General features: G+C 43.4%; 1 protein-coding gene across 1 annotated transcript; it reads right to left on the bottom strand.

Annotated features, from left to right (window-relative positions):
- Positions 1-31878: 31878 nt before the first annotated feature.
- On the bottom strand, positions 31879-63201 carry LOC144828015 (uncharacterized). Its single transcript, XM_078686158.1, has 3 exons — positions 62109-63201; positions 60806-61749; positions 31879-31953 (listed from the first exon to the last, which is right to left on the bottom strand). Exons 1-3 carry the CDS (start codon positions 62191-62193, stop codon positions 31879-31881), a joined length of 1104 nt encoding a protein of 367 aa, XP_078542284.1. The 5' UTR covers positions 62194-63201.
- Between the last annotated feature and the right edge of the window lie 8888 nt (positions 63202-72089).

Genomic DNA, 72089 nt, shown 5'->3' with positions numbered 1-72089 from the left:
TCCTGACTACCTTGGCCTGGAGGTGGGGTCCCAGAGGAACATCGCCTAAGGCCAAATAATGTTTTGTTTTTAAAAAACAAAATTGCCGCCAATTCATGTACAATTAATGAATCAGTGGTAAAAAAAAATTGCAAACAGAGTGTGGGCGCCTGTGTTTTTTTTAAACCCCCGCCTGGTTGGGCCATGGCCCAGGGTGTGACCTATGTTCATTTTTTGGGGAGATGGGGGTGCATGACCCTGCTCCTGAGCCGTTTTCAGCCCGGGGTTCCATCCACGAGGCCCAAAGTATTTTTTAAGGGGAGGGGCCCTAGAGAACCCCTACCTAAGCCTTTAATACCCCACCCCAAAGACCATTACTCAATTAAAAGGGAGGCAGGTCCCCTCCTTGAACGACTTTCGGCCCAGGGCTCAGTTTAATTAATTAGGAGAGGGTGCATGTAACTCCACTTCCTGAGCCATATTTGGCTCTGAGGAGCCCATCCCAGGGGCGAGAGCATCAACGCAAGCAGGGAAAACAACCTTTACAATGCAGTCATTACATTGCACTACCTTTACATAGCGGTCATTACATCACAACACCCTTTACATAGCATGTCATTACAGCGCAGCCATTACATTGCATGTCACTAAAATGCATGTCATTACAACGCATGTCACTACAATGCAGGCATTACATCACAAGTCATTACAATGCATACCATTACAACACATAGTACGCTTACAATGCTCAACACTTACCCTACTGTTGCACTCACTAGAGTTAAAATAATATTGTTTACCCCTACACTAACCAACACTCACCCTACTGTTGCACTCACTGGAGTTAGAATAGTAATTATTACCCCTAAACTATCCACCATTTACCTTAAATGCGATGTAATGTTATGCATTGTAATGGTATGCGCTGTACAGGTATAATTCGATGTAATGGAATGCGTTTGTAAAGGTAGTCTCTAAAAATGTGATGTAATGGCATGCAATGCAAAAGAATGCATTGCAAAGGATGTTGCGATGTAAAAATTGTGTTGTAAAGGCATGCATTGTAAATGTATGCGTTGTAACTTCATAGATTCTGTTTTTTTAAACTCCTGCCAAATGGGAGCATCCACAAAGTCTGCATTTTAAAGCTCCCGCCCACTGGGAGCATACTTGTGATCAGCTTCCCTGCATGTACTTAAACAGGCAGGGAAACATATCAACAGATTCCTCCCACTTGGAGTAAGCAGCATAAAGAGCTGCTCCCTCCTGGTGGGAAGAATGCCAGATCCCGCATGCAGGGAGCTTGCTGGGGCCCTGAGGCTTCCTTAGCAGCTCCAATTGTTGTGCATGGTGGGTCTCCTGGGTGGGCACCAGGGCAGGCCTGTCCTTATGGTCAACCACCCTTCATGCATTATCCGGGGTTGTGCACAGTGTGGGGCTAGGAGGTTGCCTTTGCGGGGGTTAACAACAGGGCGTGGCCACAGGCCAGGCCTTGTGGCCAAACCCCACTGCATATGGCCCAAGGTTGTGCACAGTGCAGGGTTGGCTGCATGCGGGTAGTTGGCTTCAGGGCCTGCAAACAAATCCTCACCATGTGGGGTGAGGGACTGGATTTATGTATAGTAAGAAAATATTACTTTACGTTAACCAAAAAATTGAAACTCACTGAAAAGAAAAAAGGTTAAAGTAACGCTATAGCTAGATAGAATATTCAGTAAAAATTTAACATTTTAAACTCTAAAAACCATAGAAATTCATCTGTTAAAGTTACAGTTATCTCAAGTAACTATAACACGTGTCCTTAGGTAACTATAACTCGCGTCCTCACCATGCACTGCTAATTACCCTACATATTACCACACTCATGATATCTTCTATGACATCAATGATAATATCACTGCAACACTGCAATGAAATTATTGATGATAAAACTGTGCATGGTGGTGCAGAGGCTGAGCTGCATGGTTGTGGGCCCCCGCAATGGAGTTTTGCTGTACTATGGTGACATTTACTGGGGGCACGACTCTCTTGCCTCGTATCAGACAAAATCAGCACTGGCTTTAGAATTCTGAATTACGAGATGAGAAAGGGAGATGGGAGAGGCAACAACCTCTCTCGGACAATTTCTAATTTCCAGCATGAGAAACCTTTGTGCAATTTTTTAAGAACATGCACATGGGCACTTTACTTTTGAATAAGTCAAGATGCACTGACAAATAATGTAATCCTGTCAGTGGTGAATATGATGCTATGTGGCAATACTAATACAGCACTATGGATATGGATATTGAATAACAACACTGGTGCATCGTGGTAAATGTAAGATTGTGACATCATACCACGTGGGTGCATGCATATAAGCACCACCTAGTGTCCGCATTTCACTCACCTGTGATCAAGGCCGCACGGCCGCAACACAAAGGGTACGAGAATGCAGCCACTTTCACGAAGAGAGTAAAATGCACTGTATTTTCAAAATCAGGTCTCTGCATCTTTTGTCAGTTGGAGACATATATATATACCATCATATATATATTTAAGATCTTCCAACACAGTGTTACAAACTCAAGCCTACCACTCTCCAAACTCAGTCACTCACCGCGAGTAAGAAGAAAAAATCTGAATGTGTGGGAGCATTCGTCCACATTGAGAACCAACTGCATGATGGGATCTGCAGTCCGCATAGCATGAATTGGCCGAGTGCTCCTTAACGAGATGTGGTGCAGGTGAGACCTACGCTACTTTAGAAGGAGGGGCATAATCAATAAAAGAAAGAAGAAAAAAGAAAAAACCTTGCGATTGCAACAACGGAGGCATCTGATGAGGCAACCGCCGAAACATGTCATGACAATAAAAAATAAAGAATTCCTTTGAAACCCTGCTGTGTCCCTTCATCCTTTTCAACGGAGAAGGGTAGCTGTGGATATATATATATATGTATATATGTATAATAATACCGGTGAAATACCTAATCACCCCCTATAGTAAACCAAATAACTGGGCCATCTTTCCTGTTGTTTTGTAGACAATGTGCAAATAACGCATGCATATAAGGCATGATGTTATGTTCTGTCCATATATAACTAACAATCAATGGTAATCAATAAATATACACAGTCATAGGATTCATAAATACGCCAATGGATAAAAACCTTTAAAATGGTTAATTAATGGCGAAAAGAATGAATTCATAATAGATATATCTAAAAACCATCACATATAATATGATTGTTAGGAGATGGTAGAGCATAAGACAATTAGTTCATAATTTGTATAAATAACAAACCTAAAACTCATAAAACATGCTAAATAATTTGCCAATCCTATAAAAACCTGTGCATAGTAACAATAAGGCCTCTGGTGTTTGTATTATAGACAAGTGTAAAGGTCCTCCGTGGTATTAAGGCCTGGGGGTGCTTTGTGTTGAGTTCAATTATGTACCGTGTTTCGAGGCGGCGCAATTTGTCCTCTCGATTGCCACCCCGTCTGCTTGCCTGCACACAGTCTATTACATAGTACTTTAGATCACTACTCTTGGAATTGTGTTTGGCTTTAAAATGTCTCGCAACAGGGTAAGTATTGTCCTGGTTGCTAATTGCTCTTAGGTGCTGCAGAATTCTCTTGTGCACCGGAAGCTTAGTGCTTCCTACATAGAGCAAATCGCAAGGGCAAACCAGGACGTAGACGGCATATTCCGTCTTACATGTTAGCATTTTCTTGATCTTATGTTCCCTGCGGTCAAATGGCGAGTGGTAGCAAGTTTTGTTGACTGCTTGTTGGCAGGCTTTACACACCTTCCAGTTGTAGAATCCTGCATGTGTCTGGTACCAAACTGATGATTCCAAGACTTCAGGACTGGTTTTAACCAGTTCATCTTTCATAGACTGCCCTCTACTGTATGTAATGGAAGGCCTTTTGGGAAGATCCCTCCCTATCACTGGGTCACTTAGGATTAATGGCCAGTTCTTACTGATGATGGTTTGTATCTGTTTGTGTTGAGCGCTATATTGCACAATGAATCTGAATTCAGGTGGCTTAGTAGCAATATCCCCACTGTCTGGTAGTGCCTGTGTGTTCCCAACCAGTAATTTGGATGTCTTTTTGTTCTGATTTGCGGATAGCTGCATCAATGATCTTATGGGAGTAGCCCCTTTCCAAAAATCTCAATTTGCTATCCCTCTGGGCATCTTTCAGATCATTCTCCCTACTGTGTATTATTTTCCGGCGCAACATCTCACCATATGGGATGCTGTTAACTAGGTGTTTAATATGTGAGCTCTTCGCATGCAAGGTGGAATTTCCTGCTGTGGTCTTACGGTGCAGTCTGGTTTCTATTCTGCCCTGTTCAATAAAGACCTCAGTGTCCAGGAATGAAATGGATGTTTTACTGAGAGTAGCTGTGAATTGGAGATTTAAATTGTTCCTATTGAGGTCTGACACAAAGGCTTCTGCAGATGTTATATCCCCCCTCCAAATCACAAATAGGTCATCTATAAAGCGTAACCATGTTACTACCCATGATTGCATTGTTTCTGAGTGTTCTTCCATGAGGACCAGTTCCTCCCACCAGCCCATGTGCAAGCACGCGTAGCTGGGGGAGAAACTGGCCCCCATGGCAACACCCTGTAATTGTCTGTACATTAAGTTGTTGAACATAAAAACATTATTGTTCAGACAAAAGTTCACCATATCCACTAACATCCTTCTGTGTTCTGGCATATCAGGTAGAGATCTCTTTAACTAGAAATCCAGGGCATTGATGCCATCTGAGTGTATAATGCTGGTATACAACGAACAAACGTCCAGTGCAATTAATACATAGTCATTTTGCCACTCAATGTTCTTAATTTTGTTAAGGAAGTCACTGGTATCGCTGATATAAGATGGCAGCTTTTTTACCTCACCCTGCAGAAAGAAGTCAACATATTGCGACATATGCTCCAGACAGCTGTTCCTGGCCGAGATGATTGGACGTCCTGGGGGATTTGTTGCGTTTTTGTGGAGCTTTGGCAAAAAATACATGGTTGGTACAAATGGATGATCATTTCTGAGGAATTTATGTTCTTAACTAGTGATTAGGCCCTTGGACTTCCATTTGGACAGTTTCTTGTAACAGTTCATGTACGTGGTCTTAAGTTCTACCCCAGTAAATCTGGTATAGCAAGCTCTGTCATTTAATTGTAGATGGGCCTCCTTTATATACATTTCTCTGTGCATCAGTACAATATTTCCTCCTTTGTCTGAGGCTTGAATGATTACATTACGGTTTTCTGTAGTTTAGTAATTAAAGCTCTGTAATCAGCTGTTTCCTTATTGTACTTGTGTCTGCCCCTGTGGATTTTCATGTTTAGATCCTTCAGTTGACTGGTAACTTGTTCATGGAAGAGATCTGTTGCATATTTTAGCATAACTGAAGTGTAAGTTGATTTGGCTCTAAAATTCGTTAGGGAATTTCTCTGTTGGGTGACTGGTGTGAAACCCAGCGCGGCACTTTGTTCTGGCTCTGTTCGTGTTATGCCGCTCTCGTTTGGTGAATTTGATTGACACAATTGTTCGAGTTCCTCCATTAGGGTCTCCGTAGATTGTGAACATTGGACGTCTTTTGTGTTAATGTCACTTAGTGGCGCTGTTTGTTCTTTGCCAAATTTATTCACCATAGAGTACTTTTTGAGTTTAAGTTTCCTTGTACCTTTAAAAACATCCAGTCTAGTATTAACGTAGTTGAAATCCCTCCTAGGGCAGTATGTCAAGCCCAGGCTAAGTATTTCCTTCTCTTTTTGGCACAGTTCAATTCCTGCAAGATTGACCACATTTTTATCAAGGTTTGTGGGGATTAGTTGTTCTTGCCCCATCCCCCTTTCTTTTTGTTTTTCCGAATCGCCCCTGCGTTTGTTGGCTTTCCTCCGCTCTCTCCGCTTGCAGTTTTTTGAGCGGTATAGTATTGTTGCCCTGTCCGAGGGCGCAAGGTTTGTCTTCTGCCCTCGCAAAAAAGGACCAGTTCTTCATCCAGTGTGTTTTTGGGGCCTGCTGCCCTTGCTTGTTCTTCTTTTTCCTGATCACTATCTGGATTGGAGCTGTCTTCTGAGATTGACGAACCTCTCGTCATATTTTCAGATCTCACAGTTGTAGGTTTTGTCACAGGTTGTTTGCCTGCTTGTCTGTTTTTTCTTAGAGCCTCATATTTCCTGGAAAAGGTGAAAATTTGTCCAGTTTCATAATCCGTTTTATCACGGAAAAATGTATATGTTTTTCTATTTTTTATGATGTCTTCCTCTTTTTTCAATCTTGTGCACATTTCTTTCCTGAGTTTGTTTGCTTCTTCTTCCTCATTCCGTGCCTTAATTTCCTCATTGGTTTTATTGATTTCTTCTAATAGTTCTGTTCTATCCAACTCCGCATGCTTTACCAAGATATGCATTAATCTTTTGGAGTTGTCCAGATTACAGTCAGCCCACTCGCGCATCAATGTGGGATTTGGTTTTTCGTAGGTGGGCGCTAGAAGGATGCGGAGCCCACGAGGGACCCTGTTTACATCCAGGTACATTTTTAGCGATCTTGCCTCCCACCATTTGCTTTGTTCGGCGCGGCTTTTCTTCTCCAGTAATTTAAATTTGTCTCTCAGGGTATTGTTGGGTTCATTTACTTTGTTAGTCGCACTATTCTCCTTTGCTGGTTCTGATTTATTTTCATCGAACATTAATAGTGCTGCACTTTCTCTTTCTGTGTACTGTGTCTGACGACATTATGGGAGCTCACCGGTGATTAAACAATAATGAATGGCTTTAGAGATACGGGTTTGCAAATGTTACTCCCCGTATAGTCCTTGGCCTTGCACACCTCTCACCCCTTAATACGACCTTAGCTTTCAGCGCACGTACCTCAGGCGGTCAACAGGACACGCTGTCTCCTCTGACACAGTCGGGTCCCGGTCCGTCTACCAGCACTTCGTGTAATGATGCAGGTCAGGGGGGTTCCACAGATTTTCTCCTGCCGGAGATCCTGGCGGTTTTTGCGGGAAAACTTGTCTCTCAAATTAGCTGCAGCCCAAGTCGAGAGGGGGTCCGTCAAAGCCGTCGAGAGACTCCAATCGGCTTTTTACATTCCAAGGATAATCTGGCAAGGCGCAGGTTTTCTCCAGGCTGCGGACCCAAGATAAGTGCAAAAAATGATTTATTGAGTTGCGGTGCTCCCAGTCATCACGACACGTTTCGCGCTTCCCAGAGCGCTTGTTCACATGACACAGATTATCACCCGGCATTGGTTTAAATACACTCATCACATGTTTCAATAGGCCTACGATTAGCATAGACATAGAAGAGTTTTCGGCGTCAAAAACTACAGAAAGTATTTCATCATTAGTATCAGGCCCAATGTGGCTTGTATTAAATGTTTGGCGCCCAACAAAGGAAAACAGATGTACTGTTCAGCGTGTGAGTGTAAAAACCGTGTCCCATAAAAATAGTGATAGTTCAATAAACAAAACAGTGTTTTAAAATTCAAGGATTAAAATTAAGTTTCTTCTGAAAGTGCAGCATCAGTCATAATGTTCTTCTTGATTCATAATATGATGCAAAGCGTGGTAAATAAGTCTGCATTGCTAAGGCTTGCCAACAAGTGCCGGTAATGGAAACGATATGGAGCCCCATATGTTGTAAATGTCCATATAATGTTCATAAGCACTGTGCCAGGAGAAAAAGTGCGGTGTGCAAGTTGAACCCACTTCCCAGACGAGGGGTTGATCTCATTTTAAAGGGGATATATATATATATATATATATATATATATATATATATATATATATATATATATATATATCCCACAAAACCTTTTCTCTTGTGCAGAAAAAAGCCATTGAGACTGATTACACGGAGTTCAAGTGCTTTATTTAAACAGACAAAATTCATTAGTTGCCTGCAAATGTTCTCTGTGACCTATATATATTACAAACAGCGCTCCTGCCCCGTGAAATCATTTAACGGGGACTTCTTGCACAGACTTCTTCCAGTCTCCACACAAAATCGAAGAACCACAGAAATGTTGCGGTGAGCAGTGCAAAATGTATTAGTCGTAAGAGATTACATCCAGGAGTGCTCGGGCTTAATGCCCGCCATTGACGTGTTTCGCTCCCTCACGCTAGCTTGATCACATGACACGCTTAGGGATAGGGAACAACAAATAGAAAAAAGTCCACTATTGACTATATAAAGTGAATACCCCGTGAATAGAGCTAACAAACAGACTGTAAACACACGTAATTACAGATTCAAATACCCGCATGGCCAAAGTACAAGCAAAAACATTTCGAAGTGTGGAATATATATGCGATAGCTAAATTCATAATGGAAAAATAGATAAATATTCACACAGTGAGAGTTGGTCGTAACAGTTGATAATAACAATACGTGGCTCACATTCCTATTGAAGGAACACCATAGCTCAAAATGGTCCTAGTCTCTAAGTATACATGCCAGAGCAAGCGCAACAGGCATTCCCTTCTGAAGATCAGGGTCATAATAGACAATAGGATTATGGGTGTAAACAGTAAAGTGCTAGTGCACAATCCGCATAGTAGGCAGATAACACAGTGCCTATTATATTTGTCATTGTACCAATACATAAAGATAAAAACACATTGTACCAATACAAAAAGATAAAACCACATTACGTGGGCAGATAATTAAGAAATGAGACCACGTTCTAAAATTATTACAATAAAGTGCAAGTGCACAGTATCACAAAGCACTGTGTGAAGGAATAGTATAGTTTGATTAATCATAGATTGATACTACCTCCACTAAATGGTGCCTGCCACACATTGCAGGGATGTTGAGGGGCCAGTATGCAGAGGCCGCAAAGTGATGGAAGCCCTGCTAGAAGCCCCCAAAGACACATTTCGACAGCAGTTCAGTTTCAGAAAGGCTGACATGGAACTGCTGTCGGAAAGTGCCATCATAAGCCCGAGGGCAGAACCGTGTCGGGTTCCCTGGCTGTTTTAAACTCGGATCGTCGTCATTATAATACAGCGGTTGGACTTTAAACCTATTAATTAGGCCCATAATGTAGTAATGATTCTGAGATTCTAGATGCTAATTGAGTTACATACATGTATTACAGACACTCACTGGAAGATTGCGCAGACTACATCTAACTACAACTAAGCCCATTTACAGAAGGGATGGGACCTTTGATGGAAGTGTAATTACAAGGCCTCCTTCTCATGCCCCTTTGGGAATACATGCCCCATGTGACTTGGGTAATTCTGAACAAGGCAAGTAAATTCTTTTACATTTTGCATGCTAATTGTATGCTATCCATTATAAGCAAATGTTTGTCACGTCTTTGAAGGATTGACCTCTTTGCTACCCTCCCTGACGAAAGCCCAGGACCTCCCACAGGCCATTAGATCAGGGTTAAAACATGTTGGTGCTCCTAGGTCATAGGATCACTACATCCTTACACCAGTACATAGATTTTTACTCTACCCTCCCACTCTTCTAATAAAAGATACTTTTAGAGTCGGTGAGGAATTGTATCTTTAAAGTTACTCCCCCACACACCTTATCTTTATAATTGCTCCCTGGAACATGATTGATCCCACCCTGACCCTTAGGAGTTAGGGTGAACCCAATGATGAAGCATGCCACTACTAGAGTGGGTGAGGGTTATATAAAGAAAAGGGCACATTTCCCTCTCCACCCATAATAGTGGGTGTGCTGTCACAAGGTGAACCAGTAGTCCCCACCTCTGATCTCCCAAAGGAGCTGGGCTGTCACCGGATGGGACACTGTTTTGTTAAATAGTTTAACATTGACTACCATAGCAGTGCCAATTCAATATCAGAAAAAAATTCAATGTCTCTTTCACATGATACCCTAAAAAAATATTTACTATTCAGAGCTGGCCAGAGGCACTCCAAACTCATTTTTAATACAATTGCCTCTGTATCTGGCTTTACACCTTCCCTGAGGCATACTCTATGGCCTCTGTAACAAATCTGGAAACATACCTGGGAGACAAATAACAATTCACCTTAAATTGCGTAGTAGAATTTTAAATAGACCTCAAATAACTATTTTGACTTTTTCCACTGCCCTATCTAAGCATTTTGTTACGATGAACTGGAACTGCTCTTCATATACGCATTTATACACACACAAACATGCACATTCATTTTAGGTTTCAAAATGACATGTTCTTTAATTTCCTCCACATTCTCAGTGGTAGTCTCTTCCCCTGAAGTAACTTCAATCCACCCTTCCATTTTCCTATGAAGTTTATAATCATCTTGAAAATCATACAATTTTTGGTAACCTTGACATTCTTGCTGTTAACTTGCTGTTAACTTCTTGAACTCAGTCCTATTTCAAATATCCACCAAAGAACAATGATCCTTGCAAAACTGTAATCTCTTCTTGTACCTCAACATAGAAGGAATAGGTTCTAACCAACAGGTACTTGAATCTACAGAAGGCACCAACAAATGTTTAAAATGTACGGAAAGTCACAATATCTTCTATGATATTACCAAAGAGTTATTACCAGTGTTCTGAACATGCAAAATCTCTCAAGAACTTTTCATGCAACTCATACATTCCTAAAAGTGAAACAAATTGTTCTCTATGATTTGATGATGGTTCTTTCATTATTCCGTCTACTAGACCAGGTTCTGTTTTACTGCATCAGAAGAAAATAAATATTCTACATATTCCACTTTTCTGGACTTTTTCTTAAAGTAATACCTCTGTTCTTCTAAATCAACCTTCATGCTCCAATTCAGTTTCCCTAAACACCAAAATGATGTCTTGACGTGGCAACACATATTTTTTGTTTTTTGTTTTATGTGTGTTTATGTCTGAAAATCTGATGCTGCGGATGTGTGACCAAAAGGTGTTCTGAACTAAAAGGTACTGTCAAATGCAATAAATATGGTTAGATTGTGTTAATCCCACTCAATCCGTCACTGCAATTAGGATCTGAAGTGGTGGTAGGCTGTCTATCCAAACTTCATAATTAAAACTATCAAAATCAATGCAGAGACATGGATCACCTATCTTCTTGCATACAAAATCAACTAGAAACAATCCATCGTTTCCAGTGAAAACTTCATCTTATATATCTTTTGGCAACAGATATAACCTTCAGAACTCAAAAAGGCACAGTGAGAAATTTCTGTTTGGCAAGTGTGGTGCCTTGTTTTAATTTAATAATATAAATACATCCATTCGATGTGCCCAAAGTTGTGGCAAGCACTTTTGAAAACATATATGTCAATTTTCTCTCTACACTTTTATCAGTCATCAATTTTCTCACAATGTCTTATCAACACTCTAAATATTGTTTGGTACTTCCAATTTAGAACATTTAAATACTTCTCTGCTGCATCTACTTTTCTATATGTGCTATTCTCTTTTAGGGAAAGTATAAATAATAATCAATAAAATAATCTTCCATACCTCGTATGAACTTTGGTTATTGTTAGCTAGCAATTCATCTTCTAAAATTATGGTAATCCTAGCCAAAAAATCAGCTAATATCTTCAGTTGCTTAGCATTCCATTATAACTCCTCGTCCCATTTTCTGGAAACCATCATTTGTGTTACTCATCACAAATATGTACCCATTTATTCCTCTGCACACAGAAAAGTAATACTTCCCCACATTTCCGGTATTTCAGTATTTCAGACCCGAAAGATAAAACTGTTTGCAAACGATATGTGAATGAAAATTCCATACATTTAACATGGTGGGTTGGTACGAAAAACTCAAGACAGTAATGATCTTCTCCAATTGAAAGACTATGCTATTTGGACAGATTTCCAACCCATTACAGAAGGAGAAGTCTTCAAGATCATCGCACACCTGCAGCCCATATTCCATGCTACTGATCCTTACCCCTCCAGCCAAGTACAAAACCTCAACCACATCATCTTTACATTTGGGACAGAAATCATCAACGTCTAGCTCCCATCAGGCCATGGACCTGAATCCCTCCAACTAGGCCACGTCACACTGAGTCTCATAAAACTAGGGGCGGATCCTAATGACCTCAATAACTTCAGACCTGTTACCAAAGTTTATTCCCAGATAAATTGATCGAGAAGTGCATCCTGCTCTAACTACACCAACACATAGACAAATTTAACCTCCATTACACCTTCCAATCAGGATTCTGGAGAGGTTGAAGAACAGAAACTGCTATGCTCAGTATATCAGATAACATTCTCAGAATCTTAGATGAAGTAACTCCTGCCTCCTAATCCTACTTCACTTATCAGTGCCATTTGACACAGTAAAACATTCAGCTTTACTTGCGAGCCTCAAAAAACACACTGACATCAATAGCACAGAGATGGTCAGAGTCCTATCTACAACATTGTTCTCAACAAATAAAAATCAACAGTTGTCTCTCTCTTAGCCTTCATTAGTTCCACAAGGTGTACAACAAGGCCCAATCCTCTCTCCAGCCCTATTTAATCTCTTCATTGAACCTCTCACAGTGATTGTGAACCACACAGAATCCCACTACAAAATAACATTTCTCAGAGACATGTGGCACTCGAATGCAACACTAAACAAGATACAGACCTGGTTAAACGCCAGCAACCTAAAGCTAACCCCACCAAAAACACTGAACTAGTACTCTTTTTTCTCAAAAATAAACCTTTACCACTTCAAGAATGGCTTAAGAACTTTGAAGTACTACTAAGCTGTTCTCTTTCATTTTCTAACTCCGTAAAGTCCCTGGGTATTACCCTGGACAAAAATATGTTAATGAAGGAACACATCTACAATTCAGCCAAAGGAGCGCTCGACACACTAAAACACCTCAAGAAAATCAAACCATTTATTCTCTCTGACGATCTTAAGAAGGTAGTGCAATCACTACTCCTTTCGAAACTTGAATACGGCAATGTAGTCATCACTGGTGCCCCAAAAGGTCACCTTGCACCCTTAAGAACATCTCTCAGTGTAGCTGCCTGTGGGAAAGTGCCTCTTTTTGACATGGTCACTTCCACTTTTTGCCTGGTATTGGAAACAATTTTGACAGAAAGTGCACTGGGTTCCTGCTTCCAGGTCCCCAGTGCCATATTTATTTCCTAAAACTGTAGAATTGTTTCCCCAATTGGCAATACCTTTAGGACCCCTGGCAAGTCCCTAGTAAATGGGCAAGGTAGGTAAAGAGCAGCAGCATGTATTGTGCCTCCCTAAGCGCCCCCTCAACTCCAACATGCAAACTGCCATTGCAGGCTGCCTGCTTTGGTTCAGAGAAAAGTGAAGACAACACTCGCTGAATACAAGCGTCGTGTTAGACAGTTCTCCTCCTGAGGCGGAAAGCCGGAAGCTTTATTTGCACACTCTTGCTTGTTTTTAAAATAACTTTGAATGTCACAAATAACATGTTGTTTTTAACTCACCAGCTAGTGTGAGCACCTTGTGAGCACTGCTCGACTTTGATCAGGTGCGCACAGCGGACCTTAGCGCTGCCGCGCTGCCTACTACAAACACCATTCCCGGCCACGAGAGAGGCCACGCCCCTTTTTAGACCACGCCCACTCCCCGCGCATATAAACACTCGCTGAATACAAGCGTCGTGTTAGACAGTTCTCCTCCTGAGGCGGAAAGCCGGGAGCTTCATTTGCACACTCTTGCTTGTTTTTAAAATAACTTTGAATGTCACAAATAACTTGTTGTTCTTAACTCACCAGCTAGTGTGAGCACCTTGTGAGCACTGCTCGACTTTGATCAGGCGCGCACAGCGGACCTTAGCGCTGCCGCGCTGCCTACTACAAATGCCATTCCCGGCCACGAGAGAGGCCACGCCCCTTTTTAGGCCACGCCCACTCACCACGCATATAAACACTCGCTGAATACAAGCGTCGTTTTAGACAGTTCTCCTCCTGAGGTGGAAAGCCGGGAGCTTTATTTGCACACTCTTGCTTGTTTTTAAAATAACTTTGAATGTCACAAATAACATCTTGTTCTTAACTCACCAGCTAGTGTGAGCACCTTGTGAGCACTGCTCGACTTTGATCAGGCGCGCACAGCGGACCTTAGCGCTGCCGCGCTGCCTACTACAAACGCCATTCCCGGCCACGAGAGAGGCACGCCCCTTTTTAGGCCACGCCCCCCACTCTCCTTGCCTAGCATAAACATGTGCATTTACCGGAAGCGCAGCGGACGAGCGCAGCGGGAGCGCCTAAGGCAAGCCCGTCTGTGCCCGTCCGCACCAGAACGGGCCCTAGGGCACGGCATGCTGAACCTCTTATCACATATTCAGCTCAATCCCTTAAGGATTTACATTATTCCGCCCCATGACCTCCCCAACTGCCATTCGACGTATATCTGCTGTCGGCATCTCGCGCCCTGACCAATCCCATCTAGGCGGAAGCCTACCCTCAGTCACGCCTATTAGGAACTCTTCGTCGATCAGGATATTATACCTAAACACCCGTTTGCTGGTGAAACACTCTGAGGACATCTTTATCTTACTGTCTAACTCTAACCCTGATATGCTCCTGCTTACAGAGACTTGGCTAACCTCAGAGTCCCTTCCAGACATACTGGCAGCCCTCCCACCTGATTACTATATTCTCCATGCCGACCGCCCCGATGACCGGCCTGGGGGTGGTGTGGCAGCCATTATATCTAAATGCCTGACCTCTATCTCCTCTAATTCTCTTGCCCTACCCGAGGTTGAGAACTTACTCTTCAGCGCACAAACCAACACCGGCCCCTTTACCCTTCTTCTCCTATACCGGCCTCCCTATTCTATGCCCTCCTTCTCCTCCACTCTGAGTGAACAACTGTCCACCTTGCTAACAGTGCACTCCGGCTTCGCCATCTTTGGCGATCTAAACTATTGGTTTAACGATACCAATGCCGGCTCTCACGCCACTGAGCTCTTCGAGACCCTCGAAAACCTGAATCTTACCCAACATGTCTCTCAACCCACTCATAACAAGGGACATATTCTGGACCAGATCTTGTCCTGTAATCTGGCCTTGTCCTTACCGGACATTCTTCCCTGCGCCTGGTCTGACCACCACTTGGTGGACACCACTATCACAGTAGTTGGCCAGATCCTCACCCCCCTAATGGCCGGGGGCCAGTCACGGAAATGAAATACTCACGACGCCCAGGGCTTTCTCACCGCCCTTGCCGACTCTCTCCCAAGCTCTCACCCCTTTAGCAACATCAATGAACTAGAACAAGATATAGGTTCTTGGTTAGAGTCGGCCAGCGACCAGTTCGCTCCCCTAGTTACTTTCCCTCGCACTAGGCATCGGAACTTCCACAGGTGGTTCTCGGACGACCTCAAGGCTCTTAAACTAAAAACGCGCCAGTCAGAACGCACCTGGAGACGTGCCTATTCTGAATCAGCCAGACAGACCTATCTGGCCACACGCAATGACTATAAATCTGCCATTAGGTCAGCCAAAATGGAACACTTCTCCAATAGGATCGCATCGGCAGCAGACATATATAAGGAGGTGTTCAGAGTCCTGAACGAGTTAACTATAGATGACAGAACCCTCCCAGCCCAGACCCCTACTCAGGCCGCTTGCGACACTCTGAATTCTTTCTTCCTGGAAAAAGTCATAAAAATCAAAGAATCTATTCCTCCCCCTTCCCAGTCTTTCCCCCTGGATCTTCCCTCTAATAACCTGCTGACCTTCACTACCTTCCCCGCTTTGGATCCTACCTCCCTAGCGGAACTTGCCATCCGTGTGAAATCTGGCTCCCCCAACGACTGTTGTCCATCCTCTGTCTTGCGGAGCATATGCCTCAATCTGCCAGATTGCATCTTATATCTACTCAATAGTTCGCTCAGTAGTGGCAACTTTCCCACATCCTTCAAGGAGGCCACTCTAGTTCCCCTCCTTAAGAAACCGGGTGCCGACCCTGCAGAACCATCAAATTATCGCCCATCTCCCTCCTCCCTTACTTTTCTAAAATTTTAGAGGCCCACGTTACCCGCTGCCTGTCAAATTTTATCGAATCCTCCCGTCATCTTGAGCCTAACCAGGCTGGATTCCGACCTGCCCACTCTACAGAGGCTGTCATCCTGGCAGTCCTTGACACACTTAGGAGCAATGCGGACGCTGGGAGTCCCCAAGCCCTCGTCCTCCTGGATTTATCTGCCGCGTTCGACACGGTGGACCATAACATCCTTCTCCACCGTGTCGAGCAGGCAGGCATCCAGGGAAATGCCCTTGAGTGGGTCAGGCCCTTCCTCACTGGAAGAACACAGGCAGTCCGCTTGGGCCCCTATACGGCCCAAAAATGCCCTACGTCCTGCGGAGTCCCCCAGGGCTCCTCCCTTTCTCCACTTTTATTCAATTTATACCTCCGCTCATTGATCCAATCTCTTCTCAGATGGGACATTACAGCTTACAATTACGCTGACGACTTACAGCTCATCTTTTCACTAAACTCCCCACTGGCTATCAATACGTTCCAAGCAGTTATGGCCCATATCCAACTCTGGATGGACCAGAATCAATTAAAACTGAACCCCGGTAAAACCGAGCTCCTCCTCCCCGGCCTCAGCCACGCCCACTGGGGCCCACAGTTCTGGCCTTCGGAGCTTGGTCCCCCCCTACCCCAGCTAAAACAATAAAAAGTCTTGGCGTAATCATCGACGCTGAACTCTCCCTCAAAGCCCAAGTTGGAGCGGTAATTTCATCATGCATGTTCCAACTTCGGAGGATTCGGAAAGTTCGTCACCTTCTCCCCCCCGTGGCACTCACCCAAACTGTCACCTCACTCGTGCTTTCCCGTCTTGATTTCTCCAACTCCATTTATCATGGTCTTCCACAATTTCTGTTAAACCGCCTCCAAGTCGTCCAAAATCAGGCGGCCCGCATGATTCATGGAACCCCCAGATCGCAATCTGCCAAGCCTCTGCTTCATAGCCTTCATTGGCTCCCAATAGACCAAAGGGCTGCCTTCAAGGTGGCATGTCTCACCTTCAAAGCTCTTCATTGCTCCAGTCCCGAGTTTCTCAAATCCCTCATCCATCCCTACCGCCCTACACGTAACCTTCGTTCAGCCCACTGTGACTTATTAGTCACCCCAAAAAACAAAACCAAGAAATTTGTCGGCCGCCGCTTCTCCTATTTAGCCCCTACTCTCTGGAACCTTCTTCTTCTTTCTATTAAATCCTCTTCCTCTCTCCTTACTTTCAGAAAACAATTAAAAACCCATTTCTTCCCATCCTTTAGCTAGGTTCTTCTGCCTCCCGCGTCTTCTCCTTTCTCACTCTGTCTACCAGCGCCAGGAAGCTTCGGCATCAGCGCGCTTTACAAATGGCACCTAACATAACATAACATAACATGACATGGCATACCTCCTGTGTGCCATGCTTACATCCAATGTTTGCATTATAGAGAAGTTACCCCAATTGCAAGCCTTAAAGCTGTAAGGCAGAGTGCACTATACTACATGTGTGGGCATATCTGCATTAGTAGATATGTCCTTGTGATATCTAAGTCAATTATTGGATATTAAAATGGAACAGGGAAGCCATTGTAAGAACATGTGCTGGACACTGGTGTTTATGAGTTTCCTAGCTACATGAAAGCTTAGCTGAAACTAGAGATGTTTGGTATCAAACATCTTGTATTAATAAGCCCACACTAACTCCAGTGATGAATTTATTAATACATGCACCCAGAAGGGACCTCAGAGGTGGCCCCTGAAAACCTACCAACTACTATAGTGCAGACTGACTGGTGTATACCAGCCTGCCACCACTGACAAGTTTCTGAACCCCTGCAGGAAAGGGCCTTCATTTTCGGTGGGTACAAAGAATGCCTAGGCCGGCCAGAGTTGTTGTCACCTCCTCCAAGCAGGATGGCTCAGTGATCAGCAAATCAAGGCAGAAGGCTTCAAAGACCGCTGCCACCTTTGATATGCAGCTCGACGCTTCCCCAGACAGGTAAAATGCCACTCACTGCCCGGGCACATTGGGCACCAGGACAGGCAGGAAAGGTAGCTAGTTAGGAGGTGGTTTGCCCTCTCAGGTTAGTACGACCACCAAGGTGGGCTACCTGAAGTGGACATTACTTTTAGATATCAACCATCTTAATTTTGGCCGAATTTGACTCTCTGGTTCAGGAGTATGCCCATTTCCCACAGGAAGTGGTCATATAGAGGGTGCAGACACCCTAAAGTTAAGTATCCCATTGGCTACTACCTGTCACTCCCTATAATGCCGCTAAATTGAGAAATTAGGTGGCACCCCTAACACCAGGATCTCAGATTCTATGGATTAAGAAGAAAAGGACAGAGCCACATCAAAAAGCGATAAACTGAAAACTGCTGTGGACTTTTAGCGCCAAACCCTGCCTGCCACACTAAGTCCTGACAATGCAATCCAGGGACTTGTACTGCTGCTGACCAGCTTTCAAGAGCCGTTGGAGACGTTAGCTTTTCGTAAATTGCCAAGAAATCTCACTAGGAGTAGAGGAGCTACTCTCCTGCTGTCCGCATGCACTGAAACACAAAGTTTGGCTTACCATGTTGCCACTCAGGGGGCCAGCCTGACGCAGCAGCCCACCATAAAGAGGACCCTGTGCTCCTGAAAATCAGATCTGTCCCCCACCAAGTGAGAGGACACCAAGACTAACCTGCACAGAACCAATGCTCGGGTACCCAACCCATTGCAGCAAGCAGAGACCGGGCGAGTCCAGTCGGGACTCCAATGACTCCAAGACAAAGCAACCACCGAGGGACGTCAGCACCACAGAGACGCACTTCAAGAGTAGTCTGACTGTCGTTACTCTTGCACCCTCAACCAGCAAGACCAGCAACCACAAGGTTCCAAGGCATACAGAGCCCAGCCAACATTTCCACTCAGTACCTGAGCACACCAGCCCAGGTACCGATGAACCAACTGTGCACCCTTGCCCCCAGGACCCTAGTGACCCAAGACCTGCATAGGGAGCTTGTGGACTTGTCCCCAAGCCCCACCTGCAGCATGTTTCTAGGTGGTCCCCCTTCTTTCTACAGGCATTGCAACATAGCTACCAACCCAACCAGTACCTGTGCACCTGGATGCCCAGGGCAGGTAACAAGTAACTGTTGGTGATACTTTGAACCTTGCCCCCCTATAATTCAAATTCCCCAAGGAGCCCCCCAGAAACTGAATGCAAATACCTGTATGCCATACATGCCTTTTTTCCCATGGGAAATCATTGTGCATAAAGACGCATGTAAGTGAACATTTTACTTACCTGCAAAAATCAATATTTTAAAAAGTACTTACCTGATAAAGAAGTTCTTGGTATCAAGATTTGTATGAAAATCCAACGTATTTTTCTAAATTGGTCTCAAAAGCATTCTTGAGTGTGTGTCTCATTTTTTGCTTCTGTGTTTGTCAACAAATGCTTAGCACTATCTTTTGATGTGCCTAACTTCTCACCCACATTACTCTTTACACAGTGTACCTCATTTTGGTCACTATATAAAAAGCCAGTCTTCTACACTGCCAAACTCATCACAGGAATTAAACAATTTGATCACATCTCAGCAGCCCTCAAGAGTCTCAATTGGCTAGAAGGAAGCTGTATCCTCAAGACAGCTTGCATCACCATAATTCTCTTCATACTAAAAACCCAAATACCTAGAAATCAAACTATCCAGAGCAGCAAACATTCGGGCCCTAAGAAGTTCCAACTCACTTCTTCTCATACCTCCAAATCTAAAGAAGAAAAGATTCCAGTTGTGTTCTTTCTCAGGAAAGGCTCCTAGGATTTGGAACTCACTCCTTAAGGATCTCTGCTGCAACCCCCCCTCTTTTCCAGCTTCAAACAAGGCCTCAAATCTTGACTGCTGAACAACTAGTTCTACTAGCTCACAAGCTGATCCACGTTTCCCAAAGGTCCAACGTCATTGGCAGGATCCTTCGATGTGGTCACCTGACTCATTCATCATTTAAACTGTTGCTAACACCACTTACTTATTGTTGTATACGTCTATACTTTTTTTGACCCACACAAATCTTCTCATGTTGTCCGATTGTACTTATTCACTTAAATTTGGTCTAGACCGGGCTATATAAAACCCCAAAAACCAACAAATAAATGTATTAATTAAAATGCTTGGTCTTAAACTGAATTGAAATCTGCTGCCTTGTGAACCATTTCCACCTCAAGTGCTTTGCACTTAATTTTCAACAATGCACACATCCATGGCAGCCGTAGCAGACACAGACAAATCAAACTGCCACTTTTCATGAACATCCCTATGCTTTTGGCAATATCAACAGCCTTACCAGGGGAAGGGGCATTGCAATCTAAAAGGCTCTCTTTGGATTTTTGTATCAAGCAACTAAACTAAATGATTGGTAATCAATGAGGAAGAACGATACTGCTGAACAATACCGCTCATAGGGCCAGGTTCACAATATATTAATACCTCCTAAAAATAACAGGCTGTGCGCTTAAAGTGCATTCTAAGATCAAGCTTTTTTTTGGACCAGGAAGATTGTTGAATGGTAGTTTTGGAAACTTCTGTTCTACGCAGCAAACCAAATATTCATCACCTTCTAAAATGAACTGTAAAATTTTCTGAATAATCAAAAACTCCAGCATCAAATGGCCTTTTTTTCTATCCAGACCTATCTTTGCAATCTGTAACAATGGCTCACATAGTCATTTTTAAAATCCTTGAATTTCAATATGTTGGGGTGGTGAATTATGTCCCTGCTTCACAAGAATGGTTTATCAGTTTCAGCATATAGTGTAAATTTATGATGAGTTACACTTCATTTAGTACCAAGATTGAATGTAGTCACTAATTTTCTGTAGCTTGAGAGGAGGTTTTGTTTGCAGCATATTAGCCTTTTATTAGTACTTGTATGCAGTTTCTCAACTTGCTCAACTATGTTTGATACACTCGAGCACAGCAGTGGACACAGGACCTGATAAATGCTTCTTGTTAGTTGCAAATAGAACAATTGTTGGACAGAATGCTGAACATTGTCAAACATGCACCCCAGTACAGAGATCTTGGCCTAAATCCACTGTTTTTTGCCCCCCTAATGCCATTCCAGTTTAAACCTAGCCATATGCAAATCAGTCTTGACCCTGCTCCCCATGAGAACAGTCCAGCCGAACTGCCAGTACAGGTCCTCCCTGGACTGGAAACAAGCCTCATGGGGCTGGTTTTGGGGTATCACCCCATATCAGCCAGGCAAGAGTCACTCAAGTGGCTTGGAGAGCACGGGACTCATGTCTGGGCATACCCGTGCCACTGGGGGTGACAAATTTAAATAGAAAAATTGATGGACAGAACCCAGGAACAGAGATCTGGGCCTGAATCCGTTATTTGTTTTTTTGCTGTCCTTGCCGTTCCAGTTTAAACCCAGCCATTTGCAAATCAGTCTTGACCCTGCTCCCCATGGGAACAGTCCAGCCCGAATTGCAAAACCAGGTTCTCCCTATACTGGAAACAAGCATCCTGGGACCGGTTTAGGGGTATCACCCCTCTTCAGCCAGGCTAGCATCACACTCGTGGCATGGAGAGGACTTCTGGGCATACCAGTCCCACACAGAGTAAATTCCTGAAACCGGTCCCAGGAGGCTTGTTTCTGGTCCAGGGAGGACCTGGATTATCATTTCGGACTGGACTGTTCCTGTACTATTCCCATGATCGTGGAATTTCATGAGCGGGGTTCACATCGCCTGCCCTGCCCTAGGGGTGGTACCAGCTTAGTGGGGACCCTCCTCTTAATCTAACAAATGTTCCCTCCTTTCCTCTTGCAAAAAGTGGAGCAGGCAAAGGAGCTTGGCTTGCCCCCTATCTGGAGGTTCCTGGGTTGTATTTCAATGGCGGCATCGCCTTTGAATCTTCCTGCCAGGAAGGCCATCCTGTCCTAGAGGAGATGTGAAGCACCTCTGCCCAGAGCAGGCTTTGTTTCTCTCCTCTGAGAGTGCTGGCTCTCACCCCATGAGGTCAGAAAAATGTCTGCTGGTGGCAGACTGGTGAAAGCAATCAGGAACCACACCAGTGCTTTCCAGGTTTTCAGGGGACCCTCTAAAAGAGTCTCCTGTGTGAATTTATTAATAAATCCAACACTGGCATCAGTGAGAATTTATTAAGACAAGATGCTTGGTACCAAATATCTTAGAAATCAGTGAAGCCATCATGGAGCTAGGAAACTCGTGTTGACAAGTATGCAGTCCTTGTCCTCTTTATGGCTTCCCTGTTCACTTACAACATCCCAGACGGACTGGACATTGTAGGGCCGTATGTGCTCATTCTCATATGCCCTCACATAGGATATAGTGCACCCTGGCTTAGGGCTAAAGGCCTGCAATAGGGGTGACTTACCTATATCTTCTGCAGCGTATGGGTGGCACGGCACACAGGACGTGTGCCATGTAGAGTCTTCGCACTTCTCTGCACTAAGACAAGCAGCCTGCAATGGCAGAGTGCATAGCCTTTGGAGGGGTCCCGGGGTTGCACCACAAGTGCGGCTGCCCCAGAGGAACTTCTTCAGTACCCATGCCCTAGGTACCAGGGGTACCCTTAACTAGGGTCTTACAGGGGAAACTGATATTGTGCTAATCTTGGTTCTCTGTGTGGGAAAGAGATCTGGCACTGGGAATCTTGATACTGGAGATCCAGTGCACTTACAATTCAAAATGACATCAGGCAAATAGTGGGGGCCAACCATGCAAAACAAGGCACTTTCCTACATGACACCCCACCCCAAATGAAAGAGGATGAGACTAACCTTTCCTTTGAGAGTCTTCATCTTCTAAGTAGAAGAACCTAGAAAGGCCATCTGCATTGGCATGGTCACTCCCAGGACTGTGTTCAATTGTAAAATCCATTCCCTGTAGGGATATGGCCAACCCTAACAATTCAGGTTCTCCATTCATCTGCATGAGTCATCCAAGAGGTCTCTGGTCAGTTTCGACAAGGAGGTGAGAACTAAACAGGTATGGTCTCAGCTTATTCAGGGACCAAAACACAGCAAAGGCCTCCCTCTCTATGGCACTCCAACGCTGCTCTCTGGGGAGAAGCCTCCTGCTGACAAAAGCAACAGGTTGGTCATGCCCCTCGTAATTGTTCTGGGAAAGGACCCCTCATATCTGCATCTGTTTGAGAGATTTTAGAATGGGTGCAGAGAACATTGCTTCTTTCAATGACTAAAACGCCTTTTGACAGCTCACTGTCCAGTTAATCTTTTTGGGCATTTTCTTGAAGGGCAGTTCTGTGAGGGGGGTCCCAATGGATCCATATCCCTCCACAAACCTGCTGTAGTACCCAGTCAAGCCTAGAAATTCATTGAATTGGGTCTGGGTGGCTGAAATTGGCCTCTGACCTCAAGGTAGTCCAAGTACAGGCCTTGTCCTGCCCTATCTGGAATTTGCTTGCCTTGGTAATGATGCCCTCACTCAACCTTCAGGACCTTGTGGAGGTGGATCAGGTAATCCTGCCAGGTAGAGCTAAAGACATCATCAAGATAAGCTGTGCTATAGGATTCCAATCCAGCAAGACTTTATTCACCAACCTTCGAAAGATGGCAAGGGCATTTTTCAAACCAAGGGGCATCACAGGGAAATGCAAGTGCCCATCTGGAGTGGAACATGTTCATGTTTATTTTGCTCCAGGGGTCAGACCTATCTGCCAGAACCCTGATGTGAGATAAAAGTTACTCAGATATGTGGCTACCCCAACCTGTCAATCAGCCCATCCACTCTCAGAATTGGATGTGCATCTGTTTTTGTGACTGCATTGAGGCCCCTGTAGTCCACATAAAACCTAATGTATTTATTTATACCGTGGGAATGAGGCTTGGGGACTAACATAACTGCGATGGCCCAGGGCTTCTCTGGGAGTTCAATGACACCCAAATCCAGCATTTTGCTTACCTCAGCTTTGATGCTTTCTTTTACATGATCAGATTGCCTGTATATATTGTTTTTGACAGGTAGACTGTCACCAGTGTCCACATCATGTATACACCAGTCAGTCTGACCAGGTGTCTAAGAAAAGAACTAAAAAAAAAACTGTTTAGGGCTTGCCTGCAATCAGTCTGCTGTTGGGCAGTGAGGATATCTGAAAAGACCACTCCATCAGGGAGTGGCTCACTCTCTGCCTCCTGTCCCTCAACTATGACCATAAGCATGGTCATAGTTGAGGGACAGGAGGCAGAGTGTTTAAAGAGATTTACCTGTATCACCCTCTTGGGGTTTCTATAAGTGCCATGGTCCACTAAATAGGTTACTTCCCCTTTTCTCTCAAGGATAGGATACAGCCTAGTCCATTTGTCCTGGAGGGCCCGAGGTGCCAACGGCTCCAAAACCCATACCTTCTGCCCTGGTTGGAATTCTACCATAGCAACCTTTTGGTCATACCAGAGCTTCTAGGGCTTTTGGCTGGCTGGCCTCAAGGTGTTTGTTTACTTTTTTATGTATTCAGCCATCCTTGAATGAAGGCCAAGCACATAATCAATAATGTCTTGTTTTGGTTCCTGGAGGGGTCTCTGCCATCCTTCCAAAGCCTATTCTCTTTTGTGGCACATCTCTGTAAGCAAAAAGCAGGCAAGTTAGTAAAACATCCCATCTCCTTCTGAGTTTTTTAAGGTCTTGTTACATTTTTCAACAAGTTCATTAGTCTGCAGATGGTATGGTGTAGTGAACCTATAGGTCACCCCACACTCAGCCCACATATGGTTTAAGTATGCAGACATAAGGTTTGTCCCTTAGTCTGATACTACCTCCTTAGGAAAGCCAACCCTAGTAACAATACAAAGGAGTGCCTTGGCCATTGCAGGTGCAGTGGTGGTCCTTTAGGGAATTGCCTCAGAGTACCTGGTGGCATGATCCGCTACCACCAGAATAAATATATTCCCTGATGCTGTTGGAGGGTCAAGGTGACCAACAATGTCAATCCCTACACTTTTAAAGGGTACCCCAACCACTAGAAGTGGAATTAAAGGTGCCTTTAAGTGGCTACCTGTGTTGCCACTGGCCTGACAGGTGGCACAGGAGATGCAATAATTCTTCACCTTTGGGACACCTTCTGGGATATTCCTGGCCAGTAAAAGTGATTGACTAACCTACTCTAGGTTTGTGTCTGGCCAAGATGCCCAGCTAGAAGAATGTCATGGGCCAATATCCTAGTGGCACCAGGTCTGAGATCTCTGGCCTCAGTGTATAAGAGTCCCTCCTCCCAATAGGTCCTGTGGGAACCCCTGCTACTTCCCTTTTCCTGAGGCTTTCAAGAGTGAGACAGGTTCTCTGTATCTGATACATTCCTTTCCTAGATGGTCCCCCTGGTCCTAAGAATTCTGTCTTGTTTGGCTCAAGTTCCTGGGGCCCCGTTCCCTCTGGGGCTAACATGTATTCTCGCTGGGGACAGGAGACTTGGTCTGGTGTCTGTTTTGAAGCTTGTTTCCCAGACTTTCTGATCTTTCTCTTAGAAGGTTGGTCTATTATTTCAGGATCCAGCATTTCTTTTTCATCTTAAGTTTTGCTTTGTGCTCTGGTTATTACACACACCCACTCAGGTATTCCCATTATTGCTGCACAGGTTTTCCTCTCTACCTCAGCCCATACTGAGGACTCCAGATCATTTAGAAGCAGATACTCGACAGGGATAGCAGGAGACAACACCCCCCTTTTGAGTAAGCCTGGGTGGAGTTCACATAGTGGTGCTAGGCGGAACTCTGCGAAGCAGCAAAAAAACTCTGTTGCCCTATGCAAAGTTCCATGAGTGGGCGCAGTTGCTTGTCCCGTCCGTTTGCCTGACATTTCTGCTGTAAGTTTATGCGGATTGCATGTTCTGGTGGAAATATTGTGCGAACTGCACCACAAAGTCGCACGTGGCCATCTTGTTTCTTGCTCTGTTTATGGTGCTGGGGCCTATTTTTCCATCTTTATTCAATCTCTGAAATCTTTGCTATCTAAAACTTTTTTCCTAATCCTTATTATCTATTATCTATCCCTTTGCCTTTCTAAGTGTGTATTTTCAGTTTTGTGTGTTTTGATGAGTTTTGTACTTTTTTATTTTTTTTGCTTTCCTACTTCCTTATTACACTCCTCTCTTCTTTTTCCCTGTTTCTTTTTTTCTCTCTTTCCCTCCAGCCCCATGGCAGAGAAGGGCACAGCAATGCGTACATGTAGCAGCCACCTTCCTTGCTGAAGGCAGCACCAGGCTAGGGTGCAGCCCCCGCCCCTGTTTTCTGAGGTGGAGGTGGCTGCGCTTTTTTTTGTATCCAGCACCACCTCCCCTACACCCTGGCAGGAGGCCTGGGTTGGGGTACGTGATGTGGGAGCGCAGCAGTGCAAGGCAAGGGTGCTCATGGCAGTTTACCGCTGCTCTGGCGTCCTGCGCACCCATCAGCAGTTGGCGCACCATTAGTCCGACATCCTGGACTAAGAGCAGGACCGGCTGGTCTTGCTAGGAGTTGAGGTCGCGGGGCTAGGTGAGTAGTTAAGTAGTTATTAAAATTATTACTTGTCATTATTAATTGTGCATTCTATGCTATAGATAATATGTTTCCCCAAATAATAGCAAGCATGCTGCTCACATGCAGCTTAGTTAAGTTTTCAAATATTATGCAACAGTCTGTCATTACAGACAGGTGCTTAGCTTACTTATCGCTACCTAACCTAGTTATTGTAGCTTGGTTGGGCTGATGTTATTACTGATGATTATGTAATAAGTTCTATAATTAGTTATTTATAATTTTGTTACTGCATGGTTCATGCCACACGGCAGGGTACAGGGATGTTTGTGAACAACAGCATCCATTTTTCAATGGAAGCTTGTGCTTTTCTGCCTGCCACACAAGCGTCCATTGATAAATGGAGGTTTGTGACCGCCCTATGGCCTATGGGTGATCCCATCGAATGTTAATAGACTAGTGCGGTTGTCGTGACCGCCGACCTAAGGTCAGGCAATTCCAGAACCACAACGGCGTCTGCCTGACATCGTTGTAATTAGGGGTGGGCGGAATTTGAGTACTCGCGTTACGCAAATCTCCGCAAAATGGAAAAAATCTCCGCGAACACGCAGAAAGTCCACGAACACGCGGAATTGCTTGTTTGCGATGCTTTTTACCTGTTCGCAATTGCTGTTTGCGTGCTCAGGGGAAATATCTCGCGAACACGCATTTTGAGAACACGAACAAGCAAAAAATCTCATGAAGTCACGGAACGCAGAATTTCGGGCAATTTTGCGTTCTCCGCGGAACGCAAAATTACCCAAATTCCGCAAATTCCACGAGCGGAGCGGAATTTACCGCCCAGGCCTAGTTGTAATCATTAATATGACCCTTAGTGTTCAGTGAATTAACCCGTCAAAGGGGGTTGATATATTACGAATTAGATTTAAGAAGAAGAAAACATAATTTGTTGCTATTTATTATTAGTAATTCCAAGATGTAGTTTACTAACTTTGGAATAGGGCTAGGTAGATAGGTTTTGGAAATGTGGAATAGGGTAGGACGGTTTGCGATATACTACTACTAGTTGCTCTGATTTAGAAAAGTTCAATTTTATTGCTATTGCTTTTGCCTGTCACAAAATATTTTGTGGAGATATTTATTTACCAATAATCTTTTTCTGTCTTTATGTCTTACATCAGTATCCAGGGGCTCGAAGAGGGCTGATGTGGGCGAGGGTCTGGGAGCTGGAGGTGCCTCCCAGAGGTCCTCGGCCGATGGCTCTGCCGGCCCCAGTAAGTCCTCCTGATGTTAACATTAATTTATTTATTACCCTGACTTTTCTGCACTATTTAAAAAATATGGCAACTACTCGTTTTATATTTTTTTCCAAATCCTCTTCGATCTATCCATTTCTAAATTGTTGTTTTCCCTGTATTGTCCTTTTTACTTATTTTCTATATTTCAAGTTTCTGTACTGTACGTCAAACTGTCTCTAGTCTGTAGTGACCAGTCTGTCTGTAACTTCCTTTCTTCTGATTTTTCAGTTAGCTTTCCATCTTCCCTTTTGAAGACGGCCAAGTGGTGGTACTCTAAAGCTCAGAGAACCCATTGGTCGCATACTGCTCCTACTACTACTACTCATCTGCCATATAGACTGCATGCCCATTGCCCAAGTAAGGTATTCTTCACATGTTTGTTGAGAGGAGTAGGCTCAATCACTAAAACAAGAGAGTGGCCATGGTCATGTTGGACACCCCAAAGTTGTGTCTTCTTATTAGCTAGGCCTAGTATTATTATAAGCAGCAGTTGTTGAACTGATCAATGTGCACGCACATGTCTGGGAGGAAGTGCAAGGAGGACGGCCCCATTGCATTTGCAACCACAGCTGTATGCTATTTTTTCTCAAAGCATCAAATTCATCTATCAATAGCTCCAGGCACTCCTTAACAGCTTGCCTCTTTTTTGAATTGAGCTTTTTTTTTTGTTTATTGCCACAAAACAAAATGCCCAACCTGATATTTTTGATAGAAGATACTGTCTGTAATGTATCCAAATTGTAATGAATGGTGTGTGTGGTGTATTTTGCTATAAAACAAATATTAGGGGGAGGCGTATCTGGCATCCAGCAAGTCTGCGGATGCAGAAGCAGAAGGATGTGAGCCAACGACAGTGGCGGGTGGTGGTAAGTCATATTGCTTGCTTATTGACAATTCATTATAAACTCACTCTAAAGGTGTAGTGTTGTTGATTTGTGATCAACAGGTGAACACAGCAGGAGTAGAGTTGAGTAACTAATTGCCGCTCCTATCTTCAACTCAGCATAGAACATTTCATGAACAAGAACTTTAACAATGGGTTGATGGAAAAGGGAAGGATGGAAGGGGAAACGATGGGTGAGATGTAATATATATGACTATAAGAGAAGGACGGATGGGTGAAAGTGCCAGATGCATATGATACTACAGGTGGCTGATAGCTAGGATGCATGGGTGGGTAAAGGATGGATATATATGGGTAGGAAGCCTACCTGGGTGTGTGAAAGTGTATATGTGAAAGGATGCCTTCATGGGCAGGTGATTGGACTCCTGTGGTGATATTTTTTGTTTTTTGGTTGAAAAAAACTTAACGACACATTGGTTTATAAATGACAAATGTATGTTGCTGAAAAGTTTGTTAAGATGAGAGACTAGAGTGAGACAGAGAGCTATGTTTGGATGGATGGCTATATGGATTGATTGGTAGTTTCAATGGTGAAGAGTGGATTGAGAGAATGTAAAACTTAAATGGTGGTGAGTAGCAAAGCCAAGAGTGAAGAATAACAAATAAAATACTAGAAGAACAATGCAATGATGAATGGAAAAATCCTTGGGAAGGAGGATAATTGACTAATGTGCTCCTCTGTAATGGTTGTAATGGTGTTCTACTCACCTTTACTTGCCTGGAATGCTTGTTCCGAAGGTTTTCTGATTCAAAGAGTTGAGGAGGTGGTATTTCAGACTTCTCCCTGGGCTCACTGTAGTTTTCAAGCATATTATCATGTATCCTTCCTCCCCATCAATCATCCATCACCTCCCTCCCTCTATACCCATGGTATACTTTTTTATTTGTTTTGCTAAGAGAATTGTTTACAATTTGTATTTTTTCTTTCTTGATCTGTAGCTACTCTTGCTGCTAATCCCAAAACACAGAGCAGAGAGGAGATTGCAGCCTGGACCCAGCAGCGGAAACTCAAGGCTAATAGGGCTGAGTCCCGGCAGCTGGTGGCCTTGGAGGATGAGGAGGCAGAAGCTGCTGCAGATGCCCCGGGTCAAAGCCTGCCCACAATATCAACCCCACCACACTGTTGCCATGGTCCAATGGGTGCCCGCTGCCATTCCATCACTGCTGCTCCCCCTTATTTCTGCCGATTTGAGCACCGCATCATGCTAAGGCTGGTGAATATTGAAGCCTAGGCAGGAATGTATGGACAGGCAGCTGAAGAAGCTCCTAACCTGCTGTAGTGCCCTCTTCTGCCCCTTTTAAATACGTTTTTTGGGTGGGTGGGTGGGAGTTGGGGGATTGTTGGGTTATGGACATGTGAATTTACTCTGGGGCACTACTTGACATTGATTGGTGTTAGGGAAATGGGTGGGCCAGTTCTGGATTTGGTTTAGAATAGTTTTGCTCAGGGAATAAACTTTTAATACTTTAATATTTTTTAATTCTGAGGGATTTAATAAAATGTTGTGAGCTTATTGTTTTACTACGCACTGCTGCCTTTTGGCGTAGTCAGTTTTAAAAATCTGATGATAGTGTAAACAGAAAACTTATATAGTACCCTCCTGTGTCCTACTACTCTGTCCTCTAGTTTCGACAGCCTACTCTGCTACTGTATATTAACCCCTAAGGACTCAGAGGGGGAGAAGGGGGTGAATTTCAATTGTGTAGAATGATTGTCATTCAACAATGAATCAACCAACCACAGTTCACTTCTCTTATCTGATTAGATGAAGCGAGGGCTGCATGGATTCCCAAGGTGGCATGGTGGTGGTAATAGTAGCAGCATGCATTGCTCGTGATTCTTTTGATATTGAAGGCAAACTCATCAAAAGTGAAGCAGGGTACCATTCCCTCCTAGGCGAACTAGAACTGTAGGATAAGGACTTGGATAGAGAGGACTATTCATCGAAGAGAAGTTAACAAATTTAAATAAAAACTAGGTTAATACTGCTATGCAAGCTTCAAAAAAAATGACAGTCACCAGAGACTAGACAACTAGAATAGACTCAGACACAAGAAAAGAGTATGATAACTCACACAAAAGGAGGGGGCCGCATTACAGAGGCACTGGAGGGGCCAAATATACTACACCACATATTCAGCATATGCAAGGGGAGTGTTAATATGGATACAGGCAGGGGTTCCATTCCAACTGGTGGGCTTATTAGTAGACCCGGATGGCAGTTACGTTGAAATACGGGGATGACTGGAGGGTCAGGAGCTAAATATAGTAAATATTTATGCCTCCAATGCGGAATAGCCAGCCTTCTTTGCCTGACTGAACCATTTCCTGAAACCATATTTGACTGGGGCTACCTTAATGGGGGGAGACTTTAACAGTGTAGTTGACATACACATGGAGAGATCCCACCACCCATTGTCAAGCTCTCAGGCAGTGCACGCCTCACAAGCATTCAACACGCGGCGACAGAGCTGGGGGCTGATGGACACCTGGAGAACTTTACACCCCCGAGATAGGGACTATTCCTACTTCTCCGTGGTCCACGAGGTGCACGCACATCTTGATGCCTTCTTATGTACGGCAGATATACAGAGCCAAGTTCTCTCTGCAGAATACTGCACACAACCAATATCGAACCATAACCCTGTGGTCCTGTCAATGGGATGGGCACACCTGATACCCTAGAGGGCTGGGCTTTCCGGGAGGAAATCAGGGGAGAAATTACACAATATTTTGTGGCTAACGTAAGGACAGCCTCCTCACCAAATGCAGAATGGGACGCCTTCAAGGTGGTCTTGAGGAGCCATGGTATATCACGCACCACGGGTGTCAGGCTCACCCTCCTGAGGGAACTTAATGGGGCAGAAGCAACCCTTAGGGGACTGCAGCGTAAGCAAAGAGAGCACCCAGAGCTCCACCAGACAGTGCTTGAAGCCAAAGTAGAGGTGGCAAAGCAGACAGAGAGGCTCAGGTACTTCGACTATAAGTACTGAGAGAGATTAAGTACTGAGAGTGCACTCATGCAGAAAGGGATAAGTCAGGATCCCTCCTAGCATGGCTGGCGAACCCAATAAGTAGGGGTTCCCCACTGGTGGAAATAGAAGATGAGGAAGGAGTCAGGCACTATACGCAGGCAAAGATCAACAAGGTCTTCGCCTGCTACTACACCAGATTGTACAAGAGATCAACCCACTGTGACAATGAGGAGGTCTGGGAATATTTAGAGGGATTGCAGATAAGAAAGTTAGACCAAGTAGAGATTGACAGCCTAGGAGCAGATATCGCGCTGCAGGAGGCTGACATCAAGTACATGGCGAGCAACAAGACCTCTTGCGCCAACAGCCTATTGACCAAATTTTATGCGGCATATGTGGACGTGTTGGCCCTAGACTGGTCTCATTATATCAGGTGGCTCCTGATGCTGGAATATTACCAGAGAGCACCAGGGAGGCCCTCTTAGTCATGGTGCTGAAGCCTGGGAAGCAGGTGCACGACTTTAGAGCCTACAGACCATTATCCAGGCTGAACATGGACTATAAAATATTAAGCAGGATATTAGCGGCACACCTCTTGTCACATATGATGGCATTGGTCCATGCATACCAGGCGGGTTTATCCCAGGGCGGAGCACAGCCATTAACATAAGATGAGTCCTGACTGTTATGGACTCCAAAGAGTACGACAGCCAGGAGGCGGAGGTGTTCTTGTGTGCATGAGGCTCCTCCACTCAACCCCTACAGCCGAGTGCGCACCGGGAAAACTATTTCACCCAAACAGATGGTGGAAAGAGGTATGAGGCAGGGATGCCCACTCTCCTCACTATTATTTTCCCTCAGCATGGAGCCCCTGGCTTGCAGGGCAAAGACTGGACAGGACTACAGTGGCTTGTGGACAGGGAGAAGTGAGGCACTATATAGCCTTATACACGGATGACCCCCCTGCTGTTTCTCCACAATACAACTACAGAGCTTAGAGGGGCGTGAGACATGCTGGCCCAATTTGGCTAGCCATCTTGCCTTAAGGTCAACTGGTAGAAATCAAAACTTTACTCTATGGGACCTAACAGTCCCCTGCCACCTGCTCTGGGGAACCTACAGTAGGAACCTGACTGCCTGTCATACCTTGAAGTCAAAATATACTATGGCTCAGTCGAATTGTTAGAGGGCAATGTAGGCAGAGTGATACACTCGATACGGTCCTATATGGAGTTTTGGGGGACATTGCCGCTCTTGGTGGCTGGACGAGTGGCAGTCCTGAAAATGGTGGCACTCCCACAGCTGTTGTATTTTTTCACACCCTCCTGTTGTGAATTCCGCAAGCGACATTCAGAGACCTTACTCAATGATAGTGTCCTTTATCTGGGGGGCAGGATGCAGGAGGGTAGCACTGACCATGTTGCAGCGCTCCTCAGCTGAGGGAGGACTAGTAGTCCCTGACTTTGAGGGATATTACGTGGTAGCCCAGCTGTACTGGTTGATTTAATGGCTAGCAGCGGAACGGAACCCAGACAGGGAAGGTGCCCGTCTGCACCGGATGCCTCAACCCTCACAAAGATACTACTACGGGTGCAGAAGAACCCGTCGGGAGACACAGCAGTGACCAGGGTGGAGGTGCGCTGCTGGGCCAGACACTTAAGGCAACGGGGCGCCGGACCCCTTACACTCCGGACTTACCCATAACAATGCTAGGCTGCCTCTCACAGGGAGAGCACTGGACGGGATTAAAGGACTGAGAAGAGTCCAGCCTAAAAGTGAATCAGTATTGCTCTCTTTTGAAGAGCTATGAGTGGAACATGACTTGTCAGGGGGCCAGTTTCTCAGGCATAGAGTGCTCATGAGGCACGGGCAGAGCAGAGCCTTGAGCGCTTATAAGTTGCACTGTCAGAGGGAACAATCAAAATGGTCTCCTGTCTCTACAAAGCGATCGAGCAAGACATGCAAAGACCGCTGGAGCAGTGGGGCCAGGTGGGGGGGGGAGTTCAAGAGATGACCACGAGGGAAAATTAAATAAATAATTAATTTTCCCTTGTGGTCATCTCTCGAAATCTCCCCTAACCTGGCCCCACCACTCTTCTTACCTGAAGTGGACGCGGCTGCTCTTGGACTGTCCATCAATCTTGGGTGCCTGGGTGATGCGGTTAAGTAAGGTAAGTATGAGTTGTTTTTCCAGTGGCGCAGGGTAAAGGGCTTGTAGATGGAAAAATAAAATAATATCAAGGAAATAAGGAGAACAGTTAAACAGCATAAGGAGGAGTGCAACAAGAAAACTCTCAGAGGCAGCATGGCTAAGTTTCTGTTTCCCAAAGTTATCTCCAACAACAGGCCCCCACCAACCTCCACTTTGTTTTGAATTTGAGCCAGACAGCAATGAGCACACACACACAGCAACATATCATTTTCCAAATCAGGTCAAATCAATACAGCGCTGTCAGTCACACCACACTCGTCATCACCACTACCACTACACAGACATGTAGGTCTAGTCTGGTGTTGTTGTTTACCTTTAGGCCACTTCCAGTCATCATCATCCAAATTGGTTGGTTTCAGTGAATTGAGAACGTCCATCTTCTTCTGGTGGAATTTCTTGAAGTAGTCACACTCACGCCTACGCCCATGCCCTGAGTCATTCCATAAATCATCTCTGATCCTCCTGACTCTGTCTCCGAGTATGGTGTACAACTCCGTACCAACAGTATCCCGAGTGAGTCCAGACTAATCCTGACTCAAAATGCAATGGCTTGGCCTGTAGTAGTATAATTTTGTTATTGAACAACAAGAAGGGAAAGATTGACTTGAGTCACTTTTTCTGTGTGTAGAATAGTAGACATCATCAATCGTTCACAACAAACAACAATCACTGAGTGTGTAATGCATGCCATCATTTACCAGTTGTTCCGGGGCAGTCCCTCTAGGCTAGGAAAGGATAGATAGATAGATAGATAGATAGATAGATAGATAGATAGATAGATAGATAGATAGATAGATAGATAGATAGATAGATAGATCGATAGATAGATAGATAGATAGATAGATAGATAGATAGATAGATAGATAGATAGATAGATAGATAGGTAGATAGGTAGATAGGTAGATAGACAGATAGATAGACAGACGGATAGATGAATGGATAGATACATAGATAGAAAGATAGTCAGAGCCCAGGGTTGGAGGCAGGCATACATTTCTTTGTATTCTCCATCCAATGTCTGGCTTGAGGGAAATGGCTTTTGGGGCGAGTTGGGAGTCGGAACTTACTTCTTCACTGACTGCACACAGTTGCAACTCTAATCTGACAATAAAAGAGTAAGACGGTGCAGATGGATTAGTGAACCAGAGACAGACACAGCCAAATGATTAAGTAAATAATGTTCCTTAGCTACATCTTTTTTAGGGGTAATTTTTGGGCGTCAAAGAAAGATAGAAAGTTAACTAGAGAAACTAAAGCCTAGTCGTCAGGGAAGTAGAGCTCGTCCTCAAACTCTGGTGGTTAGCGCCGAAATAGGTCACCTAACACACTACATCCTTGACATAGTGCAGCAATAGTGCATATTTTCCCCATTTGTTTACAGGATTCATGGATACAGTTATGGATTTGAGACACTTGACCCGGGCATAGCCCAGAGGAGAAGAGTGTACTCAAACTTCCCCATAATTCTCTTTTTCTTTTGATTTTTCCCAACACAGTAATGAGTGCACTGTGTTGTATAATGGCAGCCGCAATCAAAATGTTTCTGTGATGGCCAACCAATCAGAAATAGCAGATTCACAAATCTATAGCTGGATTTTCAAATCCACAGTTCAGGATGGGAGATAAACCACTTATTGCCTTTATGTTTTTTAAATGGAGTCACAAATCTCCAGGGGTCTACAAATTCACAGCCTGGAAAATTCTAACAATTAACCTCTTTAAGCCAAAACACAGCCCTTTTTTAAATGATCATTTATTGAAATATTCTTAAGAGATTTACACCTTCTAATTTAAGTTAATTTTGTGTAATTCCGTTCAGCTGTCTTTTTTGTATCAAAGACCAAAGTGTCCTGTGGGAATTAAAATGAGAAATTACAGTTTTGGGAACCCCCTTTATATTGCCCCCACACTCAACATATCTGCATGAAAACTGCCAAGAGTCCATAGTTTTTCTGGAAAGTGTAGTGCAGATTCTTGGAACAGCACCAAAGTTATTAAGAAAAGAAAAAACACATTTACTATCGAAACTCTGACAAAACTAAAACTAGACTGTTTTCCAATTTAATACGAACACACACAAAAACGTGTGTGCACATACATACACATATATATTACATTGATAAGCCTTGGTATTGAATATGTGCCAGTGGTTTCAAAATTCATATTTCACCGAAATTAGGTCTCCACTGTGAACTATTCTCCATAATTCTCAGGGCTGACTTCATTTTCTGGAAGTTTGGAACACCTAAATAGAAACAAAAATGCTAACTGGATGTTTATGACAGCATTTCTTCTATCTTTCAGTAAAAATAACGCTGTCACAATGACTCAGAGGATTAATCAACACTCCTTACAAGTTCACGCTTGACAAACTCACCCTTATCAGACCAATCCTTTACACAAGCATCTTTCAATAAATCCTCCCTGGTATGTGGAAATAAACATAGTGACTGTAGAAACCTGTCAGCAAAATGGTAAATACACTATTCACACTGAACTTTATTTTACTGTTTTCAGTCTTGTTAAACCTTCTATAGAGTGTCAATGTAAGGTAAAAAGCGCATTTTACAATACAAGTTTCTAATTTTCTCACAATGCTGCTTTACATTTAAAAATTAATTTGTTTTAATACACATTGTTTTATGGAAAGACATTTTAAATATTACCTTATTATTTATTCCCCCCACAAAAAATACATATTTTTCCAAAACATTTTGGTTATATCATCTGGCCATATGTTCATTTAAAAAACGCTGTAAAACTGCAGTTAAGGTTACAAATTAAAGCCACTGAAATTTGCAAGTAATTGCTGGGACTGCAATCTATTTCATGCACAGCAGCCATGTAAATCATAGCTTGCATAACAAATTCAATGCTCATGACCTCGCCCTGATGTGACATTTGCAATTGCAAATGTTGTAAATAAAGGTAGAAATTACATTGCGTATTACATTACCCATGCCACTATGATAAAGATGACTATGAATGCATTGTTAATTATTGGTTTGAGTACGTTCAGCTAATTAATTATATTGTGGTTTGGTGGTGTTCTTAATTTTTGGCACAAATATGGTGAGGTGAAAGGCTTTGCATTTGCTGTGCTAGAGAAAAATCTGCTGAAAAAATACTTCCTTGTCCAATTAGATTTGTATTTCTTTAGACATTGTGGTTTGTGAATGTTTTGAAAACCTTGGTTTGTAGATTATCCATGCACTAAGGGTCCCGATATCTCTAAATAATGTTCCGGATGCCTTTCTCCTGATTGACATTCTGGCTTAATTTGAGGCCTACATAAAAACAATTCATTTCAAGTAGGTTTAATTTTGTTCAGCTGCTTTTTCTGTATCTAAACATGCAAATAAGCCTATCAGGAACTTTCCTATTACAGTTCTTTCTGGATTATTCAATAATAAAAATAATTCTGTGTTAAATAAGCCTACATAGTGTATTATCAATTTAATGTCACTAAGTCTGTGCATTAACTGAAGTGCGAATGTAGTTTGTGCAGCCACTTTATAATTGCATTAGTGTCCTTTGGTAAGTAACAGATAAATCAAAATTTAGAGCACACAACTAATTTTTAAAGCCAAGATCAAGGACTAAAGTATTTTATCCTTCCAGCCAGTACTAAATAAAGCTCCTGAGGTCACCTGCTCCTAGCACCACAAAATCACGTTACCCGTAGCAACAGCTCTCTGCTATTTTCTTCTCATTCCTGCAAATGGTGCTGAAATGTTGTTGACTTCTCCTTTCATTACTTTTATGTTTTAACTGTCGAATACATTATCTAGCAACAATCAGATGTGTTTCCAAGTCCATTATGGTATTAAAGTGTGTGGAGGCAGCAAAAGACAGAAGAGATAGAGAGAGAAGTGATATCATTTTGATATTTTGATGGCCATATTCATGGACGAATGGAGGCGGGGTGGAAAGGGATTGCAGAGCTGTGAAGAGGAGACATCCATTCTCAGATTTGCTAAAAAGACACATTTGATCAACTCATATTGTCTTTATTGTTTAACTGCATGCATTTGCGCCCTTTTCAATCACAGAAGCACTGCACATTATTCATTTATGTAGCAAAAAAGAAAAACATTTAGAAAGATCACTTAAAACAATTTACCCACGATCTGTAGCACTTCTCATCGAAATAAATGCGAAATTGCAGAACCTAAAACTCCTTTGGGACACTCTGCAGTCAGGCTACCTCAGCAAATCAAGAATGTGGGAGAATGTGTTCAATTTCCTAGTATCAGAGAGATCCCTGTTTCAGGACATAATGAATTCATTTACAATGCCTTTTAACGATTGAATCCACATTTGAGGACTATGTGAGGATGTGGACAAGTCGCTGACTGATATGTCTTGGAACCTCGAGGCCTGAGATGTAATTCAATCTTGACACTCGTCCAAAATTGTATTAAAAAGCAACATCATGCCATCTCCCTGTAACCAGAGTTCTGTCTGAATCATATGTACCTTGCTGTTACTGTTCCTAGGTCAAGTTCCGCCCATCATTACCTCTATTGACAGTTAGTCAAACCTACATCTCTGCCCCTTTTTGCCTCCACTTTTATGACATCTTAGATACCTCGCATTTGTCGTCCCTGGTTGATGAGTATACTGATTCTACATCCCATTATCTACCCTTTTGGCAGAACGCGTGGCCGATTTTAAGAGAATTCATGTCTGTTTCAAAACTTTCCATCCTTGTCACTCTAAGGACCTACAATTCAACAAACAGGCTGTCAGTTGCAATGAGAGAGTTTGTGGTAAAATCTGGGAGACACTAACTCGCAAACATATGTATCTCATCTCCTCTCATAAGCTTGAGATTGTTCATCAAGCTCTGTCAAAAATGGCCCTTAGAACTCTTCCCAGTAGTTTATCACTGCATTAACCTTTCTTCTGCTCCTGTTAGCCCACATTGTGGGAATAAAGTTAGTAAAATACATTTATTGTTTCTGAAAATGTTAGCATGAAACTCAACACATGCCTGTCTCTTACATTCTCTGACGGGCGTTGTCTTGTATCTTGCTGTTTATAGATCCATACTGTTGTATGTCATTACAACATATGCCTTTGCCATACATGCCTTTACCATATTTTTTTTAACATGCAATGCCTTTACCATATATTGCCTATGCAACACAAGTCTTTACCAAGCATATGAAATTGAGTGTAAATATCAGGGAAGTGAAGCCCCTTTTCTATATATGAACATACACACATTATATATTTGAGATGTCATCAGTGATGTCATCAGTGATGTCACTGACCATGTCATGAATGATGTAATATGTGACATCATCAGCAGTGGATTGCAGGGTGCGCGATATATAGTTAGTGCAACTAACTATATATGGAATTTCATTGGTTTTATGTCAATAAAATGTCCAGCTAACTATATATGGTCTCTAACCTATGGTTTTTTCAGTGAATTTTCAAGGTTTTGTAAATGCAAATTCCTAACTATATATGGTCTATAACCTATGGTTTTTTCAGTGAATTTCATTGGTTTTTTAAAAGCTAATATCTATAGCTGTAAAATATATTCTTTATTACGTGACGTATCACGTAGCCACGTGAGACGCCTCATGGCGCGTCGCATAACCGTGACGTATCGACTCTGCAGCGCAAACAAAACCCGTAACGTAAGCGCGCCGGAGCACGCTTAGAGATATATATATTTTTTTTAACCTTAATTAGAGAAAATCCACACATGCACATATTTTGAGGCCTTGCAAAGGCACATCAAACAAACAGCCCCTACAATTTTGCCAAGTTTGCTGGAAATGTGTTCCCTTAATTTTTTTTTACTGTTTCTCTTGGTTTTCCTCTTGTTACGCTTACCGGTACGCTACCCGGTACGCGAACCGGACGCTCCAAAAACACAAGATGGCGGACTTCCATTACGCTGCCGGTTAGCTGCCCGGTTAGCTGCCCGGTGAGCTGCTCGGTTCGCGTACCGGGACGCGCCTCTACGGCGAACAATCGCAAAAAAATTATTTTTTTATTTTTTGCCCCGCGGGGCACTTTAATATCCCCCTCATCAATCCTAGGGGGTCAGGAGGGGTCTACCTTGCCCCCTTTCCTTCATTTCCCCCTTCGTTTTTCACCACATCTTGTCTCTCGATCCTACCGAGAGACAAGATGGCGGCCGCTCTGGACTGTTTAGAATGTTGACAGACACCGGAGAGCCAATCAGCTTCGCTTCGCGAAGTTCCGTTACGCGTCAGGCACGCGAACCGGGGCGCTGCCCGGAGCGCGCTTACAGATATATATATTTTTTGGAACGTTAATTTATCAAAATCCACTGAAGCACATATATTGAGACCTAGCAAAGGCACATCGGGCAAACAGTCCCTACAATTTTGCCAAGTTTCGTGCAAATCCATTCAGCCGTTCGGGCTAAAAGTGAGGCCAACCGCCCTATGGAAATTAACATGGGAAAACGCGTTTTGGGACCCCCCTTTTTTCTCGGCCCCCCTTGACGAATCCCCCCCAAACTTCCAGGGGCTGCTCAGAAACAAAATGTTCCATTTTCCTGAAAATTTCAGCCAATTCCGTCCCCAAACGCCAAAGTTATTAGACATAGAATTTTCAAAAATCCCATAGAGAAAAAATCCTAACTATATATACCTACTGGCGACCGCCAGTAGGTAATATATATATATATATATATATATATATATATATATATATATATATATATATATATATATATATATATATATATATATTCACTGAAAAAAACCATAGGTTTTACACACGTTATAGTTAGGAAGTAGCATTTACAAAACCTATGAAATTCACTGAAAAAACCATATGTTTGATACCAGTTATAGTTAGCTGGAAATTTTACTGATATAAAACCAATGAAATTCCACGTTATAGTTAGTTGGACTCACTATAACTTGCGCGTGTAATGCACTGCTGATGACGTCACATATTACATCACTCATGACATCACTGATGACACCATCCAGTGAATGTGTGTCTTTCTGAAAAATAAATATGTGTTATATATGTATATATTATTGAATATCTTAGTGAATACATATATTACTGAGTAATGCTTAAATATTTAAATATATGTATTAGTGTTTCACTTTGTGTATAAGTGGCTGCATGGGTTGATGAGTAGGTACATGTGTATGTATATAAGTGATTCGATGTTTTTCTTAGTATCAGTATGAGTGTTTCCATGCTTTGGTGGGAGTATTACTTAGTACATAGATGCAAGAATGACTGAGTCTCTGTTTGTATGTGTTTTGAAGACAGCATATGTGCAGGACTGTATGGGTGGATGAGTGTGCATATGTCTGTGTTAGTGAGTGAATGACTGTCTTATTAGTGTCTTTATCAGTAACTACATATGTTTTAATGTAGTATATGTGAATATTGATGTATATAAGTGAGTATATGTGAGAGTGAGGGATTCTAAAAGTTCCTGTTTAAATTAGTATGTGTTTCTAGAAGTGATTTTTTAAGAGAGTAAGTATGTGTAAGTTTCCTTAGAAGTAAAGTGGTAGTGTGTGTATATTTGTTTATGCAAATAAATGTATGTTCAATAGTTTATTTGCATGTGTGAGTATGTGTGTGAATAACTTTTGGATGACTGTCGGTGTGTAACAGGATGTGTAGGTGTATCACTACATATGATTAGTGAATATATGTATGAGTGACTATATAGAACTGTTGGTGAATTAGTGCATGTGTATATACATGGTGGAATTATTGAATTGGTTGTTGTAACTGGTATGGGTATCTCCATTTTTTTGAACATTTTAGTTTCTATTTTTGAATATGCGTTTCAAGGGTTAGATTACAGTGAAAGGAGGTCTGTCACTGTGTCACAAGGATGGTGTCATCAGTGATGTCATGAGTGATGTAATATGTGACGTCATCAGCAGTGCATTACACGCGCAAGTTATAGTGAGTCCAACTAACTATAACGTGGAATTTCATTGGTTTTATATCAGTAAAATTTCCAGCTAACTATAACTGGTATCAAACCTATGGTTTTTTCAGTGAATTTCATAGGTTTTGTAAATGCTACTTCCTAACTATAACGTGTGTAAAACCTATGGTTTTTTCAGTGAATTTCATTGGTTTTTAAAATGCTAATTCAGAAATATCTCGTGTATACAACCTATACTTTTGTCAATAAAGTTCTGGCAATATTTTTTTCAGAAACAAGCCGTTTTCTTCACTGTTCAAGTTGCATACAGACTCCTTGTAAAGCGATACAGAATTAGAAAGTCTCTACCTTACCTTTTTTTCAACGCATTAAAATTTGCCTGTAAATAAAAATAGCCTTTCTAAACTTTCGTGCACGACCCGGTGTGCGCACTCTCGGCAACAGTTCTCAATAAAATGGATATCGCATTTCCAGGCTTTCGTGCGCGACCGACTGCGCGCACCCGCCTATATATTTTGGGAAAACTTTGCAATCTGAACTTATTGAATTTCTTCATAGACCCATCAAAGAACTTATACTACGTCAAAGAGACTAAACCTAGGCTTCTTTTTTAATATTATGAAAATTTTCATTAAATGGAGCCGAATGTCTTTTTAAACTTTCGTGTGTGACCGAATGTACACACCTTGGTATTTTAAAAAATATATAAAAGGTTTTATACTTTAACAATTGTATGCTTGAATCGAGCTCAGAAGATATATTAAATCCGGATATGTTTGGATTTACTCCTTTTCACGTTTTGAAACTTCGCTGAATTAGACCGCTACTTCCAAATGACGTACGTGACCAGATACTATCACCGCGTACACGTCCTGAGACGCGCATGTGAAGTCATGTGACTCGAAAACAACACTTCCAATTGGTTCTTAGTAGTTTCTATTCTGCAATTTACACGGAGGACTCCACCCACTCCTCTCACTATCTTTTGTACTCTCAAAAGAGAACGACGTTCAACATCTTCCGAAAGACTTTCTTTTCACACGATAATGTGAAATACTGAGACTGTTACAGGATTTTTATCACTTAGAAGCCTTCCTATTATGAAGGTTTATCTCCTAAGTCTCTGATTCTCAAACTGTGCAACGCGGCTCCCCTGTGTGCCGTAATGAAGTGCTAGGGGCGCCGCCCACACTCTAGTGTGACTAACCATCTATAAATTCCACAGACATCTCTACCCTGTTATCTGCAATTGTGAGCATCAAAAGGAGCTGCGCTACGCCCCTGTGAGAGGCCTCACTCCCACTGCTGCAACGGCTTGGCAGTCCTCCAGATGCACAGGAACAGCCCCGCCGATCCATTGAAGTTCTCTGTCGTGAGAGGCCTCACTCCCACTGCTGCAACGGCTTGGCAGTCCTCCAGATGCACAGGAACAGCCCCTCCGATCCATTGAAGTTCTGTGTCGGTCTCAATACCACTTACGAAATGAAAATAAGCACTGAAGAATATTCAAGCATGTAGTACTCCTCCTGCTACAGCATACAAAATGCATTCTATTACCTATAAAAAAGTCAAACACCCACGCTACAATCATATAGAACACTTCCTCTAAAGAAGCCTGTGAATAACTTTAAAACATCAGGTTAACCTTTTTTTACTCTCTCATCATTATTAAAGATAAGTATTTACAATGCTATATTAAACAATGCCATGGTTCTTGCTTTTTAATTTTAAAAATCTTGCAATCTTTCACAAACCCAATACTCATGGCTTCTTTTTCGTGACAAAAATCTTGCAATATTACATACCTACATAGAATAACAGAAAAAACATAACACTACAAAGGCCGAACACTCTACTAAACGCGTATTTGTAACCTATGAGGCAGATTTATGTTAACTACTTCATACCCAGATATGCACCAGTTAATGTGCACCACAGTATGCTAGTGCTCCGTTACCCATGGTGTGCCACATTTGAAATGTGGCACACCATGGTACAAAAACACCATACATGCGTAACACATCTGTGCTCAAAACGTAATACATTGCTAGAGTTGCATCGCAAGTGTGATGCAGCTCCAGCAAGGCTCACCAATGCACTATATTCACAATACTGCGTCAATACCTACGCCTGCTTCAAGCACATGCACAGTTTTGAAACAGCATAGGTCTGAAAGTCACTGAGTGAAATATCATGCATTACAGTCAGCCACTTTCAAGACGCATTCCTTCAGAGGAACACTTCCTTATGGTGCAGGGCTTTAGAATGTGACATATCTCCTAAATCCATAACGTTGTAAATATGGTACATTATTTCCACTGTCATTGTATTAAATAAACTGACGAAATTGTGGCGCAAAGAGACGCAACGTCACCATAAAGCTGCTACAATGTGTTTTAAAGTGCCCTTTAAATTACAACCAACACTCTCTTTGAAGAGACCCCTCATGTTTTTTTAACACCTGTTAAGTCCTTCTATGCTCATGACAGAGCCGCTCCATCACGAGCATTGCCTCAGCTGTCCCCAGAATAGACCAGTTTTGTCATGGCCTTGCCCCTGTGCTTGCACAGCACTGATATTGTACCTCCATGACACGTTCTATTGACTAAGCAGAGCCATGAGAGAACCACTGTATCATGAACAGATCTCAACCGTGGCTCATGAAGGAGTACCTCTATCATGAACATAGAAGTACCACTCAGCCCCCCGGCCCCCTAATGCTGATGCAGAATTGCCACTGCAGCAAAGGACTTAAACTCCTGAAAAGAACAACATGTAACATTTAATATCATTTCCCACCAATGTTTTCATATATCAGTGTTGCTGAACTCACTCAGTAAAATGTCGCTCATTTCATTAAATCACTTTTAAAGCATGCCTTATAACAATGCACCCAATCCTATGTGGAAGTGCTTATATTAAACATGACATTGCTTTAAGCAGGATAGACAAAGAAATGACACAGTGATATAAAACTTTCTTTATTTTTTATACTTACCTAAAAAATAGTAAAAAAGTAAAGTAAATTTCTTTTAAAAACGTAGTACCTGTGGAAGAAAAGTAAAAATAAGATTATAATGTACATTTCATAAAATAAAAAAAATAAGAGAAAATAAGAGAGAGGCAGAGAAAACTCTCGGATGTTATTAGTTGTACTTACCTTATAAATATAATATCTGTGGAAGACAGTAAAAAAATATGTTTTAATACATATTTCTAAATTTAATGTACCAAAATAACTCAAACAACATATTAAATGTTTTATTTTTGCTGTCGTCAGAATACATTGATTTTCACTATAAACAGTGATTTCAATATTAATCATCATATAACAGCGGGGGAAAAAAAACACAGTCAAAATGATTGTGTTTAAAAAACCCATCCAAAATCTCCATACATATTATAAATACCTGAAAAAAACATATCTTAAATGTTTTTCTCAAATTCGCAATTTCTTGAGTAAGCACACTACATCTTCCACAGTTACAAACTAATTAAACTATACGACCTATTTTTAAATATATCTCAAAAAAACACTGTGCAAGTATCTCCTATAAAAATCTATCTTAAGTATACATTTTCTTTTCTCATACCTTTCCGCATGGCCAAATTGTATAAGTTAACTCATTACCTTTTAAATACCTCTCCCAAAAACTTGCGTCCATATGTGTTCTAAAATAATCATCTAAAGTACTCATTTTCTTCTCTCATATTTTTCCACATGGCCAAATACTATGAGTTAAGTAGTTTTTTTCTGAAATTTCTTAATCTTAATCTTATCTATTCTTTTGTGAACCTTTACAGTAAAAATGTGTAACATGCTTTATTCCACCAAACATTAACTAAATTTCTAGCTGATGTTATCACTATACCAAACACAAATTTCATTTATAGATTTGTAGACCCTCAGTCACATGATATTTGTAAACAAGAAAGTTTCATATCTTTACAGTATTAATCTTCCTACAGCAAGTGATTCTACTGAAATTTGGGTTCCAAAAATAGCAGATAGGAGTTAGTTAAGGCAAAAGGCAAACGTTTCTTAAAAGTCAATTGGGTATCATTGCAAAGCGTCCAGCCACTTCCACACTTCAAATAAGCTGTATAATGTCCTGATGATGTGGAAGGCCCTTCATGAAAAATAATGGCTACAGCTACAAATGTTCTTCTAGAAATAGATACTTGAGTAGCCACAACATTTTTAATTAAAGTTGACAATTTACTCCCATCAGCTCTGCATCGTTGAATCATTAATATTACATATTGTCCATATCTATGGATAAATAAAGTTGATAACATTTCAGACTTACATTGAGAACAGACCATGTTCTGATGCGCATCTTTAACTAGTTTATTAAAAGACACTTCTTTACAGTCTGGTAATGTTAAATATATAAATCTTTCACTGTGTATATCAGTACTACTTGAAAATGAGCAATTATCACAGTTATGTTCCCATTTATAAGAAAGGCCAAAAAGATTATCAATATCTACACCTTCATCTTCCAAAACTGTAAACATATACATAATAAATTCCTGACAATCTTGCTGAATATTCTGTGAAAATTGATTTACTCCTGCACATATGTCTAAAACATTCCTTAGTTCTGAAACACTTCCTACTTCACTTTTACCACTACTACATTTTTCAAATATAGAATTTAAGGAATAGCAAAATGTTTGCTCCTGATTTTCTACAATCTGTTCCCTAACATTTTTTAGAAAAAAAACAACATTAACTACTACATTTGCATAACAGTTGACACCAGACCTGTTTTCAAACTTAAATCCAACAATCTCTTCAATACTAACCGTTTTCTTATGCCTACCAACAACAGCTACATCTTTTTTTCGTCGTTTCTCAACTACTTCAGCACATTTCTCCTAATTTTTCCTTTTCTGACCAACCATACGCCTTTCAATTAAAGGATATTGAGGTAAACTTGGAGCATATTCTCTTCTTAACCTATTATACTCCTTCACACAATTTAAATCTGCACTAATCTTTGTCTCATCATAATCAATTAAATAAAGTCCACATAAAGTTCTAACTCGCGATAAAGCAACATATGCCATACCCTCTTTGAATACAGTGCTTCCAATATTTACCAAAGCACAATCTACACTTAAACCTTGAGATTTGTGAATAGTCACTGCATATGCCAAACAAATTGGAAATTGCTTCCGACGGACATATAACTCTTTTACAAGCAAAAAACGATTTGAACAGCGACTAATTTGCTGAACTTCCTCAATTCCATCAAATTTTATTCTTAAAAATTCAATCTCATCTCTATTTGTATAATTAACAAAACCAACAACATTACCCATTGCTCCATTTACCAATTCTCTTTCTACATGTAAATTTCTCCTTAAAATTATCCGACAATTTAAACATACATACAGATTTTTCTCTAAACCAGCAGTTTTAGATATACTTTTTTGAAGAGAATCCAATTTTAACTTCAACTTTTCAGACAAAACAATAGTACTACCTTCATGCTCTATTCTGTCTTTAGCTTCCAGTTTTCTAATTTGTTGATTTTCTAAATTCAACATTTTCTCATTAAAAACTGAACATTCTTTCACAGTTGGCATCAAGCATATCACTGATTTATCTGCTACCTCTTTACTATATATTTTCTCAGGTACATTATCTTCATTAGGAAACAGCTTGGAAAGTAATCGTGTTCGTAGAGTGTGTTTCGCATCTTCAGTTAGTTTTCCAATCCTGATATCTTGAAGAATATTTCCATATTTAGTATCCTTTGCCTGTCGCATATTTTGAATCAGTTCAGTATATTTGAAATGTGACCATATATTAACATTTCCAATACTGCCCAGGCACTTTCTAGTCTCCTCATGCGTAACAGTTTCAAATACAGGTTGTCCTTTCACTGAAGTTAGTTGGAGTAGATCTCCAAAAACTATGACATGTTTACCTCCAAATAACACATCATACTCTGTCTTAAGTATCTGTTGCATTCTTAAATGCACAAAAGCAAGCATTAAATTAGATACCATGCTTACTTCATCAATAATAAGAAGTTTCATTTTTTAAGCACTCTAGAAACTTCAAAACAAGCTTCTCCAGATAGCTTGTGATATTGTAATTTATTTTCATGTTCAACTGGCAGCATCAGTAAACGATGTAAAGTAATACCTTTAATATTATGTGCTGCCAATCCAGTTGGAGCAGTAACAACACACGACAGTGTTGACTGAGTTCTTTCTGTAAATATGTAGTAATTCCTTTAATTAGGAAACTTTGACCAGTTCCAGCTTCTCCACTTACATATAATCGAATAGGTTGAAATGACATACATGAGCAATCTTTTCTCTCATGACGAAAGCCATGCTCAATGTGCTCTGTCACTTCATCATATATCTGTCTTTGCTCAACATTAAATTGCTTCTTTAATTCTTCTAAGTTGATTGCTTCCTCTTCACCTTGCTGCATTGCTCTTTCCACCTCATCCATGGCAGTGGCTGCTTCATTTTGGATAATTGGTTGTCCCAGTGGATCTTGACTTAATGAAGCCGAACTTTGACTATCTTGTGAACTATCTCTACCAATCTCCGCTGCAATTCTCACTTCTTGCTCTATTTCATCATTCAACATTTGCAGATAATTACTAAAAACAGTACATTCAATACTACTTTTAGATGCGTTGAATGAATCTTCATAACTATCAAAGTCCCCAAGTAGTTCCTCTTCTCTACGCCATGGTTTAAAGAGTTGCAAAAGAGCAAAATAGTAAAATTCTCTTTTGTCAGGTGTTTTGCAACTCAGTTTCCGATGATTAATCAAGTGTCCTTTTCTTTGCTTCACCAGACATCCTTCTTGTCCAATTACAGCATATACACCTTTATCAATGTTCTCTGTAACATTCCTTTTAAAAGTGTAGTTTTGAAATATTTCATACAGATAAATGTTTTCTAGAAAAGTACTTCTATTTGGATAGTATGTATCCAACATATTTGTTTTCAGAATGTCTGTACTGTTTGGTTCTTTCTGGGCTAAATATTCAATTTCTTGCACAGGTTTTAGAACACGGTTTCGTGTTTCTGCAAGACCCAAACTCACCCAGAGAATAGTCCTTGATTTAGCATAAAGACTTGCTGATGATAATCGGTCACAACATTCATATGCTCCAATTTCTCGATGAGACAACATCTTCAAACTGTACGTATACAATTTTTTGCTTAGGCTCTTTTCATGAGAAATGTCTTCCCACATCTCCTTCAGTTCCGTCTTTTCAGATTTTGTGATGTAAGACGTTACATATCGAGCCACAGCAATAGAGTTGTCTGCAACATATTGTATGTCCATGTTAGCATTCCACATGGACAAAATGACTGGGTTATAGTCATTTATATATTTGGATTCTTCACCTCTTCTTAAATTGTACGTATTTTTAGGTGACCTTCTTCTGATGTTATGTCGCAAAGATGGCATCAAATTGTTGACTCTTCCTTTTGAAAGTACCGGTCGTGCAAATCCAAAACGACATTTGGTGTAGAATCTACTCTTTGATTTGAATTTTCGCCGACAATATTTTCCACAACGATGACTTTGAAAGCGTAACACTTTTCCTCTTAAGTCCTTATCAGTTGTACTATTAGGTATGTCACAAGTGGCATACTGTTCAATAAAAGAGAGTACAGTCTCATCCGAGTCTCTTCCAAATTTAGGAGCATCCTTGATCCATAACAGCATATGAATATGAGGAGCACCTCTTGCTTGGTATTCTTTTCTCCAAAAGAAATCCAGTACTTCACCAAGTGGCGGATTTTTCTTGTTTGTAAGAAAAGACATCATAGCTTCAAATCTATGATTAAAATATCTGCAAACATTAACCGGATCTAACGAACACAGTTCTCCGGGTGTCTTGTAGTTTATATTTTCTATGTTTGCATTCGCCTCCTGAAGAAATTCAAGTAAATCTTCCCAAGCATACTCTGCACAGCTTAGAGTTAAAAACCATGTTGGTGCTCCTAAGTTTCTAAGCATGCACTTCAAATCTCCATGACGACGGTACCAATACTCATTAGTACCACGCTGACAAGCCATTAAATTAAATAGGTGTGAATCCAAAACACTATCTTTCTGTTGCACTTTATCCATAAATTCCTTTGCTGAAATATTATGCAGATGAACTCCACTTTTTAAGATATGATTTACTGCATAAGAGAGACCAGATAAGTCACTCTCAAACAGAAGATGAAACAAATATGGAATGCATTGGCGAAACCTCGGATCTTCTGCATATAATCTTGTTGTCCGGTATTCAGATGCAGGAATCTGCATAGGTCGATCATCATATCGTGTACCTTCACCTGTAGGGAATAACTGTGGGAAACAACGACCTTCCAAACTTTCTTCCCACACACTAATAGGATTTCCTTTCGCCTTTTTCATCTGAAATAATTCAATAGCATTCCCTATTGCTTCTTTGGAATGCAGTGGATGAACACTGTAATGTTCATAAATTTCTTCACTTCTGGATAGATCAACTTTTTCAATTTGTCCAATAGACAAATCACTCTCCTCTTCTTCACTTACATCTTCTTCTTCTACATATACATCTTTATAGTACTTATCGTTTTGAACTAAATACAACGTTGCCTTTTTGACTTTTCTAACATCCACTAAATCTTGCCAGATTTTCTTACTCTTTGTAGGTACACCATTAACTAGAATAACTAGAGGTTCCTCTTCTACATTTTCAACACCAATTGTTTCCATATTTTTTTTTAAATCAAGTGGCAAATATACAACTCTACCCTTTAATCCTCTTTGTAAATCTGAAGGATTTAATTTACCAGTCTTAGGCTCCATACGAACAATAGCCTGAAAAGGATGTACACATTGGATCAGAATAGTCTCATAAGTATTTAAATCCATCAATTCTGATGGAATATTTATCAACTCTAGATTATTATGAACAGCTCTAGCAGGCATTTTATTTTCATTTAATTTATTATAACAATATTTACAAATACGTTGCTCAAAACCCAAATCAAAATCGTTTTCCACCAACAAATAAGTTGCAAAATCTTTCCATTGACCATTACTTTCATCTTCACTTTTTAAATATAAATCAAGTAACCTAGTTTGACTTTTGTAATGAATGCGCCGACAACAGACACAAGAAAAATTTGGTTTCTCATCTGCAATTACCTTAAACTTTATTATTTCCTGTTCAAAATTTTCAATATTAACATGTCCAACATTTTCTAACACATTTCCTTCTATAATTATATCAGTTTCTGCATTACCTTCCTCTGGACCAAAATAACTTACCTCAATTTCTGCACAAATCTTCTTAACATCTAATTCACATCCATACAAAAGAGCAGTATTTAACTGTTTAAGTTTAAGTGCTGGACTTTTTGCATAATACAACTTTCTCACCAATTTTCTCATTTTAGTATGATGCACTGCTAACATCCTGAAGTGATGAAACACATTCTGGCATATTTTTTTAGAAAGACAAGCCAGAGAATGACCTTGCAGACCTATTTTTTCTCGCACTCTGCAATGATCTAATTCTTGCAACATAACAATTTTTTTTCTAAGACTTTCTTTAGTGTACTTACGTAAGAAATTGCGAAAGAAATCAATTGAATCCTGTTGTACACTACAAATGCTACTACAATTCCAACTGTAAACAGGAACATTAGCACGTCCCCCTGAAGCTTCTCCAGCCATCACCTCTTCTGCATTTCTAACCACAATTTTCTCTTTCTCAATTACACATCCCTCCTTCACCTCGTATCCTCGACCACTGGTGTCAACTGCATGCAACAAATCGTTACTTTGAAAGTAACTCTCTTCATTAAAAAATGGTTCAGACGTTGAAGTATGCATCCACTTCCCAGAAAACACTTTACAAAAATTACTCCTATTTATGTGTCTCTTCCATTTACTTTTAGCTTGTAAAACTTGTATTGCCTTATTTAGCGTATTTATTCTATTAAGTACTAAAATAAATAATTTTCTTTTTGTCTCAAACGCGCGCTCAACAATACCCTCTATATATTGTTTCTTCTTAAGAAAAGCAGATCTTCTTTTAGAAACTTTCTCCTTTTGTAATAAATTCGAAACTACTCTGTTGTAAAACATACGCTTCCTGATTTGGCTAAATTGATTCATCCGAGTTTTACTGTACAGATTTTCCTGTCTCCTGATTCCAGAAACATTTTTATCTTTGGTTCCATGTCTCCTTCTCGATACTGGTATACTTTTTTCCTTGTCCACTTCAATACTAACATTTTTCCTTCCACATATTGCTCTCAAAAACTTTTTGGTTTGCTTACCAGGAGCACTCTTCTTTTTATCCGTCCTATGTTCTTTTGATACTTCTTCAATTCCTTTCTTCTTCAAATTGTAAGTCCGTTTATAGAGCTTTCTTTTTTCAGTTCTGGTCGGCATCTTAATTTAAGATTTTGATGAAATTCTCAATCTGTAAAACACAAACATAACAAATATTATAGTTGACTACTAGCATATAACGTACAAATTTAAACCACAGATTCATTTTCTAACTAGAATTAAGAAAATAACAGAAAGTCTCTGAACAGAGTAGGAAATCCTGTAGTGAATGTTGGTTCTTAATTTTATCACACTCCATATCTGTTTTAACATTATAGACAGTTTTTAATTCTAATTTTTAAAGCATACAAACAGTACACTTTTTTCAAGAACTATGGGTCATCGTAGATGTTTTAATCTTTTTTACTACAGTCTCTTTTACCCTTAATGAGAACATGTCTTATCACTCTCCTAAAGCACATCAACGACGAATAGGACAAGAAAACTGTCTTCAAGAATGCTTTACTATAAAAAAAAAAATTATTTATTGAAATCTTCATAATTTTGTAGAACTTCCACCATTATATCATCAGGGACTTCTTCAAGTCCAAAGTCCTCATCTCCTTCAACCATCTCTAAGTAAGCGGAGTCTAAAGACATGTCCATAAAATAATTTTTTTCATCTATTTCCTCTTCAAAGACTGCGTCTAAAATTTCCTCCATCACTTCGTTAATGATTTCAAAATTAATTTGTTTCTCTTCTGAGGAATTCTCCATAACTAGACTCAGTTTATTCCTGTGTATCCTTTTCAAAAAATATAGAGACTAAATTATATCTTTTTTCATAAATGTATAACTTAAAAATACCTTTACTAATTTTTAAACTACATATATTTCTATAATTTCTAACTTATTAACTCTATATATTTTAAGATATCACGTTCCTCTTCTTTTGAAAAGAAATTGGCAATATAACCCTAAACATTAACACTGATCTTTTTTTTCCATTAAATAATTACTGTTGTTAAAAGACATTTTACTGTAAAATTTCTTTTTAGATTTTCTAGATATCACAAATATTGATAATCTGTAAAATTAATTTTTAGAGACCCATTTTTTCAGTTCACCAGTACAAAGAGCTATGTAAACTATATGCACTCTGAAGAGAAGGCTCACACTATACAAACCATAGCATTCACTTAACAGATTACTACTTCTCACAGAGACAGTTCCTTTTATGTTTCAACAGCATACTCACCATGTAAAAGTCATAGCATATACAAAATGTCACACTAAGCATGAAGAACAACCTCATAATAAACCTCTGCATGAATATGTAAAACAATGCCTATACATAGTATAATCACAGATATGCAGGAAAGATACCCATCACACCTAGAACCATATCATAATAGCTCTTTGTAAATAAAACAGAAAAACTGCCAAACATAATGCAACAAGATTTCCAAAATCATGAGCACTTCACAAGATTTAAGTAATGGAAACATGAAAGAATTATACTCCAATGATCCGTAAATCTGAACTCCATCAAAAAGAACACATGCACCAAGCCCATTAAAAGATAATTTCAACTGTCAGTGGAGAATATCTCAAAATACATATCTAGTATAAGCAGATACAACCCATGTGAATAATTCAAGATAAAATCATATTCCAAAATGAAATTTTACAAACATTTAAAAAAATCTTCTCCATTATTTTCATGTGCACCCAAAAAAATTGCCTATGCAAAAATACCAACTCACCTGAAAAAAAGAATATAATTACTCAAATTCTGTAATTCAGAAGGCACGTTGTTGCTTTTCAGCACCAAACACTGTAAAAAAGAAAATAATAAAATGTAATTAACTTATTACAGACTTATTTCTTACACAACATAGAGCCATTATAACAAAGAACAAGCATAACAGATACATTCCCCAAGATTCTCTATCATTACAATAAGATACAAAATGTCTCATTTATGAAACCATTGCGCCACAGATATATCACTTTTTCCCATGTTAAAACTCATGCACCAGCGACACAAGGCCTTCATAACTAAAAGCCCATGTGACGGAGAACAAGTGCATAGACAGAAAATATAGGGCCAACCATGGGCATATGCAAGCAGTACACCTGCACAGAACCACCAAACCCCAGGAGCCACCATATTAATATATATGCTTAATATAATAATCCTCTAAGGATGCATACATATTTGCGTAGCGGACCATGGCAGGAATTTGGCGTGCTCTGCCTCTGTTCCACTTCCAAACACCTTGATCCACCCCCCCCTCTTCAGTGGGCTGCACGCTCCGCCCCGCCCAAACCCCTGTTACAGAGCCCCCTACCTACGCTCCCTGCCCAGGGCTGCCATGACCCTATACCCGCCCCTGGAAAATGTGTAAGACACAGCAACAGTAAAAATCAAAGAATAGGCAACATGCAGAAAAACTACACAGTCGATAAAGAAACGAGGGGCATATTATCAAGGGGGTTTATCTCCGCTTGTTTGGCTTTAAAAGCCAAGAAAGCGGAGATAAAATTATCTCCCTATTACCTAGCTGTCACTAACACCAGTTAGCGACAGCTAGTAGGAGATAGCGTCCATCTTAGGCCCCACTTTGCATGTCAGTGATATTTATCACTAATGACATGCAAAGTGGGCGTGCCAAGATGATAGCGACTGGAAACAGTCGCTAACATCGCTATCTCCTATTACCAACTTTTGAAGATATTCGTGCTAGGCGCGAATATCTCCAAAAGCTAACACCTGCCCTGAGCAGTTCTTAGCCATGTTATCCAATGGGAGGTGGATAACATGGCTAAGAGCATTAGGTTGGTAATGCATAAATATCGCTGACTTTTCAGCGATATTCATGCATTGCGGCCGTTTTTTATCGCATTTGCGATAAACCTTGGTAATTCCAAGGTTTATCTGCGATAAAAATTACCGCAGCGCAGCGGTACATTTTTGTCTCCAACCAAGCAATAGCGATAATTATCGCTATTGCTTCATAATATGCCCCCATATGTTTAAGATAACCCCATTGAAAAACATGTAGTAATTTTTTTAATCTGCCATGCATCTAGCCCTCCACGACCGCTTTGGAAACTTCTGCTCTAAACCTTTACATTTCATTTTTAAAACAAACGCACGTTTTTTTTCAAAGCTGCATATTAAACGCCTAAACATATATTTAGTCGTCCACATGCAGGCACTTTCAATTACATGACTTATTTAAGTGAAATCCCTGTAATGTTGCATATCTTTCCAAAAATACACCAGTGCCTATTATTATAACGATTTTTTTTCATTCTTCATCAGTGATATTATTTTTTACATATAATGAAAATCACTATGACTTTTTAAACGACAAAGCTTACGCGGTAAAAATCACTCTGCATTTGCTTCCCTTTAAGAATGTAGTTTATCTACCCCACGCATGTGAACCTTTATGTTTTCATCTGGCAGCGAATTCCGGCCTTGAATAACAAGACATGAACAACAGCCTTATTGTCACAAAAACAAGTTAGCGTAGCATCTGTTCGCGAACATATCTTTCACTTAGCTAATATTCACAGACAACACCATTCCTTATAAAAGAGTGGCCTTCCTTTACAATTTACTGAGGTGACTCCCTTAATTTTAAACACATCCTACACTTCAAGACACGCTATATTTTTTATAACTACTAACCAATGGTTTATTGACCGGACTGCCAAAAATTATATCAAGTCATTCTGCTACTATTCACTCCATGCTCTAGGACCTATTTCTGTGGACTTCCTGTTGAACTGCCAGTGCTGCGACGTTTGTGTTCCCATCTCGTTTATTTCAAAATGGATGTCCCTCCTGTCTTCGCAAACAAGCCGGAACACTTAGAACTATTTCGCCAGAAGATGCTTTACTACTACGGCATCTTAGCACTCTCGACTCTGAATACTTCATATCGATTATCATTTCGATATTCCTATTTCACCTGTGTGCAGCCTGTATTTCATTGCCTGAGCTGTGATTTCATGTGGGCCCTGGACTTATGTCTCTGCAACTTGGTACCTCCTGAAGTGAATAACAATCATCTCATGAATCCGTTAATTGATCATGAACAACTTTGTTGCAACGGAGGGATAATGGCATTTGCAGCGATACAAGGAGTTCTGGGTCATTGGGATATATTCGCAGCGGCGCAAGATTTCCTGACAGACAGCTACATTGAAAACCCACCGAGCTGTCCTCTGATGGTACTAGAGGCTCCGATAATAACAGATCATGAATGCTGCTTTCCTTTTTTCAATTGGATGGCTGACATGTTTTCGGATCATAACAGTGACTTCCTGTTAGAAGCAATTGCTGCCTACTTCGCCTATACAATCCTGAGTTGACTGTTATGCAAGCCATTGACGTCCACATTTCGTTTTGCCTCCCTATATTTTTCACGTTTTCTTGCATACTTTCTTAACATGAACAGACCTATTGGCTTTACTAACAGTGGACATTATGATTTCCTACTGGTTAAATTTTGATCTTTTATGTGGACTAAATTTTTTTTCTTCAGCTACTCGATTTTGAACTTTATTTTTTATTAAAGTCTAATCTCAACAATTCTATTGTATATCTTATCTTATATTATTTCAAACGTACTCGAACCAAAACTCGCTAATATATGCTACATGTGCCCTAATTAATGTGTAAATATAGAATGAATTTTTTATAACTGTAAACGCCATTTCGCATTTGAACTGCTCAGACACCTCAGATCATTTAATTTTCCATAAACTGAAATATTTTCATTACATACATGCACCTCTCGCCATTTTGTCCGTTTTGGCGCGTTTTTTTTCCCTTACACAATAGCATAACAGAAACGTGATAGTGCTTCGCATACAGAGAGCTGATTGATAAAGACATAGGGGCTCATTAGGATGGCGGACGGAAGAGCCACCGCGGCCCTGTAGTAGGCGGAAAAAGCCTTTTCCGTGTCCGCCTGCCGCGGATACTCCGTCCGCCATATCAGGATAGGAAAACGTGTCAAATTCCCGTCCGCGACGGGAAAGCACGCTCCGCCGCCGAACTACACACGAGAGCGTGGCGGACGGAACACATCCGGAGGCCACGCCGTACGGACTGACGTCGAAGACCGTCCTCCAAATCAAGATGGCGGAAAATACACATAAAACCGCAGCGGAAAAACAACCTGTCTGAACACGGCGGAATCCCCACTGCGAAGACAGGTGACATAGCAGAGATACCCACCGCAAGCTGACCAACACCATGGACCCAGCGCTACACGCTTTCCCGATGCTCTTCGCGATCCACCACGTCCTAGTCATGGCCCACCACGGACGACGACGCAGGTAAGGCACAAACCATTGGCTGTCTGCAGGGGAATACCAGTAAGGGACGTGACGTAGGGAGGGGGAGTGTCATGTTACCGAAACCACTGATGAGAAGCATATACAAATACACATTAGTAGTACGCAAGCAGGAATGACAACGACAGACCACGAGACCTGATAGACTACCTTTATTGTACAAAATAGGGGTAAAATCACAGTGTATGCGTGAGCATGGGCAAAGTGGGCACCACAGCAGCTACATCATTGGCAGTCAACGAGAGGGCAGAATGCAGTATCAGAGCATCAACAGGGCATTGTGCAGTACAGAGCAGCTACATCAGAGGCAGTAAACGAGAGGGCAGAATACAGTATCAGAGCATCAACAGGGCATTGTGCAGTACAGAGCAGGTACATCATTGGCAGTCAACGAGAGGGCAGAATGCAGTATCAGAGCATCAACAGGGCATTGTGCAGTACAGAGCAGCTACATCAGAGGCAGTAAACGAGAGGGCAGAATACAGTATCAGAGCATCAACAGGGCATTGTGCAGTACAGAGCAGGTACATCATTGGCAGTCAACGAGAGGGCAGAATGCAGTATCAGAGCATCAACAGGGCATTGTGCTGTACAGAGCAGGTACATCATTGGCAGCACATGAGAGGGGCTAAGTGCATCAACAGTCCATTGCACAGAACAGGTCCATCACAGGCAGCACATGAGAGGGGCTAAGTGCATCAACAGTCCATTGCACAGAACAGGTCCAGAGGCAGCACATGAGAGGGGCTAAGTGCATCAACAGTCCATTGCACAGAACAGGTCCATCACAGGCAGCACATGAGAGGGGCTAAGTGCATCAACAGTCCATTGCACAGAACAGGTCCAGAGGCAGCACATGAGAGGGGCTAAGTGCATCAACAGTCCATTGCACAGAACAGGTCCATCATTGGCAGCACATGAGAGGGGCAGAATGCAGTATCAGAGCATCAACAGGGCAATGTGCAGTACAGAACAGGTACATCAGAGGCAGTAAACGAGAGGGCAGAATGCAGTATCAGAGCATCAACAGGGCATTGTGCAGTACAGAGCAGCTACATCAGAGGCAGTAAACGAGAGGGCAGAATACAGTATCAGAGCATCAACAGGGCATTGTGCAGTACAGAGCAGCTACATCAGAGGCAGTAAACGAGAGGGCAGAATACAGTATCAGAGCATCAACAGGGCATTGTGCAGTACAGAGCAGGTACATCATTGGCAGTCAACGAGAGGGCAGAATGCAGTATCAGAGCATCAACAGGGCATTGTGCAGTACAGAGCAGCTACATCATTGGCAGTCAACGAGAGGGCAGAATGCAGTATCAGAGCATCAACAGGGCATTGTGCTGTACAGAGCAGGTACATCAGAGGCAGTAAACGAGAGGGCAGAATGCAGTATCAGAGCATCAACAGGGCAATGTGCAGTACAGAACAGGTACATCAGAGGCAGTAAACGAGAGGGCAGAATGCAGTATCAGAGCATCAACAGGGCAATGTGCAGTACAGAACAGGTACATCAGAGGCAGCACAACTACGTGTCCCTACCAAACCGTCACAGGGACCACAAGAGTGCCACGCAGTTCTCAATGGACACACCATGTGAACTAACATTTGAGTGAAGTGTACAGCACCTCACATCACAGAATCAGGGGGACTGCGTGAACTACCTGCCTCGGACACACTGGCAGCACCAGCAACAGGAGTGTGAGACACAGACACAGCCCGAGTGACACACACATGGGCCACAGACCCAGACACACCGGCAGCACCAGCAACAGGAGTGTGAGACACAGCCACAGCCCGAGTGACACACACATGGGCCACGGACCCAGACACACTGGCAGCACCAGCAACAGGAGTGTGAGACACAGCCACAGCCCGAGTGACACACACATGGGCCACGGACCCAGACACACTGGCAGCACCAGCAACAGGAGTGTGAGACACAGCCACAGCCCGAGTGACACACACATGGGCCACGGACCCAGACACACTGGCAGCACCAGCAACAGGAGTGTGAGACACAGCCACAGATGTAGTCACTGACACGTGAGCCACTGACCCAGACAGACTGCCAGCACCAGAAACAGGAGTGTGCAACACAGCCACAGATCTCCTAACTGACACGTGAGCCATAGACCCACATACCCTGCCAGGATCTGCAACAGGAGAGGGCACAACTGACACTGTGCCACCATCTGATACACGAGAGTCAACTGCACCAGCGCCACTGGGACAACTGAAATGATGAGCCACAGGGCTGTATGGGCCAGGAGGCAGGGTGGGCCTGGGAGCTGGGGATAGCTCACCTAGAGCCAAATCGGGGTTGGCAGGTGTCAATGGTGTGTGTCTGCGTTTCTTAGGGTGGTGTGAGTGCACCCTGGACAGGACAGGACTGCCAAGTGGTGGGGACTCCAAAGAATCACCACCCAGCATAGGTGGAGCAACTGCTGCGGGGGATCTGGTTTCGGGGGACGTGCTGGAGCCTGCTTGTCGTTTGCTCTGTGCCTGCCGCCTGGACTCGGAATGATGTGTAATGGGGGATGCAACAACAGGGGACACCCTCCTCTGCTTCTGACTGGCCTGGATGGGAGTGGAGGTATGGGGGGACTCCGCCGCGGAGACATCAGTGTTACGTTTAGTAGAAAACATCAGCCTCAGTGCAGCCAGGGGTGAAGTATGCCTGTCCTTGATAGCGCCATTGTCCATGCCAGATGCCTTGTCCGTAGGATGTGCCTTATCCTTAGGTGGAGTGTTGTCTCTGGATGTAGCCTGTGCCCTGCTCGCCGCCCTGTTCCTGCCAGCAGACTTGTCGTCTGTGGTGCACCTGTCTCCAGCAGACACCTGCTGTCTGTGTGTGTCCCTGTCCTTGGGAGAGTCCCTTACCTCTGCTGTGGGCCTGCTCTTGGGAGTCCCCCTGCTCTTAGTAGGTGCCTTAGTCTTCTCACTGTCCTTGGGAGTGTCCCTTACCTCTGCTGTGGGCCTGCTCTTGGGAGTCTCCCTGCTCTTAGTAGGTGCCTTAGTCTTCTCACTGTCCTTGGGAGTGTCCCTTACCTCTGCTGTGGGCCTGCTCTTGGGAGTCTCCCTGCTCTTAGTAGGTGCCTTAGTCTTCTCACTGTCCTTGGGAGTGTCCCTTACCTCTGCTGTGGGCCTGCTCTTGGGAGTCTCCCTGCTCTTAGTAGGTGCCTTAGTCTTCTCACTGTCCTTGGGAGTGTCCCTTACCTCTGCTGTGGGCCTGCTCTTGGGAGTCTCCCTGCTCTTAGTAGGTGCCTTAGTCTTCTCACTGTCCTTGGGAGTGTCCCTTACCTCTGCTGTGGGCCTGCTCTTGGGAGTCTCCCTGCTCTTAGTAGGTGCCTTAGTCTTCTCACTGTCCTTGGGAGTGTCCCTTACCTCTGCTGTGGGCCTGCTCTTGGGAGTCTCCCTGCTCTTAGTAGGTGCCTTTGTCTTCTGACTGGCCTTGTCCAAGGAACAGTCCATGGACATGTGACTATCCCTTGCCTTGGGAGTACCTTTCGTGTTGAATGGCTGTGTAGCTCCGGAAGGCATGTCCCCCAACAACACTTGTGGATCCTGTGTGTGTACTCCAGTGCATCTGACGTCGTCTACGTGAACAGATTTAGCTGATCTAGGGGATGGGGTCTGTGCCCTGCGTGCCCTGACGTGCTGTCTGACGCTGCTTCTAGTGCAATAAGCTGTATTTGAGTCCTGCTCAGAATAATCACTACCCCCTGAGACATCCAGCGGTGTAGATGGTGAAACACAAGTAGCACCCTGTTCGTTCGACTGTACTATTGCAGACGACACACTGCTTGCCAATGACTGCACTGTCCTGTGTAGACCTGCAAGATCGCCATGCATCCCTTCCATGAATGCCACCACCTGCCCCAACTTCCTATCATGGTCCTGGAAAGCATTTGTCATATTGGTCTGCCCCACACACAGCTGTCTGAGCAGATCAACGGCCTCAGCACACAGTGCATTTTGGCTCACCGTGGCAGGGGCAGCGGTGCCTGCACCGAACGCCACTCTGCTCCCCCTACTCCTCCGGCCACGAACAGTACATGGTGCAGTTGGCGGAAGTGTGGGCCCTGTGTGCTGTCTTACGACAGAAGGTGGTGAGTGCCCACTCCCAGTCTGTGACAACAGTGCAGGCTCACCCAGAGTGTCCGACGAGGAGGACGATGGCGTCTCCACATGCGAGTCCTCAGGGACGGTCCTGTCCCCCTCTCCGGCGCTGGCCTCCTCCGTGTCAGTCTGCGTGTGTGCGAAGTCTGAGCCGGACTCATTTCCTCGGCTACTCTCCACCGTCTGTGGCTGAGTGTCCTCTGTCAAAGCTGAAATGCACAGAAAAGATGTGTGAGTCATGGGCACACTCACGTACAGAAGGAACAGGATAGCCAAATCACATAGCAGACAAAGGTTTAGGAGCCCTCATCCTGCACATGGCCCACCCCTACCAGTCATCCTCACATTTTCTGCCATGGGGCCATGGACCACTAGGGGATGTGCTTTTACACTCAACTACTAAGCAAGTGGCGTGTCAACATGGCGGACCTGGATGTCAAATGAGTACCGCCCAATGGGACCAAAAAGGCATCACAGGCATACATACGCAACACGGAACTCAATAGTGTGTCTGTGCACCAATACATGCATAGCACTCACAGGTTTCCTACACAGACAGTATGCTCACCGCTAGTTTGCTGTCGATCGGCACTCAGACGTTCGGCCAGTTCAGGATGCGTCACTGCAATGATACGTTGCATGAGAGGGGTCATGGAGCGTCGGGCCAGACGGGGCGTCCTTGGAATCAGGCCCAGTGTTACTTCCGCTACATTCTTGCTCAGCCTGGAAATGTCGTCCCAGCGTTTGTGGCAGTGTGTATGTCGTCTGTTGCACACCCCCAATGCCCGTACTTCCCTTGCTATGCTCCTCCACAGGTCCTTGCGAAGGTGCAGCTTGACCTACCATGATGGGAGACAAAAGGGTGTAAGTCAGTGGACAGGTGGCCTGTCACACACATAGGGGCAAGACGTTACTGTCAGCAGCCATGCACAATCAGGAACATATGTCTAGCCCACACTACACAGCTAAGATAGAAATAGGCCTGATCATTTGGCACCCTCATGCACACCAACATGTCCCACACTGCACTTACCACCCGTCCCGGTGCGCCGTAGAGGCGTCCATAGTTGCGGAGTACACCGTCCACGAGGACATCAAGCTCCGCGGCGGTGAAGGGTCGAGACCGGATCTCTTTGCCTGACGACATGGCAAGATCACGGAGTATGGCACTAGAGCAGCAGTCGGTGGTCAGCTCAGCAGCAGCAGCAGGTCGAGGTGATGGTCACAGGCAGCAGTCGGTGGTCAGCTCAGCAGCAGCAGCAGGTCGAGGTGATGGTCACAGGCAGCAGTCGGTGGTCAGCTCAGCAGCAGCAGCAGGTCGAGGTGATGGTCACAGGCAGCAGTCGGTGGTCAGCTCAGCAGCAGCAGCAGGTCGAGGTGATGGTCACAGGCAGCAATGGTCCCCAGGGTAGAAAGTTTCATTTTGGCCAACACACATATATAGGGCCCTCAGCACGTGTCAGTGGCATACGTCGCCAGCAATTGGTCAGCCCTGGAAGCGTGATCGTGAAATGGCCCAATGACTGGCCCTGTTGTTGCGGTGCACAGCTTCCTCTACTTGCGATTGGCCGTATGCGGCCAGCGTCCCTCTTCCCATTGGCTGCATGTGCAGGGACCGTCACGGGCACACATCGGCAACCGCACGTGCAAGCCTCACGGAAGGAAGCTTCAGTTGCAACAATGTTGTATCACTGGCGCCTCCATGGCGGTGCACGTACACAGCGGGGGAGGTGCAGGCCTATACACCCTGTAGATGTACTCAATGGACATGCCAGTTCATGACCCCCCTTACAGTCACCTTGCATCATCCACCGTACACCGGCCGGAGCGGCCGGCCCATGAACAACCGCCGTGCCAGGCCCTGCCCAGGACCGCCGTGCCGGCCATGGCAACAACCGCCATTGCACGGACCGCCAGGGAACGGCGGTAGTGGAAGGGCCGGGCAATGGCGGTTGTTGCCATGGCCGGCACGGCGGTCCTGGGCAGGGCCTGGCACGGCGGTAGTGGAAGGGCCGTGCAATGGCGGTTGTTGCCATGGCCGGCACGGCGGTCCTGGGCAGGGCCTGGCACGGCGGTTGTTCATGGGCCGGCCGCTCCGGCCGGTGTACGGTGGATGATGCAAGGTGACTGTAAGGGGGGTAATGAACTGGCATGTCCATTGAGTACATCTACAGGGTGTATAGGCCTGCACCTCCCCCGCTGTGTACGTGCACCGCCATGGAGGCGCCAGTGATACAACATTGTTGCAAATCGACCATCCGTCCCGGAACCTTACACATGCACTTGCCGGTGTGTGGGCGTGACGGTCTGTGCACGTGCAGACAGTGTGAATGTCGAAGGCGGCCCGCGTATGCCCAGACGTAAACAGCGGATGCAGTGCACCGCCATGGCGTGATCAATGTTTGCATCTTAGCCGATGATGCACCTTGTACCATTGTATGCAGCTGCCTGCTCACGGTTGTGTGCGTGATTGCGTGGCTACACATGTCATGCTCCATCCCATGTGTGTCCATACCATGGCCATCGGTGAGCCACAAGTGTCCATCACGTGTGCATGTCCACATCGGGTAGTACCCTACACAATTTTGTCGTACCTCACATGTACACAGTAGATCCCGTATGTATGGGCACCTGTGAATCAGTTGTCAGTGAGTGGTATGTGTCAGATGATGACTATGGTGGGGGTTCTGTTGTGTACTGTACATGTGTGTTGCCTATTGTGTCCCCATGCATGTGATGTCCGTATGCCCACCATTCCTGGTGTTGCCATTGGTGCATCATGATATGGGGGGGTGGGGGGGTGTTTAATTTTGTATGTGTGCATGTACTTGCATGTGTGCATGTGATGTTGGCCCTACACATGTGGGTCATGTCACATGTCTGGTTGGCAGTGATGTTGAGGTGAGACACTGTGCATTGCACATGTTGCTAAACATCATGTTGCTAGTGGATGCACATTGTAGCTACGTCGGTCCATGTTGTCCTGACAATCAGAGGAGTCACACATATGACAAGCATACACTGGATACTACATGTTGGTAGAGGGCGTTGACATGTGATTGAGGTGCACACACGTGCGTTGTATGTTAATTGACTTCCATTCCATCTACTCCCACACAGGAGGGCTCCAAATGTCCTTCGCCCATACACTGTGCTGGAGGATATGGTGGACGAGGAGGTGATCCGGAAATTCAGGCTGGATCGCCGTCGATTGTTGGAACTTGTGACCCTATTGTCTCCTCACCTGCAGCCGCGAAGAACCTATCCAGGTTCCATGACACCCACGCAAAAGGTGATGGCGGCACTCCATTTCTTCGCAACAGGCACATTCCAGTACACAGTTGGAGATGCCGGGGGAATGTCACAGGCCATGTTCAGCATGGTACTCCGGGATGTACTGACAGCCATGATGCTGTACAAGCATGACTATATACATTTCCCTCAGGCGGCGGACTTGCCAGCGGTCAAAGCTGGCTTCTATGCCCTGGGTCGTATACCACACGTTGTGGGTTCCATTGATGGCACGCATATCGCGATCATTGCACCACGGGCACGTGAGCAGGTGTATAGGAATCGGAAACACTTCCATTCCCTGAACGTGCAGGTGGTGTGCCAGGCCGACAACATCATCTCACATGTGTGTGCAAGATTCCCTGGCTCTGCACATGACGCCCACATCATGCGGAGCAGCATGGTCCCCCAACTGATGGCTAATCTTCGTCCAGCACAAGCGTGGCTTGTTGGTGAGTATGCTGTGGTGACAGGAGTGATATCTGTGTGGCATGGTGTGCCCCACAATGCAGGTTGTGATGTTTCTCTCTCTCTCTCTTCCACCAACACAGGCGACTCGGCTTACCCAAACAGGCCTTGGCTGCTCAGTCCCTTACGCAATCCCACTACACCAGGAGAAATGAGATACAATGATGCCCATGGTAGGACACGTCGAGTGGTAGAACGGACATTTGGCCTGCTCAAGTCAAGGTTTCGGTGCCTGGATAAGACTGGAGGGGCCCTGCCTTACTCACCAGGCAAAGTATGCAAGATCGTGATAGCGTGCTGCATGCTTCACAACCTGGCTGTGCGCTATAACATTGAACTGCTCTTGGACCCTGATGAACTGCAAGTTCCTCGCCCTCCCGACCCAGCCATGTCAACTGATGAGGATAGTGGTGAGGAGGAAGGTGTGGACCAGAGGCGCCAGATCATTGATCGCTACTTCCCTTGATTGTGAGTGTGCTCCTCTTGTGCTGCTTGGGTATGCCCTGTGAATGTGTGCTGGTGTTGTGGCATAGTGGTGTGCTTCATCTCTGTGTTCTGCTATGTGATGCATGCATGTGTGTGTGTGTGCTAAATTGTGGCCAATGCACGTCTCCATGATGTGTGTCGTCTCATCCATTACTGTTGTGATGCGTGTGGGTAGTTAAATGTTGCACTGCAGTGTGTTCTGATGTGTGTGATCTTGTTTCCTGACGTGTCTTTGCGGTTTCTATTTTCCCTAGGTCACTCCCGCAGCGCCATGATTCTGTACCAGTTGGATACCTGTACCTAGTAACATCTGTTTCTGATGCATTCATGTGAATAAACATGGAGACAACACATGATTGAGTGAGTAAGTGGCTTTTATTTACAAAATGTGCATGGGTGTAGGTGCATATTTACAAATGAGTGAAGGGGTGGGGGAGTGAGAGTTGAAGGTTATGGCAGATGAAATGTCCGTGCGGACACCACATAGGGTGGTGTCTGCCTAGTACAGCAGGCCTGTGGCAGGTGGGACCGGATAGTTGGCAGGGTGAATGGCATGCGCAGGTACTGGGACAGTCATTTTCTGTTCCTCTTGGAGCGTGTGGCAGGTGCTTCCACACTGCTGTCGCCCACTTCCAGCCTCGGTCGGCCCCTCCGTCTTACTGCCGGTACGGTGTCAGCTGGTTGCGCAGGGGCATCGGGTACCACATCCGCCGCAGGTGGCGGTGGCGGTGGCGGTGGCGGTGGCGGTGGCGGTGTTTGTGGCCTGATTGTCCTGGTGAAGATGTCCACTAGTTGGCCAAGCCGCCTCTCAATGGCCCCCAACATTGCAGTGTTATCTACAAAGTCCTGGTGGGCCCGGTCTGCCTGTGCCTGACCACGTTGGTAGCTCACCTCCACCCTGCCCAGTGCCTCCAATGACTGTTGCACTGGATTGGGTGTGTTGGTATCCTCCCGTGTTCTTTGACGTATGCTCCTGCCTGCCGGATCTGGCCTTGCATCTCTGCCTTGCCTCACACTCTCCCTGCGTGGCTGGGATGGCGCTGGCACGGCGTTGGCCGTTGGGTTGGGCAGGGTGGCAGGAGTGGTGGTAGCAGTGGTGGTGGTGGTGGAGGTGGTGCTGGTGGTGGCTGTGCAGGTCACAGTGGCCGGTGTTGTCACAATGGCAGAGGCCGTAGTTGTTGGTGCAGGGGTGACCTGGGAGCCAGATGGCCCTGGCTGGCTGCTTGTGCCGGGATCATCCTCTGCCCCGGAGGTGGCTGGCCAATCGTCCCCTGAGACGTCTGTGATTGGCGAGTCTGGAGGGCGGGTGTTGCTTCCAGCTGTCAGATGAGGATGACCTGCAAAACCAAAATGTGATGATGAGTAATGTGGACTTGACAGGTTGTTTTCACTTTTTTGGCCGATTCTGTCTGCACTGGTACTCACCCCACCCACCACCCACCACCACCGCCACCGCCATCCCTATGGACATGGGGGCCTGTTGGGAGTTGTGGTTCCATCCCCTCACACCCACCGCCACCGCCACCGCCATCCCTATGGACATGGGGGCCTGTTGGGAGTTGTGGTTCCATCCCCTCACACCCACCACCACCCACCACCACCGCCACCGCCATCCCTATGGACATGGGGGCCTGTTGGGAGTTGTAGTTCCATCCCCTCACACCCACCACCACCGCCACCGCCATCCCTATGGACATGGGGGCCTGTTGGGAGTTGTAGTTACATCCCCTCACACCCACCACCACCGCCACCGCCATCCCTATGGACATGGGGGCCTGTTGGGAGTTGTGGTTCCATCCCCTCACACCCACCGCCACCGCCACCGCCATCCCTATGGACATGGGGGCCTGTTGGGAGTTGTGGTTCCATCCCCTCACACCCACCACCACCCACCACCACCGCCACCGCCATCCCTATGGACATGGGGGCCTGTTGGGAGTTGTAGTTCCATCCCCTCACACCCACCACCACCGCCACCGCCATCCCTATGGACATGGGGGCCTGTTGGGAGTTGTAGTTACATCCCCTCACACCCACCACCACCCACCACCACCGCCACCGCCATCCCTATGGACATGGGGGCCTGTTGGAGTGATTTCGACGTTGGTGAGTATGTGGACTGCATGCATGGGTTGGGCTCTGGGAGATGTGTCTTCACAGTTGTGTGAGGCACACCATGTAGTAGTGCTCGTGGTGCTTGGTTTGTACTTACCAGCCTCTTCTCCCTCAGGAAGTCCATCAAGGCTCTCAGGGTGGATGATGGTCATCACCTTCTCCTCCCACTCGGTGTAGGGTAAGGGCTCCGGAGGGGTTCCACCGCCTGTATGATTAGCCCGGAGATAGTTCTTTGCTCGTATGGCTTTGACTCGGGTCTTTAGATCGTGCCACCGCCTCTGGATGTCCTGCTTCGTCCTCGGGACGCTCCCGGAGGCATTCACCCTGGTGACTATCCGGTCCCACATGCTGTTTCTCCTGGCTATGCTGGTCTGCTGCACTAGGGCCCCGAATAAGTGGGGTTCCACACGGATGATCTCATCGACCATAACCTTCAACTCGGTGTCAGTGAATTTGGGGGTTTTTTTTGGTGCCATGGTGTGTGGTGCTCGGGGTGTGGGTTTGCGTGGATGGGGTGGTGCAGGTGTGTGGTGTGTAAGAATGGTGTGGTGGGTGTTTGTGTGGTGGGTGTGTTTGGGTGTGGGTTGTGTGAATGCTATTTCTCTTTGGGCTCAGTTCAGTGGTGTGTCCTGCTAGCAGCTATGCTGTGATGCAGAGGAGTTGTGGAGTGGGTGGGAGTTCTTTTATGGTGTGTGTCTAGACCGTGTCTGAATGGTTATTGGCAGTCAGGTGCTAGGTGGGAGTGTTGGCAGGTGTGGATTGTGTGGTGCTTGGCGGTGGATCATTGTGTGTTGTGATTGGTTTGGATATTTTCGGTGGGTGGGCGTTTTTTTTCGTGTGTTTGGTGATAAACTTCCGTGCCAATGTATGGCATTGGTTTGACAGTAGGGATGTTGTTTGTGTTGTCGTTCCGCTGTGGTGCACGGATTCTCGGTGCATTGGTTCCGCTGCGGATGTGGATGGCGGTGACTACCGGGGTACTTGCGGAGTTATCCTAATTGCGGACACGGACATTGCGCAGGTATAGCGGGGGTGGTGGATGTATTCGCGGTCATGTGCGTACGCGGCGGTCGGTGTTTTTACTGTTCCGTCCGCCTGCCGCGGACTCAGGTGTACTCCGACCGCCGCGGACGGGGATTGGAGTGCTCCGTACGCCGCGGTCGGCGTTTTTTGTATGTTTTATCCTAATTGCTGTTGCGGATTTTCCGCGGACAGGTCCGGAGTAGCTTGCCACCTTCCGCGGCGGACGGTACACGTTTCCGTCCGCCATCCTAATCGACCCCATAATGTCTAACCACTAGCATTTTCATGTATCGTTCCTAAACTGAAAGGCCAGAGACCTTCTTCCATTTATTAAAATATAATATACTTCCTCATAAGAGTGTATAATTAATTTTGCAAAACCATATTCATTTTTCATCAACTATACCGTTTGTATTCTATGTACTACTGACTATACCGATTACTTTGTTTTTTGCAATATCTCTACTCGTATTAGATTAGAAACTTGCCTTGAAAACAGTGCATTTCTGAATAAACATTTCAAATATACACGTTCTCTCTTTTAATCCATAATCTCAACTAAAATGATTGTATATTGAAACAGTATTCATGTGTTCCACGTAACTTCAGCTGTACTAACTTAATATTTTCTTTTGTCGACCTGATTTACTCATACTAGAACCCACAGCCCTATAACAGCCCGTGAACCCTTTCTTAGTAGGTCACGCACCGTGCAGACAGTTGTACCTCTGTAAAAAAATAATTTATTACTCTTCTCAAGCACCGTCGCAGTCCCGCTCCACTCAGTGTTAATCACTGCTCCCACGCTTCTACAGACCAGACGCTATGTCGTATTTCACTCCTTATCACGCTTTAATCTCCACAATAACAAACACTTCTCCGCCAGCCACCAGAGAACAGAGTGCACATGCAAAGGCACTAAGTAGTGAAATACAACATACCCTCTGCTCTATGGAAACAACCGAGCGGTAATTCTGAAAGAAAACATTCACTAGCGCTTCAAAAAAGCATTTGAATTATATAAATAGTTTTTTGAAAACGTTCCAACTACTTTGATGCGACTATCTGTGTGTGCCTCCACAGCAAAATTCCTCAGCCCGGACTGAAGGCAGACACAGACAGACACACACACAATAAGATAACACAGGGCAACGGAGACGGAAAACAGAAGAGAGATGAAGATGCAGTCAAACAGCAGCAGTGAGAGAGATATTTTTATACTCCGTTTGGTACCTCAATTTACGAACACATTTACTGCACAAATCTGTGTACAACCTCATGGTCAGAACTTTTCATTTTATTTTACTCGACCACCTGCCCTTCTCACCCTACGCCCACCAATGCAGGCCGCGGCCACAAACCGCACTATAATTTTGTCGTCTGACACAAACTTTAAGAATTCATTAAGCATTACCACTTTTTCAAGACCGTATCACATGTAATGTACCAACTTTTCATTTTATTTTACTCGACCACCTGCCCTTCTCACCCTACGCCCACCAATGCAGGCCGCGGCCACAAACCGCACTATAATTTTGTCGTCTGACAGAAACTTTAAGAATTCATTAAACATTACCACTTTTTCAAGACGGTATCACATGTAATATACCAACTTTTCATTTTATTTCACTCAACCACCTGCCCCTCTCACCCTACACCCACCAATGCAGGCCGCGTCCAGAAACTGCACTCTAATTTTGTCGTGTGACAGAAAGTTTACGAATTCATTAACCATTAACATTTTTTCACGACGGTATCACATGTAATTTACCATTTCTCTCTCTATCTGCATTATCTGTCTCTCTGCTAATATCATTTTTTCACTTCATAAACAACTTTTCTCATTATATATAAAAGCTTCAAAATCACACAAATAATTACTCTTTATATTAAACATATTTTATACTTCATATTTCACATTTAAATTAAAAATAGTTTTAGAAATACAACACATTATGACAGCCAAAAATGAGTTTAGTTTCAAACTATGAGGAAAATCAATCATTGTTTGTGAGTAAACCATATTTTACGGTACATGACAAAACAAACAGTTACAGACTTACCTTTACCAATGCTTTGTATGATGTACAACAGTGACAGTCACAAAATAGATATTCGTTTGACGGAAGTCTCAATTATGCTGCTATCACTGCAACCAAAATTCAATGGCACAGATATCCAGTCAATACAGACTCATATATGTCTTCAGCCAATCATATTTCCTCCCGCAAAATTTTGTATTCAAATTTACATTTCAGTTGGTTGTCCCTCACAATATTTTCAATGTCACATAAAAGTCACCCATCACCCACTGCCATCTCTGGCTGTTTCCATGGTAACACCTCATTCTGCACCTGGCTGAAGGCACAGGTCAAAAAAGTTCATATCTCAACGTTCTACAGCAAACTAACAACACTGTTCTCCCTCCAGAAACACCTGCCTATCCACAGCTCTGTTACATGTAATTTTTTTCACACCCAATACTACTTTTTCTTTTACATAACATTAACATGCAACGTAGTCTTCAATCTTCACGTATTAGAATCAACCAATCATTTTTCGTTTTTCAACCACACCAAGCTTCATCCATTTTTTTATCCTGACTTTCAGCTTCTAACTGCCATTCCACTTCCAGAACCCATCGGAGTACGAGTGCATCTGCCTTGAAAATTAAGGTTTGGCTTTTAGGACACAGCTATATTCACTGGAGTGGAAAATATGCAGCAAGCAAACGAATTTCCAACCTTGATTTACCAAATGTGCAGATAACGTGGATTGGGCAAAGAGGATTAAGATGTCACCAATTAATACCATTGGTGAAAACTTTTATGCATCTCCCAGAACCAGACCTTATAATTGTGCACTGTGGTGGGAACGATCTAGGCACATTGACTGGGGTAGGTCTGGAAATGCTTCTAAAAGACACCTTTCGACAATTGATGACTCTTTTTTCCTCGAACTGCCTTGGTATATTCCAATATATGCCAAAGACAGAAATGGAATTGGTCCAATCAACATTGTGCACAAATTGAGAAAGCAAGGAGACATGTAAATAAATCTGTTTCTGCTTTCCTCAGAGATTATAGCATGGGTTCTATTTACCACAACAACTTGCGTTACCACATGCAAGACATCTATAGGACAGATGGTGTTCATTTCACGGATG

This window comes from Lissotriton helveticus, chromosome 4_1 (assembly GCF_964261635.1).
Source record: "Lissotriton helveticus chromosome 4_1, aLisHel1.1, whole genome shotgun sequence".
NCBI classification, from domain to species: domain Eukaryota; kingdom Metazoa; phylum Chordata; class Amphibia; order Caudata; family Salamandridae; genus Lissotriton; species Lissotriton helveticus.
This window is presented reverse-complemented; position numbering and strand designations above follow the sequence as displayed.

Coding starts and splice junctions, on each gene's coding strand:
- LOC144828015 (XM_078686158.1), bottom strand. CDS start 62,193: ATGACCCCTCTCATGCAACGTATCATTGCAGTGACGCATCCTGAACTG. Junction 61,750..62,108: donor CGATCGACAGCAAACTAGCG/GTGAGCATACTG, acceptor TGTGCATTTCAG/CTTTGACAGAGGACACTCAG. Junction 31,954..60,805: donor AGAGCAGGCCCACAGCAGAG/GTAAGGGACACT, acceptor TTTGGTCAATAG/GCTGTTGGCGCAAGAGGTCT.